Below are 72,089 nucleotides of genomic sequence, written 5' to 3' on the forward strand. Positions count from 1 at the left end.
ATTTCTTAATGCTAATGTTATTTCTTGCACCATGACTCTACATGTATATCCTGTGTCGTGTATAGTAAAAGAATTCTGATTATTCCCAGTTCCTGTGGATAAAAGGAAATTAAATCTCTGGCTCAGTGGCTCTCAACCATTGATCATTTTGCCGTGCTCCCTGCTCCCCACTGTCCCCCAACCCACACCATCCAGAGACACTTGGCAATGTCTGGAGACATTTCATTGTCACTATTGACTTGAGGCAAAGATGCTATTAAACATTCTACAATGTTGGCCCTGGCCGGTTGGCTCAGTGGTAGAGCGTCGGCCTAGCGTGCGGAGGACCCCGGTTCGATCCCCGGCCAGGGCACACAGGAGAAGAGCCCATTTGCTTCTCCACCCCTCCCCCTCTCCTTCCTCTCTGTCTCTCTCTTCCCCTCCCGCAGCCAAGGCTCCATTGGAGCAAAGATGGCCCGGGCGCTGGGGATGGCTCTGTGGCCTCTGCCCCAGGCGCTAGAGTGGCTCTGGTTGCAACATGGCGACGCCCCGGAGGGGCAGAGCATCGCCCCCTGGTGGGGATAGTGTCGCCCCCTGGTGGGCATGCCGGGTGGATCCCGGTTGGGCGCATGCGGGAGTCTGTCTGACTGTCTCTCCCTGTTTCCAGCTTCAGAAAAATGCAAAAAAAAACCAAAAAAAAAACTACAATGCAAGTGCAACAATTCCTTCCCCCCCAAAAAAAAACCAAAAACATGTCTTTCTCAGACTGTTAATATGTTGAAGTTGAGAAACCCTGCTTTCACCAGTAAAAGGGATTATTCTCTTTCAGGTCTTATTTTTCCTGTCTCCACACTGCATCTTTAAAAGTTCAACTCCATTGATTTATCCATGTGTTTATTTACATTCCTCTAAAAGCCACTGTGAAAACATCACGGGGGATATGAAGACACACAAAGCAGGATATCTGGTCTCTAATTTGCAAGAACCTACCTTACATCTAAATGGAGAATAATTCTTTGGCTTTCTGAAAATGATGAGTGATCAATTAAAACATTCCTTTGGGTGATGATACCAGGACATCTTTTGTGCATTCTGCTGATCTTGAATGCCATCTTGCATGGTACAACTCTGGTTCTGAGTTCTTTGGAGCTGAAATTGCTGTTCTATTGTTCTAACTGCATCAAAGGCAGAGCCGCATGGTGGGTAAGACAGGGAAACATGACTCTGTGTAATCAGAATGTGGGGAAATGTTCAGCTAAATAACAGGTTACAAAATAGACTCCTTAATCTTAAATGATAAAACCTCCTGAATAGGGGCAAGCTGATACTACAAATCATGGACAAAGAAGGCAATATTTCTTCACGTTTATACCCCGGAGTAGATGGAACAAGTAACACTTTCTGTATACCGTTAGTCACACGTACACTTTGCCAGTACACAGATCCTCCTCATTTGCACCAAAAATGGCGATGAGTCAATTCAAGGAGAAAAAATAACATCAGAATTTTGTAAAAAAAAAAAAAAAAAAAAAAAGCTCTTGAAGAGTCAAATATAGGGTTCTTTGCATTTGAGAAAATAGAGACATAGAAAAGCAAAATATGAACAAGAAGAAGGTGAATTTTTCCATCAGCAGTCACTATTGCACATATGTTACACATATGTGTATGTGGGTACATATATGTATGTGTGTGTGTACTTTTCTGCATTATCCCCAAACACCCATGTAATGAAGAACTATCCTGCCTGTCTTTTCTTGACAGCACTGATGAAGAGGTGTACTGTAGAGCACTGTGCTATTTGCTCTTACCCCCAATTTTCCTGATGATTCACTTAGAATATGGCTGTTTATCTAGAAACAGCTAAAATTAACTGAACAATTTAGAAACCCACTGAGCCGAAGCTAAAATGAAGGAGGAAGCCCAGTGACTCAGGGGATTCTTGGTGGAACTTCAAATCTTTTATTTCCATGCTCTTTCATTAATGGACGAAGCACTGTTCGCTTGAATACTTACTGCCAAAGTGCTTTTTGCACAATTCATTACTTCCAGTTGGGGGAGGCAGGAACCAGGTGTGGTGAGGCGGGATTAGAAGCAAATATTTCTGGTGTTTGGGAGTGCTAGGGAATGCCCATCAGTGACTCCAGCTGGTGCAGCATTTGCTGCAACTGCACTGACCAGGGAGGTCCCCTCCAGGGCCAACAAGCTCCTCACCCAAATAAGCCCCAAGGTCTGAAGGGGGTACTTAGAATTCACTGGACTGAGAACATTAATGATCCACTGTTTCCTCCCAGAGCATCTTGCCTCCTCAGGGGAGGCAGGTGGCTAGAGCACCCTCCACAGTCACACATGAGAGTCACCCAGGTTGGGAACTATGCAAGGTAGGGCCATCATTTTCTGTCAGCCCTCCACCCTAAAAGCCCCTTCCACTCAGATCACAGCACTGGATTGGTCATGAGTTCCGGAAAAGCGCAACCATTTAAAAATCTGAGACAGGGATACTGATTGCGTGTCCGAACATAGGTAATCATAAGATTCAGTACAAAACTTTCCCAAAGGCCCATGCTCACCCCACTGTTATCTCAGAGAAAAGTAAAGGGAAAATGGGCAATTAGAGACAGATGTTCACAGTTTAGTTTTGTCATTATGGGGACAAATTCTCCCTTTAATTCATGACCATGAACTTCACTCTGCCTGGCAGCCAGTATAAGACCAAGAAGGAAGAGCCTTTGGAGAGGTCTTCTAGAGAGAAGCTATGTCCCTGTGTAGTCACCACCCCCTTTCCCTACACAAAGTACACAGGAGATACCTGGCTGCAAGTCTGGGGTCCCTGTCGGGCAGCAGGGCGAGCAGTAAGGAAGACAAGCAGACAGGCTGCACTGACCTGTCACCACATCTCAGAGCAACATCCTCCTGAGGGGAGTTCATGATTTCATTCCGTTAAAACTCCCCAACAGCATTGTTTGATGGGTATTATCATCTGCATTTAATTGCTTAAGAAAACGAAACTTGGAATTGGCTTGCTCAAATTGTCACAAAATGAATAAATGGAGAATCCAGGTCTCAATGACAGACTTTCTTTACATTCCATTGGAGAGATTCCTCAGCTCAGCTATAGTACATGGAGAAACATCACATGTAGCCCCAAATATGGTAATTCAATATTGAAGAAGTTTAAGAACTTTATATAAGTAGGTTGGGAGGCTTTGTATCAAATTTTAACTATCTCTCTATACATCTATTTTTCTTTCTATCCATATAGACAGCTATAAATTTAGTGAGTACTTTCTCTATGCCAGGCATGATGCTAAGTGCTATGCAAATATTTTATGTTTTTTTCTATCTCAAACACTGTAATGGAGGCATCCCATTTTAATGGATGGCAAAACTGAGGAACAGAGAGGTGAAATAACTTTCTCCAGGGTCCCAGCAGGATAAGCCACAGTTTGAACCTGGAAATCTAACTTCATAATGTTCCTAATCATCACCACCTATTCTCCTACCCCAGGTAATGATAACAACTTTGATGATCCTAATCAGACAATATTTAGGGGGAAATCAATATTTTCTGAACTACTTCATCCCTGAAAAAAAGATGCCTGTTTATTACAGTACTGTTGACCAGCATTCTGGTGTGAGCCTGGTGGTTGGCCAGACCTGATGTCACAGGTGAAGCTGAAACAAAACTTCTACCACAGTGAGGGTGGTGGCCAGGACAGGGCTTCTCTTTACCTTTGGAGCCCACAGCTGATGTGGTCAGTCTTCAGACACATACCTTAGTGGCTGTCCCGACTGGCCACTGTCAGCTCAATTTCCGGAGGCTGATCCCAGCACACCAACCTTTTATGTAGAAAGATAGATGTTTTCACAGAAATTGTCTTATTTTAAAATATGCTTCGCATTTCTTCAGTGGTTAAAACATTGTCTGCTCTTTGCCGTCTCGAATCTACCTACATTTTAATATAAGCAGTTTGGAATGAGAGGCTGTGAAAAGCATTTATTATTATTGCTACTTCCATAATTTTTAGATAAAGAAAATTTCTGTTTGAAGCTACAACATGTGGAGGATTATACTCCATGGATATATTCCACTTTGTGACTATTATGCATACTACCCATATCCTCCAAAACTCATGTTTTTCTATTATAACTCATCAAGATTGTTTTCATAGGGTTTGCTTGTCATGTAATAAACTCTCAATAAAGGTTTAACAGTAAAAATATAAAATTTCTTTGATCTTAATGAAGCATAAGTTTAATAGAAGTTCCTGCTTAGTGGCAAATAGAAAGAGGTATGGGAGAAAGATAAAATTTCCATACAATACGTGTTTATGTATCTAAACCTTTGAATGTACATGTAGTATTTGGGAGCAATATTCTAAAACCTCCCTTCATTATAGACAAAGGCCAAATACTGCATTTTGTAATAAATTCTAATGATGCTGAATAAAAACTCAGTCCCACCTCTCGAGGCACAGGTGCAAAACAATAGAAAGTGGCATCCTCTACCTTCTCAAGGAGCCTTTTTAAGTAAGAGTATTAAGTGCACGGCTGCACTCTGCCCCACTCAGAATGCTGGTTCTCCTGCTTCCCTGGGAAGAGCCAGTGAACACAGAGAGTTTCCTCTGTGCCGTTTGGGAATCATGTTCTGTGTTTGATATTCCTTAATCGGTTCAGTTGTTCTACCATGTGTAACTTAAATCTGTTTACCGTCTGAGTCCTGTCAAATCGGCTCTGAAGAGTTCGCTTTATTTTTATAGCATCTCCCAAGTGCCAGAAACTTGCTTTCACTCAGACATGACCACAACCCACCTCGCACTTTGGAACTCTTTGTCCTCGATGCCTGTGATATACCAGGTACTATCTTAGGCACCTGTACCTCCATTGTCTAAAAACCAGTAATATTTGGGCAGATAAAGTAAAATCTCATTATAAAGAACACAAAATATTTAAACATATCATTAGCATCTGAAAAAAAAAGTGGTTTTCAAATAAAACTTACATTGTACATTGAGGTGATTGGAAATCTAGAAATCACATTAACTTCTTTTGTGCAAAACTCTTTTCTTTGTACGGCACTGGGGGTGGGAGGGAAGGTGAGGTCCGAGATACGGTTTCCCGCATTTACTCCTAGGAAAACGTATACCAGTGGGCTGTTCTTGTGGCCTCTGCACTTAAATCATTCTCTACCCTTTACATTTCTCCTTTCAACTGATTAGCAGGCAAAACTTATGTAAAGTCCTTGAATAAATATTTCTTACAAAAGTGGGACTGATTTATGAGGGATTTAGTAAAATCAAGTCTGATAAGGGCTCTCACAGCTAAAACTTCTTCAGAAGTATCAGCATTGGTGTTGATTATACCACTTCACTCTGGAATCTAAAGCACATGAAAATTTTGGTTTAATTTTATTTAAATTCTGCCTGTCTCTTTATAAGCTATTTGGAATAAACCAACACAGACCAAGCAAGACAGAATAAATAATTGCAGAATGCATTGACTTCCAAAGGTCAACTCAAGGTAGCAAACGACACATCTCAGGGCTCAGTTCCTAACGAGACCAGCTGGGGGCACTAGATAAAGGGTAGGCTAAGTAATTTCTTGGGGAAATGGCAGTGTCTTCTACAAGAGAAAAGCATAAAATGGAGGGTGGCATGTGGAAGGGAGAAGGTAATAGGTGAGCAGTATATAAGTGTGTGGTCAAGGGGAACTGGACAAAATAGCAGACTTGAACTTTACAAATATTTTAAGCAGGTCCCACACATGTGTTGTATGTATCATACAAGCTGAACCAAATTAAAATATGCCAGAAATAAGGGAAACTGACGTAGAGACAGAAAGTATGGATAGAGATAAATGGAGACATACAAAAATGCTAGAGTAGATCTTAATAACTGAGTTGGATTTACATGGTAATAGCTCTAAATTCATAGGTATGGCAGGAAGCATTGGCTCTTCTAGAAAGACAGAAGGAACAATCCAAATTGGCCAAATCTCAGTAGAGGTTATTTAGTTATTTAACTGGAAGTCCAAAGGCAAAATAGGCTTCAGGATGGCGTAACTAAGCAACCTCAGCACTACCTGCCTGAAATTCTCCTATGTTTCCTCTCTGAGGTGTTAGATTCATCCTTGGGCTGAAATTAGGATGGGGGCAACTGCTCTGGGATAGAACACTTTTATAAGCCTCTTTTTCTTCTTATTTTTTTAAGTGAGAGGAGGAGAGATAAAGAGAGATTTCTGTATGTGCCCTGACTGAGATCTATATGGCAACCCCTGTCTGGGGCCAATGCTTGAACCAACTGAGCTATCCTCAGTGCCCAGGGCTGACACTCAGACCAACCAAGCCACTGGCTGCTAGAGGGGAAGAGAAAGAGAAGGGAGAGAAGGAAGAGGAAAAAAGAAGATGGTTGCTTCTCATGTGTGCCCTGACTGGGGATTGAACCTGAAATGTCTGTACATCTGGCTGACATTTTATACACTGAGCCAACTGGCCAGGGCCATAAGCCTCTTCTTTAATCTGATTGGCCCACATTGAGTCACATGCCCACTCACAAACCAATCATTGGCACAAAGAAGATCTCCCCTCTTTTAAGACCTACAGGCCCAACTCGAAATCTGGGATTTGGTTAACTTGAGGTCTCACTGGGTTTGTATAAGAACTCTACCAATGATCTAACAGTTTCCACTGATGAAAATAGGACTTAGATTTGAGAATATTTCAGTAGCATATTTTGTCTTGAAGCTCTTTCTGTTGTAAGGATTTATTTAGAAATAAACAGTTTCCTTCTCTTCTAGTGAACTTTATTGTTTTATTTTTATTATGGAAATGATATTACTCCCTCTAGAAAACTGTTAATTCAGAAAAGTATAAAGAAGAAAATAAATGTTATATACAATTTCTCGCCATTACTACCATCATGAAAAGCTCTTGCTGCTTATTTGTTTATCTCATATTCTATTGAATTTTGTTATTTATTGATTTTAGAGATACAGGGGGTGAGAGATAAAGAGGCACTAATTTTTCCTTTAGTTGTGTATTCATTGGCAGCTTCTCGTATGTGTCTTGATGGAGGATTGAACCTACTACCTTGGTATTTCGGAATGATACTCTAACCACCTGAGCTAGCTGGCCCGGGCCCTATTGGCTCTTGATGACAGCAGAACCATATGCAGTGCTAATGCCAGAAGTTGAAAAGGAAATGGGAACTCAGGGAGCACAGATTCTATATTTCTCTTTTTTTATCTTTGCATTGGTATGCAGGTAGTGGAACATGGTCACCCCGTAGGTCCCAGCTCTACAGTTTAATCTTTCTCTTATTTATTAACAACAAGCCTAGATTTCTGGGGCAGTCAGTCAGTTTTCCTGAGCTGTGCCAAGAGTTCACCCTTGGTCCTCAGCTGTGGTGAGGGAGCATTGCCTAGGAAAACATGGCTGCTGGGCACCCAGGTGTGGGGCCAGTGGATCATTTGTCAGAGAAGCAGCACCATTGTTCCCCGGACAGACACCTTCAAAGTTGACCTCTACACTACTCCTACTGTGACTGCGAGGACACAAAGCACACCTACACAAACATATAGATGTCATCAAGAGTGGCCTGAACATGAAGTTATATAACCTGCCTTTAAAAAAACCTCCCATACAACATGACTGTAATTGCTTCCCAAACACTTAAGTGGCTGTGTAATACCTTTCTAATAGATGTACCACAACTTAGTTGTACCGTAACTCAGTTGGAAAATGAATATTCAAGTCTTTCCCAATTTCTTGTTATCATAAATAATGCTTGATGAGACATTTATGCAAAGTGATTTTTGCTGTTATATTGGATTAATCCCATAAAACGAATATTTAATAGTGCAAATACTCTGGGCACAGAACTTATTAATACTTAATGTAGCCCTGGCCAGTTGGCTCAGCGGTAGAGCGTTGGACTAGAGAGTGGAAGTCCCGGGTTCGATTTCCAGCCAGGGCACACAGGAGAAGCACCCATATGCTTCTCCACCCTTCCTCCTCTCCTTATTCTCTGTCTTTCTCTTCCCTTCCCATGGCCAAGGCTCCATTGGAGCAAAGTTGGCTCAGGATCTGACACGGCTCCATGGCCTCTGCCTCAGGTGCTAGAATGGCTAGTTGCAATGGAGCAATGGCCCGGATAGGCAGAGCATTGCCCCCTGACAAGCATGCCAGGTAGATCCTGGTTTGGCACACGCAGAAGTCTAACTGCCTCCCCGCTTCTGACTTTGAAAAAAAAAAAAAAGACTTGATGTATATTGCCAAATTGTTATTCATAAAGGTTGTACTAAATTATATATATATATGCACCCCCCGAGATACAGATAAACAGACAGGAAGGAGTTGAGAAGCATCAACTCGTAGTTGCATCACTTTTAGTTGTTCATTGATTGGTTCTCATCTGTGCCTTGACCAGGGAGCTCTAGCAGAGCCAGCAACCTCGTGTTCAAGCCAGGCACTTTTGGGCTCAAGCCATCAGCATGGGATCATATTTATGATTCCATGCTCAAGCCATCAACTACATGCTTTAGGTGGTGAAACTGTGTTCAAGCCAGGTGAGCATGTGCTCAGACCAGTGATCAGGAGTTTCAAACTTGGGTCCTCAATGTCCTAGGTCGATGTTCTGTTCACTGTGCCACCACTCGTCAGGCTAAATTTCATTTCTTCCAGCAATGTCTGAAAGTTCTGATTTTGTAGAATTATGTTTTTTATTTGGGAGGGGGTTCTTAAGTGAGAAGCAAGGAGGCAGAGAAACAGACTCCTACATGCGCCCGACTGGGAACCACCTGGCATGCCCACTAGGGAGCGATGCTCTGCCCATCTGGGGCGTTACTCCACTGCAACCAGAGCCATTGTAGCGCCTGAGGTGGAGGCCATGGAGCCATCCTCAGCACCTGAGCCAACTTTGCTCCATTGGAGCTATGGCTTCAGGATGGGTAGAGAGAGATAGAAAGAAAGAAGAGGGGAAAGGGTGGAGAAGCAAATGGGTGCTTCTCCTGTATGCCCTGGCCAGTAATCGTACCCAGGACTTCCACACTCCGGTCCAACGCTCTACTGCTGAGCTAGCCGGCCAGGGCCCTAATTTTGAAGAATTATCTTTGATAATATATCTAATTATCCAGAGCTATTTCCTTCAATGAATTATGTCATCAGATAAGAACATGTGCTAGAGAATTTATTCTGTTATTAAAGTAGAATTCCTGAACATTCTTTGCTTACTACATCCTGCCTAGCAGTTAAGAGTTCTGTGTCCTATTCTCCTTCTCCTGAAAACCTGGGGCCACAGGGCTTGGAGGCTGTTGGTCGTTGTCCTTCTAGCCTTGAAACAGGGTGTGAGTGCTTGACCAGGAGGTGGTGCAGTGGATAAAGTGTTGGACTGGGACACAGAGGACCCAGGTTCAAAACTCCTGAGGTCTCTGGCTTGAGCGCAGGCTCATCAGCTTGAGCGCGGTGTTACTGGCTTGAGCATGGTATCATAAACATGATCCCATGGTCACTGGCTTGAGCCCAAAGATTGCTGGTTTGAGCAAGGGTTCACCCCCCCCCCATCAAGACACATATGAGAAAACAATCAATGAACAACTAAGGAGCTGCAATGAAGAATTGATGCTCCTCATCTCTCTTCCTTTCTGCCTGTCTGTCCCTCTCTCTGTTCCTGGTAAAAAAAAACAACAAACAAACAAAAAGCAAAAACACACACACACACAAAAACAACAGGTGGTGAGTGAGAGGAAGGCTCTTTTATTTTGACCTGTGTATCTGGGGAACAGGATCAGGAACTGAGTCCTCAGTGATGTCAGGTCAGACTGAGAAAAAGTTCTCCCAAACCAACTATCAATCAAGAGGCAGTCACGGTTGGAAGTCAAAAAGGAGAAGGCTACAGGGGATGGAAAAAGACTGTAGTCAGGGTCTCAGTGCCTGAAGGGACCAGGCAGTAAACAGGTGGAGTAGGCTGGGGTGTGGGCTGAGGCTGTTTGGAAAGTCCACATCTTATCTAAAGGCATGGCTCCTCAGATCCGCCATGAAGATAGCTTGGACTTCTGGAATTCAAAAAATATTTTTTCAATGTGGCTTTTTATAAAACTTCTCATTTTAAAATATTGTCTGTATTTTAAAATAACTATGTGTTGGAAAATTGTCTGTGACCTATGTATGGACACAAGTTTGTGATCTCCAACTAGAATAATAAGAAAGCTGAAGTATAATTGTCTGCTCCGGTCATTTTTGTGGTTTTCTTAAGCACAGACACAGTCTGGCTGGGAACATTTAAAAGTCTCAAGAAGGGACAGTTGAAAGTCAAGCAAATATGAAGCTGGTTGGAAGGTTCAAATGGGAAATGCTCTTGTCTGTAAGTAGCAGGAACCCCTAGAAAGGACAAGTAAATGCATGGAGAACACCTATTTTATAACAGAGGAGGTAACTTTACTTGGCTGAGGTTGCATTACACCTCTAGAGATGTGAATATTGTCACAATCCTATGTGAAGAACATTCTTTGCAAATGAATGAGCATCTGAAGTAATGTGCTCAAGTAATTGATTTCACTGACTAACACCAGCATGCCTGGATTCTATGCCTGTTTTATAATATATCACCTCAGCACGTAGGAGGGTTCTAGATTAGACCTCAGTTGGTGATGTTCAGGTCTAAAAACAGAACTACATACTAGTTAACCTTGCCATTTAGATTTCATTTCCTTTTTCTTCCACTGTCAGCCAAGTCCCTGGGATCATTGTAAATCTGATTACGAAAACAAGAGCCTGTGTTTAAGCAGGAAGATTGACTTTATTTTGGAAATCAGAGGGTATGCTGTTTTAACTGGCTTTCCTTCCTAAGCATCTGCTACCCCATCTAGCATCTCAGCAACATCATGATTTATGCATGAACCCTTCCAGCATCATATCTTTCCAAGGGTCTTTCATTAGGAATCAGTTCCCTGAACACAGGAACAAAGGCCTCTTGGCCTTGCCGCCCACATCACTGACACCCATGAGCACTCACTCTCTGCCTGGCATCCTCCTCAGTTTGGGATAAACTGCAGTGTCCCTGCTGGGGGAGAAGGGGTCACACTGGAAGACAAACCTATGTGGAAGCCCGTTCCCAAGGTATGCACATACATTCCAAGCCACCACCTTTGCTAGCAGTGGTTTAGCAGAGCAGAAATGTGCAGGCTTCTCAAACAGACCCATCATTAGAGGTTGACAAATCAGCTCTTAGAGTGGGAGCAACTGCTTGTCTTTTGCAATGTTTCAGCTGTGTGGGCTGGGGAGCCAGGGGACAGAGTTTAGTCTGCATGCTCAATAAGATGTGCAGTCTGTATGCCAGGGTGTACATGGTCCAGAATTAGATGCCGGGATGAGTTCTAAGAAAAGCCTTGAAGTGAAGGTGGGTTAGAACTGAGAGTCCTTTTTCATTTTCTAAGTATAAAGAGTTCCATCACCAAAATCCACTGCTAAGGCCTTTAGTTTCTAAACTCTCAGATGACCATGACTGGGTATAATGAGAATTCTCAGTATGATTCTGATGAGATACCACAAATCACAGAAATAGTGACTATTTATTGAGCTCTCACTATGTGCCAGGGAGAGTGCTTCATTTGCATTTTCTTGTTGAAATTTTATGTGAGCCTAGGAAGGAGCATATCATAATAGTTAAGTACACAGCTGTGTGCCTAGCACTGTGGCTCTCCCCCAGTGAGGACCTGGCAAGGGCTTCTTACTGGCTTGGCAATGTAAGCAGGACGACAGCAGTCAGAAGAAGCAGCCAGAAGGGCACATGGAGGTGGAAACGGGATGGGGCATGAGCGGTTTTGGGGAATGAATCTTCACCAGTTTCACATGATGTTAAAGCACAAAGGACTTTTTTTTAAGTGAGGGGCATGGAGGCAGGGAGACAGACTCCCACATGTGCCCCGACCAGGCTCCACCTGGCAAACCCCTTACAGGCGATGCTCTGCCTGTCTGGAGCGTTGCTCCATTGCTCAGCAACTGAGCCATTCCAGTATCTGAGGCAAGGCCATGGAGCCATCATCAAAGCCCAGGGTCAACTTGTTCCAACCAAGCCATGGTTGTGGGAGGGGAAGAAAGAGACAAAGAGAAAGAAGAGAGAAGGGGAGGTTTGAAGAAGCAGATGGTCGCTTCTCCTGTGTGCCCTGACCAGAAATCAAACCCAGGACTTTCACATGCTGGGCTGAAGCTCAACCACTGAGCAAATTGGCCAGGGCCAAGACTTTTTATTTTATTTACAGAAGCAAGGGAAAAAGCAAACTGGCTTTAGGTGAGGAAAGAAAAAAAAGTATTTGGTCTTAAGGAAAACAGTAAAATACTTACATGGTAATCTAGGTGTAGTTCAACTACAGATATGAAAAAAAGAAATTTCAGTAGCTTCCACCAGTTCTGCTCCCAAATCCAGAGTGTGGGGCCTTTTTAGAGCTGACTTTCCAGTGACAAGACTTTTGGAGTGTCCCAACAACTCTCTACTGTGAATAGAGCCCAGAGTTGAACTGCTTCAGAGTGAGGAGGGCTAAGTGAGAGCACAGAACACAGTCGCCCAAACTATCTCAGGTTGCTGTGGGGTCAGTGCTCCTGCTGGGCAGTTCCCGTCTCTTGATTCCATTACACATTGTGTAGCTCATCCCAGGCAAGCTTCGGGTCATAAAAATGACCAGATGATGAAGTGGAATTTGGGGGGGGGGGCTTCTGCACATACCTATCACAGCAGGAAAGTTCTCTCTAAGTTGAGCTGATTCATTAATCAGAATCCTTAGGGCTGAGTTCAGCCAAGGACAAGTCTTGTACTATCATATAAAACCCATGTTTCTCTGTCTGAGCTCCTGGAAAATAGTGAAGACTTTGCCAACAGTTATCTTTTTAAAAGCAGATTACCAAAGTATAATTGTTATACAAAGTACTGCTTATCAGTTTTTAAACCCAAAGATTACAATTTGATGAGTTTGGGCATATATATACACCTCTGACTAGCTAATAAACATAGCTATCACCTCCAAAGTTTTCCTCCTGATACTATGGTTTTACTCTGGTTGTTTTGGCCTGTTTTTATTTTTATAAGAACACTTAACCTGAGCTCTACCCACTTTGCACATTTTTAAACATATAATACGCTATGGTTAACCAATAGGCATAGTGTTGTACAGTGGATTCTATAGCAGCTCTTCAACAAGTAACGCTTTCCTCCTTCCACAGTCCATAGATAGACCCCACAATGCAAAGTGCCCTTGACAGTGTTTCTGAAGCAGGCAGTTGTCTCCATGCCCTCCTAGTTTCCTCTCTGGGCAAAGTAATCTTCCAGGAGTGGAGGTCACCCTGACTCCAGAGTGGCTCTGGGGCAGGGGGGATGTTTAATGCACAACAGCCATGACCTCATATTAAATTCCAGCCACAGTGCTATGTGATATTTAGCCATGTCCCTCACAATTCAAATTACAGTGGACATGGATTATGTAATTCTAAACCACATGCATCCTTCACACATGAAATTGACTCTTCTAGTCAGTGAGATCAGGGAACTTCCTGAGGGTTGTCTTTCTAGTTGGAGTGATTTGTGCTAATCTTCTCAGTTCTTTTTGTACTTATGAAGAAAACTTAGACCATGGACAGGTTCAGGAGCATAGTCTATAATAATAAAAAATAATAAAGGTCAATCAATCTTTGGTGATCGAATCCTTAATTATACAGGAAATTTTAAGAGTTTCAGTTGTTTAAAAAGTAGACATCAAAATTACAACTAAAATATAGAACAACGACCCTGGAGAACCACCTGAAGACTAGCTGAACAGAACTCCTACAACTAAGGATATAAAGAAGAAACCATCCCAAGACTGGTAGGTGTGGCGGCCAGGTGGAATGAGCTTTCCCACATCTGTGCAAGGCAGTTAAGAATAAGAAGGGATATCTCGCTATGGAGGTCCCCCATGAGGAGTGAGGTTTCCAAACTTCACACCAGGTGGAAGTCCAGACCACTAGTATGGAGAAGAGGAGTCCCCACAACACCTCGCTGTGAAAATCAGCTGCTGGAGTCCCTGGCATTCCTCTTAAAGGGCCCGCACACAAACTATCTGCTGAGGGACTAACTCACTCTGGGCTCCAACACTAGGCAGTAGCTCCAAAAGCATCAGAAACATAAGGAAAGGAACTTAATTGTCTGGCTTCAGGATGAGCAAAGAAGGGACAGCTCTCTCCAGGAGTTACCTGCTGGCAGATTACTATTTTTCCTTTGCTGAGCCCTCCCCCCAACCCAGTCTGCAGGTGCAGAAGAATGCCAAATCTGAGTCTCCATCAAACTTGCTCCACCCTGTGATTCCCTGAGACCCCACCTTACACAATGCTCATGCCAGCCTGCACTTCTTTCAGTGGCTGTCCCTCACAAGCCGCTGGCCTCAGCCCATGTGCAGACTTTCCTAAAATCTCTCAAAGGTTCATCAACCCCAAACAAGCAGTGGCTGGCCTTGGCCTGCCCTGTGCCTCTTGTTAAGTGGCTTCTGGTACTTTTGGCAGCCTGCCTTGGTTTGCAGCATAGCCTCTCCCAGGCACCTTTAAGTCAAGCATAAGCAGCTACCAACCACAAATCACTCTGTAACCCCTACTAGGTGGCCCTGGGCCTGCACCAGAGCCTCTCCCAAGAAGCCCCATAGCCAATACATCTGGTGGCCAGCTTCAGACCACACCAGAGTACCATCCAATTAGCTCCACAAATCACACATTCAAGGGTGAACTTGGCAGGCACCAGATCTCTGCTGTATACGCTCTTACTCTGTGGGGTCAGCACCTGCACAACAGCTTACCCACTCCAGTCACAGCCGGTCCTCACAGCCAGCCAGCCTGAAAGCCAGTCTCACTCACTGATGTGCCAACAGCAATCAAAGCTCAACCACAACAGGAGGGCACACTCAACCCACATAAGGGATACTTCTGGAGCAGCCTCAAGTGACCAGGTGAGTCCGCACTACTAGACTCCTTAAGGAACTACTAAATAAGGCCACCCTTCCAAGACTGGGAGACACAGCAGATCTACCAAATACATACAAACACACAGGGAGGCAGCCAACATGAGGAAACAATAGGACAATTCTGGAAAATGGAGACAAGCAATCTACCAGTTACAGAGTTCAAAATATTGGTTGTCAGGATGTTAAATAAACTTAGGAGAAGACTAGATGAAATAAGTGAGAACTTACACAAAGAGATAGAAACAAAAGACGGATACAAAAAAACCAGTCAGCCCTGGCCAGGTAGGTCAGTTGGTTAGAGCATCATCCTGATACACCAAGGTTACAGGTTAGATCCCCAGTCAGGGCACATATAAGAATCAACCAATGAATGCATAAATAAGTGGAACAACAAATAGATGGTTCTCTCTCTTGCTAAAGAAATCAATAAATAAAATATTAAAATAAAAAAGCTATAGGCCTGACCTGTGGTGGCGCAGTGGATAAAGCGTCAACCTGGAAATGCTGAGGTCACTGGTTCGAAACCCTGGGTTTGCCTGGTCAAGGCACATATGGGAGTTGATTTTTCCAGCTCCTCCCTCCTTCTCTCTCTCTGTCTCTCTCTCCTCTCTCTCACTCTCTGTCTCTCTCTCCTCTCTAAAAATTAATAAATAAAAAAAATTAAATTAAAATTAAAAAGCTATAACAAGATGCAAAGAAGAGAATTTCAAATATAATAGGCAAGATGTGGAAACTATCTGCCCATTGAAAGGTGATTGGAGAAAGATGTAGTACATACAAACAATGGAATATTACTTGGTCATAAAAAAGAATGAAATCTTACCAGTTGCAACAACACTATAAACCTACACTGTAGGTCCTACAGGGTATTATGCTAAGTAAAATAACTCAGACAGTGGAAGACAAAAACTACATATTTTTACTTGTATGTAGAATTTAAAAATCAAAATAGGTAAAACTTCATAGATCCAGAGAACAAACAGTTGGTTTTCAGTTGAATAGTAGGGTTATGGGGATGGGTGTAAAAGATGAAGGGTTTTAAAGTACTAATTGGTAGTTACAAAATAGTCACAGGAATGGAAAGCATAGAAAATATAGTCAATATTGTAATAACTATGTATGGTGCCAAGTTGGTACTAGACTTATGATGGGATGGAGGTCACTGAACAAATTATATAATTGCTTAACTAGTATGCTGTATACCTGAAATTAATATAGTATTGGATGCTAACTGTAGTTGAAAGGTAAAAAAAAAATTCTTTTAGGTAGACACAACCTATGTGCAGATCTCCCCAGTTTTATCGAGCTCCTCTTTATTGTGCTTGGAGGATGTTGTGTTTTTTGCCAGGTAAAGGCAAACCCTCCACTGGCCAAAGATTACAACTCACTTTGTTGTGATCTTGGTTTAATTGAGGTGGTGGAAATAAACCCATGATATCTCTGAGGTATGCCTGCATGCATAGGGGTTGTTGGATACCATATGGAGGCATAATGTTTTAAAAACTTATCAGCTCCTAATTTGACTTTAGGTGATGGATATACAACATAATTGATCGATGTCACCCTATTAAAATTAATTTTCTAAAAATAAAATTATCAACTCCTACCCTTAAGATTGCTATGTTAACTATTTTCATGTATACTGATACAAAAACCTACAGGTAGAGATGAAAAAGAATAGTCTTTTGGTAGAAGGAGACAAGGGCAGTTTACTTACAAATCTCGCCCTCCCCCAGCAATGTGACCAATCAGGGTTACCCCTGCTGGCCAGGTTCCGGCCAGAATGTTATTGTGTCACCAGGTCTACTGTGGCCCAAGGCTCCACTGTGTCTGGTCAGCCGTTGTGCTCATGGTCCATGGAGGAGCTGTGGTCCTCTGTGGAGCTGCGCTTTGGGCCCATCCTTGAGAAACAGAGAGGTAGCCGTAGAGCTGCTGCCCAATGGCCTGAGTCTACACCTCACTGTCCACATCCTCCAGTGGGAGACATTGGCGTGTTCACCTGTCATTGGCTTCTTGGTGGGTTTCAGTCAGACTTGTTTGGTCTGTGCAGAGTAGACTTTATGTGAAATGTGAAGTGCTGCTGTCAGAAGCCCTGGCCCCACAGGTTGAGGAGAAATGCCACCTCACTGACAAGGTCAGTTATCTATAGTTGATGCCAGGCACAAGGGAGTCATCCATGTAACCAGGCTCACTGATGTTTGTGGAGTGGAGACCATGACCTACTGGGTGCTGAGGCAGGAAATGATGTCCCTGGTTCAGGAACTGAAAAAAGAGAGAGCCAAATGCTCCAGGATAGAGGAAGAGATGGAGGAGATGTTCAAAATGCTCAAGGTCCTGGAAGAGGTTATGAAAATCACCACCTTACAAGCTGCTTTTCCAAACCTGCAAGGAAGCAAAGAGCGAAGCCCTGATGGGGGAACTGGGTCTTAAAGTAGCACTGTCCCCTCCCCTCCACTCAGGCCTCCTCAACTGCAGGCTGTGCCTCCTGCCTCCACCCACATGTGCAGATAGATCCCTGAGGCCAGTGGTTATAGGAGAGCCCTCTGCCTGGGCTGGGGTTCCTCCTCCTCCTCACACTGCACATAGTGGTCATGCATGGACAATGACTTTAAATGTGAGGAACATGAGACTTGCTGCCACACACCAAGAAGTGGGTGGTGGGGGGTGGTGTCCCTGTAGTCACAGATTGTCTGCATTCTCTCAGCAGCAAAGAAAGAAATGCTGTATTTAAGAAAGGTCTCTTTGACTCCAATTGAATCTTTCTCCAACTACATTCTTCAGACTTTTGTGGGCATTATATATTATATATAGTGATCTCTGTATGTGAACATTTACAGTCTATTCTCTTCTTAAATAATCTATTTTAATTTGAAAATACATACAGCTATGCAATACTTTTAATTTGCTTTGGTGTCATGAGATCTAGATGGTACTATGACTTAGCACATTCTCCCTTCTAGGTTTTGGAGTATCAAGATTGTTACAACCTTTTTGGACAGAAAGTAGTCTAATTGTTTTAAGAACTCTAATTCATAAACTCTAAATCCATAGACTTTGATGCAGTTATTATATTTTAGGCATGTAATCAAAACAAAGGAATGTATGTCCAGAAAGAAAAAAAATTACAAGGTTTACATACTAGTAATGATTAGTATAAGAGCAAAAAAATTGTGAGAAACTTAAATGGCCAAATTATAGTGACATGGTGGTTCTGGAGGTTAAGGAAACATATAGTCATTAAAGATCCTTTTCATGAAAAACTATAGAACTGTTGGTAGAGTGTGGATCACTCAGGGACTTGAAAGTCATGGGGAAAATCTGGGACATTATCACATAAATGGGGTGCCAATAAATGGCTCTCAGGCAGAGAAGTCATATGATCAGATTTGTATGTCAATTTGTTCACTCTGATTAATATTCAATAAAGAGTCCAGTATAGAAATGATGTAGGTAAGGGGAGTGGTGGATGAAGAGTGGATAATTCAAGACAATTTTTATAGGGGGGAATTGATTGAATTCCTAGAATCTTGCAGCTCACCCCTCTGGCTACAACATCATCCTCCCATTACCATGATGTAATTTGGCTTCTAGATATTTTTCTTACTGGGAGAAAAATAGCCTGGTGCTGCTGACTGCTATATTTAGAAAATTTTTCATCTTCCATTACTAAGTTAATATTTCTAGGTAGATATTTTAGACTCTTGAGTGCTTATTTAGTGTATTAAGCCAGAATTCCAAAGCTGTGGGACTCCAACAAGAGGACCTGGATCAGCAAGAACATGAGCCTTCCTCAAGGAGTAAATTTATAAAGTCACACTATTAATGTTTGCTAATTCCATTAAATTCCAAGCGAAGCATAGCTCTAGTAGTTTAATGTAAGGGAAAACTTTACTAGAGTAGACCAACAAGTGAATTGGAGTTCCCTCCAAATCTTTCATGTTTACATTTATGGTCCTACAAATATTATGATTGCACAAGGCAGAGAACTGTCACCCAAAATTTCTTTGACGAGAGTGGTAATGATCACTAGGAAGGTGGGATGAGCTATCTTAACAGGAAAGATTTAGACTACCCCAAACTCTTAATGGAAACAACTCTGTAAGTAAAATTTATCATGCCTCAGCAAAGTTAATTTTTTTGATTTTGCAAGTAACATTATCATTCGAGATCATCATTAATTGATTGTTCAGGATTTGCTTCAGTCATGCTGCTACATATATTTTCTCATAATATAAATCCATCTAAATTAGTAATTCCTATTATATTCTCAACGTGTTATGAATATTCCTGTCATACTACTGTTGTTATTTTTCACTTATGTACTTGTAAAATAATTTGATATTCATTTATTCCACTATACTTATTTTGCTCACCACCATGTTCTCAGTGTCCAGTGTCTAGTTAGTGCTCAATAAATATTTGTTGGTTAGTTGTTAACAGATTGATTGCATGGGTTGGAAATTTAGATTACATGATTATAAATGTCTGTAATTTTATGATATCTCATATTCCTCCAGAATTGGATTCCTGTGCAGTTAGATGATCCTGATGAATTTCATCCTGTTTCCTTGAGTGATAAATGTAACATGCATAAAGTTTAAGCTCAGAGAAGTCTTCTGCAGATCCCTGTATAGTGGTTAAGAGCATCTACTCTAGAGCTGAACCAGCACCCAACTTGTGAAATGTGTGACCACAGACATTATACCTTGCCTTTCTGTGTCCCAGGTTCTCCTTTGTAAATTGGGGATAATAACCTGACCTGTGGTAGCACAGTGGAAAAAAGCATTGACCTGGAACTCAGAGGTCACCAGTTCAAAACCTTGGCCTTGCCTGGTCAAGGCGCATAATGGGAGTTCATGCTTCCTGATCTTCCCCCATCTTCTCACTCTCTCTCTCTCTCTCTTTCTCTCTTCTCTCTAAAATGAATGAAGTATTAAAAATTGGGAATAATAAAAGCACCTGATGGGGTTGTATCGGGATTAAAGGTTTTGGGAGAGTGTCTTGCACATGGCAAGTGCTGCATAAATGTGAGTTATTAGCTTTACATCATCGAAAACCATCTAGGCTTTCTCATTCCTAGGACCTTGAGTCCAACATTCTATTTAAGGTATTTACTAGGCACTTTCTGAGCTAGGTATTAGTCTCAGCCTTGAGGATGCAAAGACAGTTTGGACAGTTCTTGCTCTTCAAGAGCACGTGGGCCAAGAAGGACAAATAAACCAGAGGATAGACATGTCAGGGAAATTATGTTAAGTGCTGCTTCTGAATTAAAACTCCAAATGATCCTGGAATACAGAAGGCAAAATGACCACCCTGCTTGAGTTAAGGTGAGGAGGACTTCCCAGAGAACTTGCTGCCTCATTTGGGCCATGAAGAATGAGTAGGAGTTGGATAGGATTGGCAGACGCATGTTCATGACACCACTTTTCTCCGAAAACGGAATGTGAGTTTTTCAGGAACCCCACAGAGATCTCCTGATCTTAAGGTGAGTTACCCTAGTCCCATGGGATGTGCCAGGATTGATTAAACCTGTCCTTGTAATAGCTGTCTTTTTAATGATGGTCGATTCAGTCTGTCAAATGAGATGGAAGGGAAGCCCTTCCTGAGTTGAGTAGATGAAGCATTAGGATCAGAAAGCCACTGGTGGCCTTTCCCTCCTCCATCTGCCTGTGCACAGGTGTTCTGCCTCAACAGTGACGCCGAGGAGGTGAAAGCCAGCAGGCTTCAGAGAAGCGGGCAGCAAGGAAAAGAGACATACTGTTAAGCCATTCAGTGGAGAGAAAAAAATACACGCCGGTTTGCCCAAACCACTGCGGTCCCGTTTCCTGTGACTGCACATCTGAAAGAATTCCTAATCAACATAAACAGGCAAAAGAGGGAATGGATTTCAAGCAGCAATCTGTACAAAAAGTCTGCCTGCAGACAGGTCAGAGCTTTGTGTGGCTGGAGCAGGTGTGGAAAATAAAAGGAAGAGAAGAGATGAAGGCATAGCAGGATATCAGGCCGGATGTGAAAGTCCTGAGGGCTACGTACTGGAATCGGTTTGTGTCTTATTGATAATAATATACCAACAGAAAACTGACATGGGAGAGAAAAGACATCTTAATAATTTTAAGTTTTATGATGTGTGAAATAGCATATTTCTCTAATTGTTTAGAACGTCCTTAATTTCTCTGTTATGTTTGTGTTATTAATATTTTATGTCTTACACATATTTTGTTGGGTTTCTTTCTAAATACTTTTCTGGATAAATGCTATTATAAATGGTATAAGTTTTTTCATTTTAATTTCCAACTCCATGTTGCTACTACAGAGAAAAACAATTATTTTTATATTTATCCTATATCCTGTGAATTTGCTGAATTCACTTATTTATTCTAGAGGTATTTTTGTAGATGCTTTAGATTATTTTTATAGATAATATCATATGCAAATAAAGACACATGTTCCCTCATTTCCAATCTATATCCCTTTTATTTATTTTTTTCTTGTTTTACTTCACTGACTAGGACCCTCAGAATAATGTGAATAGAAGTGGTGAGAATAAAGAATGTTGCTTCCTTCCTTATCTTAGAGCAGTGATTACCAACCGGTGTGCCATAAAAAATTTTAAAACATGCAATACCCGACTATTTAGTCAGGGGCACTGACCTCTTTTCCTTTAGATTGTCAAATGAAAATATGACAACAACCATAGCTGTCTGGTGTGAATGAATCAAAATTATACCTATTTTTTCTCAGATAGACAAAAAGTATATATCTATATTGTGTGTGTGCTACAGAATTCTAGTAATTAGTTTATGTGTGCCATGAGATGAAAAAGGTTGAAGATCGCTGTTTTAGAGGAAAAGTGGTTAGATTTCCACCATTAAACCTGATGTTAGCTGTCGCTTTTTATGGATGATCTTTATTAGGTTCTAAATGTTTTCTATTATTTCTGGTTTAGTGAGAATTTTTATGATGAATGGGTTTTGAATCTTGTCAAATTATTCTTCTGTATCTATTGAGCGGGCCACATGGTTTCACTTTTCTAGTCTATTAAAATGGTGAACTATATTGATTTTGGGATGTTGAACCAGTCTCACGGTCCTTGCATAAATGCCAATTGCTCGTGAGTCACCATCCTTTTTATCGACAGCAGGATTCAGTCCGCTAGAGTTTTGTTAAAGCTTTCTTTCATCGGTGTTGTCTTTCCTGGGAGAGTTTGTGTAGAATATGTATTATTTCTTTCTTAAGCGTTTGGTAGAATTCCCCAGTGAAGGCATCTGTGCCTGCAGTTTTCTTTATGGGAAGGTTTTTAACTACAAATTCAATCATTTTAGTAGGTATAGTGCTGTGCAGGTTATCTGCTGTTACTTCTTGAGTAAGACTTGGTAGTTTGTGTTGTGGGGGGCGGGGAAATTTCCACTTTCGCTATTTAGTTCTTCTGGCTGATAGAATACTTAAAATGACACAAACCAGATTAATAGAAAAAAATGACCAAACTTATCATGTATTATGTATGGGGGGGGATGCCATATCACTACAGAATTAGAGAACAGGTCAGTCAGATCAGACTTACACGTCATTCTTAAGCTAAGGTAAAAGAAGGTTGTAGTTTGGGGCTTCAGAGGACAGGAAGGCAATTTACATAGAGATGAAAATGCCACTGCTTGGTAAACAAATTTTTGCTGAGCCATCTTTAACAATGGAACCTAGAGAGGAGTTTGATTAAACTTGGGCCTAACTAGGTTCCTCTCTGTCTATCATATACTAGTTCACATTAAACTATAATTATCTATGATAATAGCTTCCTTCCTGGAGCACATCCTCTATCTAAATACTTTTAGGCAGTTAGGGGAAAGCTCAAAGGCAGTTTCTGAGTCCTTTGTTCTTAAAAATAACCAGCTTAAAATAATAATCAGCATCCCAAAGAGAGATATTTAAGGATGGCAAACTCTTTTCCCCTTTAATGTCTTTCCAAGAATTTTTCCATTTCATATTAAATTATCAAGTTTATTAGCATAAAGTTGTTCGGAATATTTATTTGCTATGAGGATGTATGTAGTATTTGTAGTGATGGCCCCTCTTATTCTGAATGCTAGATTTCTTCTTCTCTCTCTCCTTCATTAGTCTGACTATACTTTCATCAAATGCTCTATCCTTTTAAAGTAACCATTTTGATTTCATTGTTTTTTATTGTTTTACTGTTTTTTATTACACTGATTTTCTTCCTTCTAACATTTTCTTCCTTCTCATTTCGTGTTTAATTTTATCTTTTTTTCTAGTGCTTAAGATGAATCCTTAATCATTCAACACCTTTTGTATTTTTTTTCTTTCTTATTTTCTTTCTCTCTTTCCTTCTTCCTTTCTTTCTCTCATCATTTTTATTAAGGGAGAGGAGGGGAGGCAGAGAGACTGACTCTCGTATGTGCCCTGACCAGGATCCACCCAGGAAATCCCCAAAGGGTGATGTTCTGCCCATCTGGGCTGTTGCTCTGTTATTTGGCAAACGAGCTATTTTTAGAGCCTGAGGCAGATGCCACAGAGCCATCCTCAGCAGAGCCAACTCGCTCAAACGAAGCCATGGCTATAGGAGGCGCAGAAAGGGGGGATGGATGGAGAAGCAGATGGTTGCTCCTCCTTTGTGCCCTGACTAGGAATTAAACCTGGAATATTTACATGCCAAATCAATGCTCTACCACTGACCCAACCAGCCAAGACACCTTTTATATTTTTTAATATAAACATTTGATGCCATAAATTTTCCTCTAAGCACTGCTTTAGAGGCATCTCACATATTTTGATATGGTTTGTTCATTTTTACTCAAGTCAAGCTGATTTCTAATTATCTTTGGGTTTCTCCTTTGATCCATGGGGTATTTGATGTGTGTTTAATTTCAAATTTGGGGAATTTTTTTTCAGGTATATCTTTCTGTTCTAATTTAGCTTGTACTTTTTTATGCTTTTAATTATTTTAATTTGTTGAAATTTTTTTTATGATCCAGAAATTTGGTAAGTTTTCCATGTGCATTTTAAAATAACATGTCTTGTGTTGAGAGTTGAAGTATTCTATAAATGGCAATTTAGGAATAGTTGTTTGAGAGTGGTGTTCAGATTTTTCATGTATTTGCTGATATTTTTAACCTTTTTCTCTATAATTTTCTGAGAGATCAGTTGTGAAGTCAGAAAGCTAATTGTTGATTTATTATTTCTCTTTTCATTGTCCAGTAGTTTTTGCTTTATACACCTGGAAGCTCTTTACCAGATACAAACACATTAAGATTGCTATGTCTTTTTGCTGAATTGATGAATTGATAGATTGCAATGTGTCTTTTTACCTACAGAGATATTCTGTGTTCTGAAATCTGGTTTGTTTCTGGCTTTTTCTTGATTATTTTTTTCATGCTATATATATTTTTCATCTTTTCACTTTTAACATCTACATCTGTATGTTTACATTGAGTTTCCCTGTAGATAACATATCATTGAGTCTTGCATTTTGATTCAATTTCATCATCTTTGCCATCTAAATGTAGTATGATGATTTATATGATTTGATTTAAATTTATCTTTCCAGTTGTTTTCTCTTTGTCTCATCTGTTGTTCCTTTCTCTCCTTGTTCCCTGCCATTTTTGAATGAATTGAGTATTTCTTATCCCATTTCATCTTCACTGTGGCTTATTAGCTATACTTTCTTTTTTGGTGGTTACTCTAGGGCAGCAGTTTTCAACCCTTTCACACTTGGGGACTGGTAAAAATAGTAGAATTATCTCAGAGGCAACTAAGGCAAAAATTACCCTGAGCATAAGGGAATTCCACTAAGATCCATTGGGTCTATAATATTCATAAAACATCAGGGTGGTTCACTCTTTTGTGGACTGGTTTACAGACTGGTGGTTGAAAAACACTGCTCTAGGGTAGTGGCCCTGAAAGGGAGACAGTTTTTTCCTCCAGGTGATATATGTCAATAACTAGAGACAATTTTGAGTGAGGTGCTGCTGGCATCTAGTTAGTAGAGGCCAAAGATTCTGCTAAACACCCTGCAATAAACACACAGGATTGTCCCCACAACAAAATTATCAAACCAAAAATGTCATTGTTTGTCTGAGAGGCTCCCCGTGACTTTGTATTTCTTTTATGTCTCCCACACAGCCCCACAATCCTCTTTCATAGCTGATGGCCTTCACACAGCAAAAAGAAAGCATCCTTCCTCCAGAGCTATACCACTCATAGTTGCATCCTTCCAACTGTAGGTTCTTCTTTCATCAAGTCCTCTCTCTCCACAATGACCCAGATCCCCTTCATTCTCACCATGTTTTGCACCCTTGGTTAAACCCTCACACTCTTGCATCATCAACCAATGTCTTTCCAAAGGATCATTCTCATTGGCATACTAATAAGCTTGAGTGTTCTCTTCTAAAAGCAAACAAACAAATCTCTGTTGATCCCACATTCCCCTCCAATAATCACCACATTCACTGCTCCCCTTCATAGCCAATTGTATTTGAAGAGGCAGCCACACCCTGTCTTTCCTGATCCCCACATATCATTTCCTCTCTCTCTGGAGATTCCCCACCTCATTACTCCACATTCAATGGCAGCTTGTATCTCTCAGAGAAGCTGTCCTTGATCACCCTGCCCAAAACAGGTCTTCCTCTCTTCTTCTCTTCCTGAAACCATTGCTTTATTCCTTCACAGGACTTACTACTACACATATTTTTCTGTGTGTGTGTATGTGTGTGTGTGTATGTGTTTATGGTAGACTGATTGATCCCTCACCAGAATATAACCTTCATGTAGACAGGAACCAGGTCCAAGTTGACACTATTTTATTGTATTATTTATGAGTAGCATAGAGGCTCAAATTTTCCCATAATGGTTGACAAAATGAATAAATAAATCAATAAAATGGTCACACTGAAAACAGGGTATTAGTTGTAATATTTAAAATATATTCATTGGAATGTGGTATGGATATTTTTAAAAATTCATTGTATTATTCATTTTTTATTGAATTTGAAATTACTTTTATTATAATGCTGAAGTGACAAAGCTATAATGGTATCAGGTTGTTCCCTTTACATATCTTTCATGGGCAATCAACGATGTATATACATATACTTAAAATTCACCATTTCCCAAGCACAGCTGCAAATCCTATATAAGTTTCTAATTTACAATTTTAAAGAATTTAGAACTAAGTGATTTATAGCATTCCAGTTCTCTGTAAGGAACATTTTCACATTTTTTCCCCTCTTTTTTTCTTTAATCTTGGACCCTGTATAGAGTTGCTGTCTACAAAGAAGACAGGCAATAATTTTATAAAATATATGGCATTGTTGTTTCAAACTAGCTACGATTTAACTTTAGTAAGGTTTCCATTTGTCAAGTTTTCTTTAGTTTCCAAAGAGCAGTAATATAAATTCAAATGAGCTTTAAAAAATATTTTATAAAAGCTCATTCACACCTTTTTTATTTTCCATTTCTATATTTTGCTTGCCATTACTGATGATAACCACTAGAGTATTTTTATATAAATCAAAACTGTCTCTTTTTCAGTCTGATGACTTTTCCAGCCTCCTACACCCAGTGCTGTCACAGACCATTGTTTAGAACATCAAGGAATTTTATCATGAAAGGCTTATGATAGTGTGAGCAATGTGTAGACATTCGGTTCTACACAACTCTGTGATGGCCTTTTTCCCCCTGGGACCTTATCAAAGCTTTAATATTAAAACTATCCTTAGAAACGGGGGTTTGTATTCATAGCTATGTGGTATTAAACAGAAGCATTTCAAAAGGAAGGTAAATTTTACGAAAAATTAAATCACCAGTGCTTCCACCACTAGACATTTCAGGGAAGCAGGAATTCTTTCTTCCCCAAGCTTTCCACCAATCACCCTCGGATTTCAGGTTGCAGCAGAGACCCCAAAGCAACCAATCAGCAATAGAAATATTCAAGTGTTTAACCATCTCAAAAGATTTTGATCAGTCTAAGCTTCATTTTCTCAAAGATGTCTAGGAAATTGGGTTCCAGTTATTTCAACAGTCTTGCAGATAGTAGAGACAAAATCATCAAGTTAAAGGGGAAATTGTTGGAGTAAAACAATCTCCAATTTTTTTGTTTAAAAAAATTATTGATTTTTTACAGGGAGACATACACACACAGAGACATTTATTTGTTGTTCCACTTATTTATGCATGCATTGGTTGATTCTTATATTTGCCCTGACCAGGGATTGAACCCACAACCTTGACATGTAGAGATGACATTCTAACCAACTGAGCTACACGGCCAGGGCCAAACATCTCCTGTTTTTATATTTCAGTTATTTTATTTAAATTAATTTCTTCTAGCACATCATGTTTGAGCAGTGAACTGAGGCAATATTACCATTTTGATTAATGGTTTCCAAAAAGCTAATGTTACCAAAAAGGCAATGCTCATTATTTTAGGAGGAAAATTTACCTTTGTTCCAATTTGCTATATATATTTTAACTGGACTTAATTTTATCATATCATTGTAGTGACAGAGGTGGATTTAATGGCAGGCACACTGGGTGCACGCCCTGGGCCCCGACTTCTGAAGGGCCCCGCAAAACTCCAACTTTACACTTTTTTCTAATGACACCAACTTGGTTTCATATGTGTAATTTTAACGTTAATAGTATAAAATCTTTTTTATTTATTTAAAAATATGGTTAACATGTATTTTTATTTTCCTTGTCTCTCTCTTTTTTCAAGGGGCCCAATATTTTCTTCTGCAGCCGGGGTCTCAACCGACCTTAATCTGCCTCTGTCTAGTGATCTTTGTCTTTGATAAATATTTTGAATTTTGAATATCATAATGCCATACTGACTGATTTAAATGCAACAACTCATATCAAAGGAATGGCTCCTTGCTTCCTTCTTCCAAAGAACCTTAGAAAAGTCTGAGAAATACTGAAACTAGTGATTTTTACTATGTCAGACTCCTGAAAGAAGAGATCTTTAGATTATTTTTTAAAAGAATTTTAAAAAAGTAATCACTGACTTCCTCAAAAAGAAAGGTTTTCCCTTGTAATAATTATGGAAAGCTCACACATCCAATTCTAATGTGGTTTTTTTTCCCCTTACAACTCAAATGTACTTGGTATGTTTGTGACCAATTACTGGTTTCACTACCCTTGACAACTGGTCATTTTTAAACATGGTGAAAATGATTAAGAGAGGTCTTAATGTCAAGGTGCCTATTCTGTTGTGAAGGTCATTGTTCAATTACATGAGAACTGACAATTTCAAAATAATTTTTGACACAGTAGTTACCATTAGCACTGTTATTTCATGTTATAGATCTACTCCCTAACATAGAAGGAATATAATTCTGGGTTTACTCCTAGTACTAACAAAAACTACATGTGTGTTCAAGGTAATTGAATACTATCTGCTTTATTTTAAGTTCACCCTCCCCTGTTTTAATAGAGTTAGTACTGCTTACTCTGGAACCCTCAAAGCCCCATAACCTGTTAATAGAAAGACCAGAGCTCTGGTGATGAGGACTGCGTACTCATCTCTTAGTCCATGTGTAAATGCAGACACACTTTTCAGTGCAACAGGCCCACTGAGACGAGGACAAGATACCATCGTTCCTTCCATCTGTTATTTTATGCTGATATCTGTTTTTAATTTGGATGTGAGGATAATATCTTGCCCTGCTAGTTTTCAATGGTCATTCCAGAGTCATAAAGGTTCAAATATTGGCTATCATTCTTTGCTGAAATGATACCGGATTGAATTAGTGCCTATTATGTGCACTCTGTGTTTTAGATGGTATCATATATACATTAGAGCCACTGGGCCTCAAACTATTATGATTTTAATTACAATGTTAATAGGCATAAGAAGGATATTTTAAATCACTTTTCTTTTTCCTTATTATGTTATTATTGGTTCAAACTTTGAGACCAATTCCAATTTTGCTTTAATGTACTTGCCAATATTAGATACATTTTAAAAGAGAGATCTTTTGAGGATTTTTTGGGTTGTTTTTGTTTTTTTTTTTGCTTCAGTTCATAAATATAAAAACTAATTGGAATAAAGAAGATCATTTTTTTAATGCCTAATGCTTTTTTCTAATGTTTTCTTCACCATTAGGAGTATGGTGAGAGTCACAGGAGCTGAGAATGGTGTAGTGGTTTTAAAATTTGTCCACAAATTTTCCTTGAAAGGTGAGTCCCTCTCTCCTTGACTGTGAGCTAGACTGAAGGGCTAGTTTCGCATATGGCAGAAGTGACCATGTATGAATTCTGAGCAAGAGGGAGTAGAATACGCTATACCAGAATATGCCATGGATGACATTTGGGTTATTTTGAACCAAAGACAGTTGGGGCTCAACAGATGCAGGAAGAGCTAATTACTTCCCCCTTAACTATCTAAAAATAATTTAGATAGTGAGCCTATACCAGGAAGACAGCTATCACCAGAAATAACTATGTCTGAAACACTTACCTGCATGGCATGGCAAACATTTGTCTACGAAATATTTGCTCTTCTCATCTTCCTGTGAACAGTCTTCATCCCTTTCAAAGCCCCTGGTCCTTGCCCTTGGCTCAGGATGGCACATAATCCTCAATTACCTGACTATAGGGAGATCTCATCTTTTTATGGGGCTTACCTACATATGAAATTTGTCTTCTCCTATTACCCTGCCTTATGTCAATTTAATTATTAGACCAGTCAAAAAAAATCTAGAAGGAAAGAGGGGAAAGTTTTCTGTCCCTACTCAAGACTAGGTCATAAGAACAATTGTGACATCTTCTTTACCCTTGTTCTTAGGTCCCTGATGTCATGAAGACACTCAGTCAGCCACGTGGAGAGGCCTACCTGGTAAGAACTAAGGCTTCCTGCCAACAATCACGTGAATGAGCCACTGTTGGAAGCATATCTTGCAGCCTTAATCAAGGAGTCAGCAAACTACAGGGCATGGGCCAAATCCCTGTCATGACCTCTTGTTATGAGGCACTCAAGCCTATAATGGGTTGACATTCTTTAAAAAAGGTGAAAACAGGGGAGAAGGATTTGGAATATAATAAAAATAAATGACAGAGACTGATGGAGCCCATCAAGCCTAAGATGTTTGCCTTGTGCTAACCTTGCTTCAGATGACTACAGCTCTGGCCATCAGTCCCTAAATTTTTAAAATTTTAATCTTTCAATTATAGTTATTGATATCTATCAAATATTATATTCATTTCAAGTATGCAGCACAGTGCTTAGACAACCACATAATTTACAAAGCGTCCCCTCTGATATTTCAAGACCCCACCTGGCACAAGACATAGTTATTACAATATTATTCACTATCTTCCCTATGCTGTAATTTACATTCTGTGACTATTTTATAACTAACAATTTGGACTTCTCAATTCCTTTGCCTTTTATATCCAGTCCCCCAGTGCTCCTCCCTTTGGCAACCATCAGTTTATTCTCTGTATCTATGAGTCTGTTTCTATTTTGTTTGTTCATTTATTTTGTTCTTTAGATTCCACACATAAGTGAAATCATATGGTATTTGGCTTTCTCTGTCTGACTTATTTCACTTAACATAATACCTTCTAGGTTCATCCATTCTTTCACTAATGGTAAATTTTTTTTTAATGGCCAAGCAATATTCCACTGTATACATGTATCAAATTTTTTTTATCCACTGGTCTATTGATGGGTACTTAAGGTTAATATCCAAAATTTTGAAAGAACACATATAACTCGGCCCCAAAGAAACAAACTATCTAATTTTAAAAAAATGGGCAGAGGACCTGAATAGACACTTTTCCAATGGTCATATGAAAAGATGCTCAACAGTACTAATCATCAAAGAAGTGCAAATTAAAACCACAATGAGATATCACCTGAGATATCACAATGAGATAGCCTGTCAGAATGGCTATCACCAATAAATCAACAAACAACAAGTGTTGGCAAGGATATGAGAAAAGGGAACCCTCAAGCACTGTTAGTGGAAATGCAGATGGGTGCAGCCACTCTGGAAAACAGCTTGGAGGTCCTCAAAAAATTAAAAATACAACTACCTTTTGACCCAGCAGTTCCACTTCTGGGTATATATCTAGAGAAACCCAAATCACTGATTTTAAAAGATACATGCACCCCTATGTTCATTGCAGCATTATTACAATAGCCAAGATATGGAAGCAGCCATCAAGAGACTACATCTAGACTGCAAGCTCAGCAGAGACTTGAGCCAGAATCATACACCTAAGCTGCTCCTGAATTCCTGACTCTCATAACTGTATGAGGTCATACATATTTACCATTGCTTTCAGGTGCTAGGTTTGGGAGTAATACATTATACAGCAACAAATAGCTAATGCAAGTAGTTATAATGCAAACTCCGTATTATCTTGGTTGTTACTTGCCCACCCACATTTTCCCCAACATTCTATTCTGAAGAACTTCACACAATCTGGACTAATTGATTTTTCCCTCAAGATTAAATTTGGGTTAAACATTATGTCAAGATCAGTGTATCAGTGATATTCTATTTTCAACTATCTTTCCTGCTTACCTTATAGGTCTCAGAATACATATTACTTCTGCAAGAAAGTCTTTCCCAGACCTTTGTCCACCTCTAGCATACAGAATTATTTTGTTGTTATACTTTCTAAAGCAGCAAAATTACTTTCTCCAAGTACTTTCCCCATCACACAATCCTATATTTGAATATTGGGTTAACATTGCTTGTACCTATAGCATGTACTCTGCAAGATCAGAGGTTGCATCTCTATTTTACCCAGGATTAGCCCTGTAAGGAAAGAGTTGGTTCTGAACAAATAATTGTTGAGTAAATACATTTATGAATAAAGCCATTGATTTAATATGTTTTATTCAGTTGTTCAAATATGCATGTTAATTTTACCTCATATTCATCAGTCCACTATGTGCTAAGATCAGTGTTAGGCATGTTTTAAAAATAAGTGCAATTCTTTGAAATAGGCAGTATTCATTTATTAATTAATCCTTCAGCAAATTGTTTCTGAGTGTCTAATATGTGTAATAATTTGCATTAGGGACTTAGCCTACTGGCTAATTGGTGCAGTTAAGAACCTCAAATCCTTGGTGTAACAAAATGAGGCGTAATTTCTTTCATATGGTTTAAAGAAATCAAGGAGGAACTCTATGTCTATAAAACTTCTAAGAAACAATGATATTCTAAAAATGTGTGGCGTCAATTCTCCTGCTAACCTAGGTCAAAGGAAGACAGAAATTAAGATTTCTGCTTTTGTCCTACAGGATTTGGAGGATTTGAAGAGGGTTTCTTTCTCTGATTTAAGGAAAAACTGCTTGGTTTAGTTTAGCAAAGATATTTCTCAATTTCATGGTACAAGACTGAGCACAGATGGCCAGAAAAGCAAAAGAGATGAGCATTTAGAGTTTAATGAAAAGAATCAAAATTGCTAAATGGGGAAGGGTTGTCTTTGGTTCCAAATGTAGCACTGAAGCAAAGGCATCAGTGGAGGGCCATATTTATCAACTGAACACATGCTTGTTGTGTGGCTACATCCCACTTGACTGTACAGAGCATCCCCACTCAGTGGAACTAGCTGGGAGCTCTTCACCATTTATTTTTGGATGTGAAAATCTGTGCCCAGTGCTCAATCTTATCAATTACCAAGAAAAAGTAAGGAAGAAGGAAATAAGACAGCAAATGACAAAGGACTGAGAGCCTCTTCTTCAGGTGCTGCTTTTAATCAATATGGCAGAACTAAGGATGGGCAGGAAGGTCAGGTCAGTCATCTGGCCAAGTCTCTGCCATCAGAATACATTATCTGATTTTCTTCTTTTCCTTGGGCTTAGACAGCAGAGGGACACGTAAGGCAAATCACACTTATTTTCTTTTTCATAATTTACACAGATAAGGTCAGATCAACAGAAACATTCATTGAGGAGAAAATGATTCAAATAAAAGAGGCAACATGTTTATAATATGCTAGGGCTATTTTATGGGTATGTGTGTATTTCTCTTTTAGCCTACACACACACACACACACACACACACACACACACACACACACACACCCCTTATAGCCAAGTTAATGAAGTGACCTGCAAATAGAAGAAAGCTACCTCTAAGCTTATTAAACTGAAATATAATGTTCATCCTCTTTGTCCTAAATCCTTTTCAGTATGACAAAAATAATAAATTAATCTCAGAGGACCTGAGTTTGACCACTGGATATAAAAATATACATATATATTTGTGTGTATGTCTTGTTGGTGAGTAAGGTCAGATAGAAATTACTCTTGGTTGACAGCTTGGAAATTTATTTACCTAACTCTATAAACCAAGGTTAAGGGCCATAACCTTTCTAGAATTCCTTATTATATTTGGGTATTGCTCTCATGTTGGAGTGGATTAAAAGGCTTAGGGTAAATAGAGACTTGGGAAGACTCTTTCATCTCTGGAGTTACAGGGACTGCTATGGAAGGATAGGTGCTTGTCCCATTTTTTTTTCTTTTTCTCACTGTATTTAATCTTATGGGTGGAACTTAAAATACTGTTTATCATATTTAAAAAAATCTCTAGTGTTTTTGAGATATTAAACTCAATAGTGTAATGCATTCCATATAAAATCCCTGCAGCCATTCCTTTCTGTGGTTCTGTTACCCCCATGGAGGCTTCCAGAAAGCGGTATAAATGCCACCTGCTTTCAGAATCCATGGACCTCTCTCCGCCCCTCTGGCAGGGCCCCCTCACAGGGTACTGGTGTTAACTGAGAGAATTCCTTCTTCCTCCAAGTGTTTCCAGATTCTTTCATTTCCCACACACCCCTTTCTCCCTTCTCCTTCCTCTGGGAAACCTTTCAGTTAGCCTATGTATGAGCTGATGCTTTTGGAAGAGTAAGTCCAGACACAGTTGCTGGCTACTTTGGCTTTACTCCTCCCCCACCTGCCCGGAGGTGAAGGGAGCCCACCTGTGGGAATGGGGAGCAGGACACAGCCAAGGAGGAAAAGGTAGAATCCCCAAATATCCAGCTCACTCTCCAATCAGTGCTATAGTCCAATGAGACGTGTGTTAGCATCTCAATTTTATAAACAGCAAAACTAAAATTGAGAGTTGTTCCCTAGCTCCCATAACTATTCAATGACAATCTGGTACTGAAACCAGTCTAACTGGCCCCAGGAGGTCCCATCCAATTTGTGACATTTTTTGTAAATAGTGTATATCATAGAAATGTAGGGTACATTTATTTATAAGTACCTAATTTATTTGGATTATTATAAGTGTCTAACTAGGTTTTTTATTATGATGGAAGAGAAACTTCCTCAGCATGGTTTGAAACTGCCACACAGATGTATACTTTAAATGTTTTTGCTTCTTAAAAATTTTTTTTCCTGAACTTGATGAAGATTGTAAGAATTCCACCACTATCAACCCAGGAACAACTGCTTGACAAGTTTACATACCCAGAGGATTTGAACAAGAACAGTCACACAGTGGGTCATTGCTTGCCATGATTCTCCTGCCTGCTGGGTTTCTGGCTTTTAGGCCTTTAGACAATATGTAGTATTTAATTGGCCTCTTTGCAAAACCTGCTCCTTACTTTTGGCATTAATTGCTAATTAATGAAAGCATGAAAATGTCAGTATGTCAGCGTATGAGCCAATACCTTGACATTGAAGGAAAACACAGCATTTAGATTTGGAATAGGAAAAATGAAAAAAGTTCAACAGGTTCCAACATCCCTTCTTTAAATCGCCCTAAGTGCTTGGAGAGTCACCTTTCCTAAGACCCTCAGGGCCTTTCCTTCCCCAACAGACTTGGATCATAAGGGTCTGCACAAAGCCAGATGCCCAGTAACTTGCGCCACCAGCCAGGAACGCACCCACCATGGGAAGAGAGGGGAGATATGTTAGACCTGAAATCACCGTTGAATTTGGGGTGTGTTAGACACAGATATAAATACAAATGTCACACTTGAATGGTCTCATTGCTTCAATTTCTGGCACCTGGCCTAAGATTTGACCTAGGCTGTGGAAAGGGGGGAGAAGCTTCCCCCGAGCTGGGAGGCTGAACTGCTTGCTGCCCCAGCCTAGGTTCTCAAAGTGCTCCGAACAACAGTGAGGAGCAGGAGCCCTCCAGGAGGGAAGGGGCCCTCAGGGGTCTCAAACTCAACTCAGCATGTGGGCCGCAGAGCAAGATCACAGCTGTTCGGCAAATACAAGTAGGCCCCTAGGCTTACTTAATTTTATCCAAAATATTTTGAACTTCGTGGATTAGTCTGCAGGCCGCACAAAATTGTTCGGCGGGCCGCATGAGACCCCTGCTCTAGATGTTCTACATTCCCACTTACTAGCATAATGACTGTAAATATATCCCAGGGAATCTCATGAAGAAGTATAGATTGGTGAATATTTCTCATCCCTGATAGCCGCTAAATACTAGAATATAGCATCATCTCTAGTTCTGAATGTAGAAATGAGGGAAAGGATTTGAACAGGAACAATTTCCCACAACTCATTTTCCCTCTACTCAAATGCTTCTGTTAAAGCAACAAACAGATAACTGCCTACACACACACACACACACACACACACACACACACACACACACACAATCAGAACTGTGAATTAAGATGGAAGCAAAGGGCCTAGCATTTCCTGAATGAGGTAGGTATTCTAAAAACATTGATTTGCAGTGGGCTCACTTTTATCGCCCTGCTTGGAGAGCAGCCCACCTCCAGGTATCAAGCAACCAAAGACCTTATCACTGTTGCTAAAGGGCACTGAGTAAGTGGCAGAGATCGTTGTCTCAAGTCTCCAGTTTCCTTTTTTAAAATATGTTTCTTTAAGAATACTTTTACAGAAAATCAGAAAGGATGTAGAGATAGTTTCCTTATCCCTGTCACTCAGTTTCCCCTGCTGTTAACATTTTACATCACCATGGTACATCTGTCAAAATGAAGAAACCAATGTTGGTACATACTTTTAACTAAGCTCCAAACTTAATTTTGATGTCACCAGCTTTTCCACTAATGTCCTTTTTCTGTTACAGGATCCAGTGAAGATACCATGCTGCATGTAGTTCTCATGTCTCTTTAGTCTCCATTGGTCTGTGACAATTTCTTAGTCTCCCTTTTTCTTATGACGTTGACAGCTCTGAGTAGTATTATTAGGGATTTTGTAGAATGTCTCTCAAGTTGGGTTTGTCTGATGTATTTTCTTAACTAGACATTTAACCTCCCCCATCATATACTGTAGATACTTTAACTTAAGTACTGTTAGAAAAATAGTTAAACTCTGGTTTTCAAATGCAAAAGATAATAATAATTCATCTCTACCTCATGAGATTACTTGTAAAAACATATTCAAAGAGTTTAGTAAATTGTACATTTGGAATAAATACTGACTGTTATTATTACATACAGTAACCCAAACTAGTAAAATGGGATTCTTTTTAATTTTATATTCAGAAATAAATAATTTTCTCCTCTATAAAAACCTGTGAGCTCACTTAGAAGAAACTGGAAATGGACTTTGAGACCAAATGGTAAAGATGACCAAGTTGGCCAACAAGTAGAGAGAGGAAATGGTGATGGTGAGATCAGAACGTACTAGTGTGCTACCTTCATGACCCCCCATGGATACCCCTATATAAGGAGGCCTGAGACTTATGTGAAACCCCCAATTTCTCATTAAACAGAAGCTCGGTGAGTACCATTCAGGAGTTAAAGGAATCCTTTAGGAATTAAGCCCATCACCAAAGAAGACAGCCCAAGCACAGCTTACTAAAGATAAAAACAAGAGTGTCATTTTTCTAAAATAGATAGAGGCCCCTGTCGCCCACTCAGCAGTGTGCAAATGCAAAGAGCCAAAGATATGAAAAAAATTAAAATATAACCGCAGGAGATGGGAAACAACAGCAGATAAGACAGAAAGCCTCAAACAACATGCTTTCTTTTGTGAGTGAGGTCAGTAGGCCCCCACAGCCAGCTGTCTCCAGATGTTGCAATGTCTGGAGCTCAGTGATTCTAAAAGTATGGTCAGTGGTCCTCTGCTTGTAATATGCTAAGAATTGATACAAAATGCAAATTCTTTCTTTAGTTTTAATCAGTTAGCTGATATGCATTTCTATGGATATTCATTTTTATATGCCATGAAGTCATTTCAAGGACTCATTGTGTTCTTAAAGATTATCTAAATGAACAGTACATTCTTAAAGTTTAGTTTAGTTTGGCAGTGTTGAGAAGTTCCCACTGTGTACATCCACATCTGGGCAGTTGGATTTTGAAAATGGGTCACTTTCTAAAAGGACTGTTCATTGTAAGTGCATCATGGAGGGAGCAGAATATGTCTCCCCAAAATGGGCCATTCCATTATGTGATTTATTGAGCTGAAAGCAGTCAAAACCTGACCAACTCAAGCAAAGTTTTTTGCCTCCCCCTTAATGCTCTAAAAGAATTTAGAAAAGGGGCTGATACCAGGAAGAGAGCTATTGGCAGAGCTAACTTTTTCATCTGAGAGACTTACCTGCATGGTAGGGCAAACATTTCCTCTTCCTGTGAACTGTTTTCCTCCCCTTTGAAGCCTTGGTTGCCTATGAGTCTCATACCTTTGTGGGGCTCTCATAGGTACAAAATTAAATGTTTTTTTCCTGTTAATCTGCCTTTATTATAGGGAATCTCAGTCCAGAGCCTAGAAAGGTAGAGGTAAAATGACTTTTTCTCCCCTGCATGTCTTAAATTGATCATGCTTTCCATATGCAGCTACTCTTTGATTCTTAAATATAGACACTCACAGTTTAGTTTCTTCACTGGAAGTTTAGTTAGGGATTATTAGGTTTATCTTGCAAAGCAGTGCTGCACACTCACATAAACACTACTTAGGGCCTCTAGTTCATGTTTTATTGTTATTTAAGCATAAATCCTTCATTCCATATTGTAGAACCAGAAATATCCAACAGCTGCCAATACTGACTCCCTAACAAAACAGATATGCTTAGATCGTGACACTTAATTGTTCCCACACAATGTGTATATAATTTTCTAAATGAAAAGTCAAAACAGGTGAAGAGGTGAGTCTTTGGCACCGCATTACCAGGCTGGATGAAAATGAGTGAGGTGGGAGTGGAGAATTGCATTTCTGCTTCATAAATCACATTTCTGCTGTGAACATGAGATGGATGTGCCTGTAGCTGGTCACACAGTATTGTGGTTCTTCCCAACTGTTTATTCATCATCAAATTTCAAGTGAAAGACTTTTATGTAGGTAATATAAAAGTGGAAACTAAACTATAACCAAGTGGTCCCCTGGAGCACTTGGGGGATAATTGGAGTAACCAAACATGGAGCTCCTTGACTGTGTTTCACTCTGACTGATGATGAAGATTCTTACCAGGTTTGTCTTACAGAAGCAGACAGGTTTTTCCTAATATGTAGTGCCACAGCTTGCTAGGAATAGTTTTAAAGCTCACAATCACTGCCATCAATTTTTATTTTAGAGAGGAAAACTGACAGATTAAACATGACATTCTTCTGGCTTCTATCCAGTGGTGGGATTAAAATAATCTAACAACCAGTTCTCTGCCCTAATGACTGTTTTAAGTATTAAAAAATGATATACTGAAAGGTAGTTTATTATTTCATGCATTTAATACTTTTTTTTGAATATAAATATTTCTTTTTTTTTATTGTATTTATTTTTAATGGGGTGACATCAGTAAATCAAGATACATATATTCAAAGATAACATGTCCAGGTTATCTTAAAGTTCAATTATGTTGCATACCCATCACCCAAAGTCAGATTGTCCTGTCACCCTCTATCTAGTTCTCTTTGTGCCCCTCCCCCTCCCCCTTCCCTCTCCCTCTCCCCCCTCCCCCCGTAACCACCACACTCTTATCAATGTCTCTTGGTCTCACTTTTATGTCCCATCTACGTATGGAAAAATGCAGTTCCTGGTTTTTTCTGATTTACTTATTTCACTCTGTATAATGTTGTCAAGATCCCACCATTTTGCTATAAATGATCCGATGTCATCATTTCTTATGGCTGAGTAGTATTCCATAGTGTATATGTGCCACATCTTCTTTATCCAGTCATCTATTGATGGGCTTTTTGGTTGTTTCCATGTCCTGGCCACTGTGAACAATGCTGCAATGAACATGGGGCTGCATGTGTCTTTACAAGTCAATGTTTCTGAGTTTTTGGGGTATATACCCAGTAGAGGGATTGCTGGGTCATAAGGTAGTTCTATTTTCAGTTTTTTGAGGAACCACCATACTTTCTTCCATAATGGTTGTACTACTTTACATTCCCACCAACAGTGGATGAGGGTTCCTTTTTCTCCACAACCTCTCCAACATTTGCTATTACCTGTCTTGTTAATAATAGCTAGTCTAACAGGTGTGAGGTGGTATCTCATTGCAGTTTTGATTTGCATTTCTCTAATAACTAAAGAAGATGAGCATCTTTTCATATATCTGTTGGCCATTTGTATTTCTTCCTGGGAGAAGTGTCTGTTCATATCCTCTTCCCATTTTTTTATTGGATTGTTTGTTTGTTTGTCGTTGAGTTTTATGAGTTCTTTGTATATTTTGGATATTAGGCCCTTATCTGAGCAGGTGTTTAAATTGATAACAAGATAAACAGACAGCCAACTAATTGGGAAATGATATATTTTTTTAAGCATTTAATACTTAAGAATTATAAAAGACGTGCACAAAACTAGATTATGGTATAAGAGTTTTAAAATATGAATGAAAAAATATTAAATAATACCTGAAAAAAAACAATAAAACTGTTATTTAAGGTATTTCCAATGACAGCTTGTCACCCCCTGGTTGTCTGGCAATTTTTCTCTTTACGTTATATGTTTGCTTTACTGAAGTAACAAATGTGAGGGAATTAAAATATAGTAGTTCATCTGAGGTATAATGGGTTTTATGAAATGAATAAATAAATATTACAAGCATAGGCCCTGGCCGGTTGGCTCAGCGGTAGAGCGTCAGCCTGGCGTGCAGGAGTCCCGGGTTTGATTTCCGGCCAGGGCACACAGGAGAAGCACCCGTTTGTTTCTCCACCCCTCCCCCTCTCCTTCCTCTCTTCTCTCTCTCTTCCCGTCCTGCAGCCAAGGCTCCATTGGAGCAAAGATGGACCAGGCACTGAGGATGGCTCTGTGGCCTCTGCCTCAGGTGCTAGAATGGCTCTGGATGCAACAGAGTGACGCCCCAGAGGGGCAGAACATTGCCCCCTGGTGGGCATGCTTAGAGGATCCTGGTCAGGCGCATGCGGGAGTCTGTCTGACTGCCTCCCTGTTTCCAGCTTCGGAAAAATGAAAAAAAAAAATTACAAGCATAGTTCCATCAATTTTTTCAATTAATTTATTTATTTAGACAATGAAATTTAACAGGGTGACATTGGTCAGAGGACATAGATTTAGAGAAAACATCTTCACATTATTTAGACAGTCGATTATGCTATATACCCATCACCCAAAGTCAAATCATCTTCTGTCACCCTATATTTTGTTTCTCTTTAAGCCCCTCCCCATTCCCCTACCTCCTTCGTCTCCAATCTCCCATCCCCTTGATCCCCTTTGTAACCACTGCCACTTTTATCTATGTTCACGAGTCTCAATTTTGTGTACCACCTATGTATAGAATTATAGAGTTCTTGGCTTTTTCATATTTACTTATTTCACTCAGTATAATGTTATCAAGGTCCATCCATGTTGTCGTAAATGATTGTCATCATTTCTTATGGCTGAGTAGTATTCCATTGTATATATGTACCATATCTTTTTTTTTTTTTTTTTTTTTTTTTTTTTATATTTATGAAGCTGGAAACGGGGAGAGATAGTCAGACAGACTCCCGCATGCACCCACCAGGGGCGATGCTCTGACCACCAGGGGGCGATGCTTTTCCCCTCCGGGGTGTCGCTCTGTGGCGACCAGAGCCACTCTAGCGCCTGGGGCAGAGGCCAAGGAGCCATCCCCAGCGCCTGGGCCATCCTTGCTCCAATGGAGCTTTGGCTGCAGGAGGGGAAGAGAGAGACAGAGAGGAAGGAGGGTGGGGGTGGAGAAGCAAATGGGCGCTTCTCCTATGTGCCCTGGCCGGGAATCGAACCCGGGTCCCCCGCACGCCAGGCCGACGCTCTACCGCTGAGCCAACCGGCCAGGGCCTGTACCATATCTTCTTTATCCAATCCTCTATTGAAGAGCATTTTGGCTGTTTCCATGTCTTGGCCACTATGAACAATGCTGCGATGAACATGGGGGTGCATGTTTCTTTGTGTACCCATGTTTTCAAATTTTGTGGGTATATACCCAGTAGTAGGATTGCTGGGTCATAGGGTAGTTTTATTCTTAATTTTTTGATGAACCACCATACTTTCCTACATAATGATTGTACTAATTTCCATTCCCACCAACAGTGAATAAGGGTTCCTTTTTCTCCACAGCCTCTCCAGCACTTGTTGTACCTGTCTTATTGATAATAGCTAATCTAACAGGTGTGAGGTGGTATCTCATTGTAGTTTTGATTTGCATTTCTCTAATAGCTAGTGAAGATCAGTATTTTTTCATATATCTGTTGACCATTTATATTTCCTCTTGGGAGAAGTGTCTGTTTATGTCCTTTTGCCATTTTTTTTATTGGATTGTTTATTTGTTGCTGAGTTTTGTGAGTTCTTTATATATTTTGAATATTAGCCTCTTATCTGAGTTGTTGTTTGAAAATATTTCCCATTTTGTTGGCTGTCTGTTTGTTTTGTTGACAGTTTCTTTTGCTGTGATGAAGCTTCTTATTGATAGTTTGATGTAGTCCCATTCATTTGTCTTTGCCTTTACTTCCCTTGTCTTTGGGGTCAAATTCATAAAATGTTCTCTACTGCCAAGGTCCATGAGTTTAGTACCTATGTTTTCTTCTATGTAATTTATTGTTTCAGATCTTATATTTATATTTAGGTCTATGATCCATTCTGAATTAATTTTTGTGCAAGGGGACAAACTGTAGTCAAGTTTCATTCTTTTGCATGTGGCTTTCCAATTTTCCCAGCACCATTTATTGAAGAGGCTTTATTTTCTCCATTGTGTGTTTTTGGCTCCTTTATCAAAGATGATCTGACCATATATATGTGGTTTTATTTCTGGGTTTCTTTTCTGTTCCATTGGTGTGTGTGTCTATTTTTCTGCCAGTACTGTGTTGTTTTGATTATCATGGCTCTATAACATAATTTGAAGTCAGATATTGCAATGCCTCCAGCTTTGTTTTTTTTTTTCCTTAGGATTACTTTGGTTATTCAAGATTTTTCATGGTTCCATATAAACCTGATGATTTTTTGTTCCATTTCTTTTAAAAAATGACATTGGAATTTTGATGGCAATTGCATTAAATTTGTATATTGCTTTGAGTAATATGACCATTTTAACTATATTTATTCTTCCTGTCCACAAGCAAGGAATATTTTTTCATTTCATTGTGTCTTTTTCAATTTCCTTTAATAATGCTTTGTAGTTTTCAGTATATAGGTCCTTTACATTCTTTGTTATGTTTATTCCTAGGTATTTGTTGCTATTGTTGTTGTTGTTGCAACTGTAAGGGGGATTATTTTTTTAGTTCTTTTTCCGAGGTTTCATTGTTGGCATATAAGAAAGCAATAGACATCTGTATATTAATTTTGTATCCTGCGACTGTACTGTATTGGTTTATTGTTGCTAATAGCTTTTCTGTGGAGTCTTTGAAGTTTTCTATATACAGGATCATATCATCTGCAAAAAGGTGAAATCTTTACTTCTTCTTTCCCAATATGAATGCCTTTTATTTCTTTCTCTTGTCTGATTGCTCTGGCTAGAACTTCCAGCACTATGTTGAATAAGAGTGGAGAGAGTGGGCAACCTTGTCTTGTTCCTGATTTTATTTTATTTTTTATTATTTTTTTATTTATTCATTTTAGAGAAAAGAGACAGAGAGAGAGAAAGAGAGAGAAAGAGAGAAAGGGGGAGAGGAGCAGAAAGCATCAACTCCCATACGTGCCTTGACCAGGCAAACCCAGGGTTTTGAACCGGTGACCTCAGCATTTCAGGTCGATGCTTTATCCACTGCGCCACCACAGGTCAGGCCTTGTTCCTGATTTTAGAGGAAAAGTTTTCAGCTTTTTACCATTTTGTATTGTGTTAGCTGATGGTCTGTTGTAAATAGACTTTATTATGTTGAGATATTTTCCTTCAATACCCATTTGTTGAGTGTTTTAAACATAAAAGGATGTTGTATTTTATTAAATGCCTTTTCTGCATCTATTGATAGAACTATATGGTTTTTGTTCTTTGTTTTGTTGATATTATGTATTACATTAATCGTTTTACATATGTTGAACTATCCTGTGTTTCTGGAATGAATCCCACTTGATCATGATGAATTACTTTTTTTATATATTGTTGTATTCAATTTGCTAGTATTTTGTTTAGGATTTTGCATCTGTATTCATTAGAGGTATTGGTCTGTAGTTTTCCTTTTTTGTGTTGTATTTGCCAGATTTTGGTATGAGAGTATGTCGGCCTCATAAAATGTGTTTGGAAGTATTGCTACTTCTTCAATTGTTTGGAAGACTTTGAGAAGGATAGGAACCAAATCTTCTTTGAATGTTTGGTAGAATTCACTAGTATAGCCATCTGACCCCGGACTTTTATTTTTGGGGAGGTTTTTGATAGTTGTTTCTATTTCCTCCCTGCTTATCAGTCTATTTAAGCTTTCTACTTCTTTGTGATTCAGTCTAGGAATATTGTATTGTTCTAGGAATTTATCCATTTCTTCTAGATTGTTAAATTTGGTGGCATATAGTTTTTCATAGTATTCTGCAATAATCCTTTGTATATCTATGATATTTGTGGTAATTTCTCCTCTTTTATTTTGTATTTTGTTTATATGAGTCCTTTATCTTTTCTTTCTTAGTGAGTCTTCTTGCCAGGGGTTTGTCAGTTTTATTGATCTTTTCAAAGAACCAGCTGTTTGTTGTATTAACTTTTTCTATAGTTTTTCTGTTCTCTATTTCATTTATTTCTGCTCTAATTTTTATTATTTCCTTTCTTCTGCTGGTTTTGGGTTGCCTTTGTTCTTCTTTTTCTAGTTCTTTAGGTTGTAATGTTAAGTTGTTTACTCGGGCTTTCTCTTGTTTTTTTTTTTTTTTTTTTTTTTTTTTTTTTTTTTTTTATATATATAAGCCTGTAATGATATGAACTTCCCTCTAATTACTGCTTTTGCTGTATTCTAGAGATTCTGATATGTCATGTTGTCATTTTCATTTGACTGTATAAAACTTTTGATCTCTTCTTTTATTTCTTCTTTGATCCACTCATTTTTTAGTAGTATGTTGTTTAATTTCCACATTTTTGTGGGTTTTCTAACATCTTTTCTGCATTTGAATTCTAGTTTCAAAGCCTTAAGGTCAGAGAATATGTTTGGCATAATTTCAATCTTTCTGAATTTGTTGATGTTAGTTTTGTGGCCCAGCATATGGTCTATTCCTGAGAAAGTTCCATGTACACTGGAGAAAAATGTATACTCTGACGTTTTGGGATGAAATGTCCTATAGATGTCTATTTTGTCCATTTGTTTCATTTAACACTAGTCATTTAGGCTGATATTTCTTTATTGAGTTTCTGTTTGGATGAACAATGTAAAGCCATCAATGGTGTATTGAGGTCTCCAAGTATAATTATAAATTTTTCAGTTTGTACTTTTAGATTAGTTAGTAAATGTCTTATATATTTTGGTGCTCCCTGGTTTGATGCATATATATTAAGAAGTGTTATGTCTTCTTGATACAATGTTCCCTTTCTCATTATGAAATATTCATCTTTGTCTTTGGTTACCTTTGTTGTCTTGTAGTCAGCACTGTCAGATATGAGAATGGCTACACCTGCTTTTCTTTGGATATTATTTGCTTGGAGAATAGTTTTCTAATCTTTAACTTTGAATCTATTTTTATCCTTGTAGCTTAGATGTGTCTCTTGAAGGCAGCATACTGTTGGGTTTTGCTTCTTGATCCTATCTGCTACTCTGTGCCTCTTAATTGGTAAGTTCAATCCATTTATATTTAGTGTAATTATTGACACTTGAGGATTTCTCATTGCTATTTATATACTGCTTTTTGATAGCTTTGTGTCTTGTTTGGTTCTTCTTTTTTCTTTTTCTGCATTTCTTTTTGTTTGGTGATATTCCATACTTCTGTCTTCTGTTTCTTCTTTTTTTAAGCTATGTGTTTCAGTAGTGGCATTTTCAAGCATGCTTACCCTTAGGTTATTAGCAGAAAATTTATCATACTTATTAGAGTTCATTATCTCATGAGTGCTTCTGCATTTCATCCTCTATGCTACTGCTGATCTTTATCCTCTTCCCTTTTATGTTATTGGTGTCACAGATTGTCCTTGTTTTTATTGTGGTTTTCTTAAAATTTTTCCTTGTAGTTTTGTTTTGTTTTGTTCTTTGTATCCGGTCAGATAACCCTCTTTATATTTCCTATAGTGGAGGTTTTCTGGTGATAAATTTCCTGAGCTTCTGTATGTCTGTAAATGTTTTCATTTCCCCTTCATATTTAAAGGATAACTTTGATGGATATAGTATTCTTGGCTGGTAGTCCCTCTCTTTTAGTACTTTGAATGTTGGGGTCCACTCTCTTCTGGCTTGTAGTTTCTGCTGAGAAATCTGATGATAGCCTAATGAGCCTTCTTTATATCAGGGGTAGTCAACCTCCTTATACCTACTGCCCACTTTTGTATCTCTGTTAGTAGTAAAATTTTCTAACTGCCCACCAGTTCCACAGTAATGGTGATTTATAAAGTAGGGAAATAATTTTACTTTATAAAATTTATAAAGCAGAGTTACAGCAAGTTAAAGTATATAATAATAATTACTTACCAAGTACTTTATGTCAGATTTTCGCTAAGTTTGGCAGAATAAATCTTTATAAAACAACTTACTATAGTTAAATCTATCTTTTTATTTATACTTTGATTGCTCTGCTATCACCCACCATGAAAGCTGGAATGCCCACTAGTGGGCAGTAGGGACCAGGTTGACTACCACTGCTTTATATGTTATATTCCTCTTCTTCCTAGCTGCTTGAGGATTCTTTCTTTGTCATTGATTTGTGATAATTTCATTATGATGTGCCTTGGAGTAAGTTTGTTTGGGTTGAGGTAACTAGGTGTTCTGTTTGCTTCTTGGATTCGAGGCTCTAACTCTTTCCACAGGCTTGGAAAGTTCTCATTGATTATTTGTTTCAATATGTTCTCCATTCCCTTTTCCCTCTCTTTTTCTAATATGCCCATTATTCTTATATTGCTCTTCCTGATGGAGTCAGACAATTCTTGTAGGGCTTTCTCATTTTTTTAAATTCATGAGTCTCTCTCTCTTCTTCTCTCTGTAGTATCTCTAGTTGCCTTGTCTTCATTGCCACTGATTCTCTCTTCTATCTGGCCTGTTCTGTGGCTAAGCTTGTTACCTCAGTTTTCAGTTTGTGTATTGAGTTTTTCACCTCTGTTTGGTTCTTTTTTATAGTTTCAGTTTCCTTGGTGAAGTATTCTTTTGTTCATTAAGTTGTTTTCTGAGCTCACCAAATTGCCTTTCAGTGTTTTTCTTGTATCTTTTTGAGTATTTTTAGAGCTTCAATTTTGAATTCTCTGTCATTAAGTTCCAAGGTTTCCATGTAATTGAGAAATTTTCCTGGAGACTTTTTATAGTCTATATGAGCTATGTCTCTGTCTTGTAGAACCATATTTGGCTTCATTTTCCTTGGTGGCATTTGCGAGTAGGATTATTAATAACAGCAACAAGAGATAATTATTCCTTTTTTCTGGTGGGGGCACTGTACTACAAGAGTTGGCTCTGTGAGACTCTTGGGTGGAGTTCTACTCTGATGTCACTGTCTAATGATGCAGGCAAGGCCATAGCATTGGTAGGAGACACTTGTTGTTAGGGCTTTGCAATTTTATGGCTCTAGCAATGTCCAACCAGGGGTCCTCCAGGGCCATCCCTCATGTACCCACAGAGCAGAGGATCGAGTGGCAGGGCACCCCTGCCACTCACAGAAAGGAGCAGCCTAGAGACTTAGCTGAGAAGGGTCTGCCACCACCACTATTTTCACTCTAAGCACTCAAAGTGCGGCCTCCGGCAGGGCAGGGGCTGCACACCACAAGCCGGTATCTGAGCTGCAGGAGCAGTTGCAGCAGAGATCATAAATCAGGAACATCCCACCCATACATGTGAAACTCCAACCAGCAAGTTGATGCTGAGCTATGGAGCAGGTGGAGCACAGATCCCATATCAAGTGCATCTGGCCTCACAAGGCTAAACTCTGCAGGCAGATCAAGTGCACCCCAGTGTCCCATAGGCTGATTTCCATAAGCTATTTGCACATAGTTCTTGGGAGCATGCCATGGGTTTTGTGCATGCCCAGTGCCTGTAAGCCTATAATCACCCAGCATCTTCAATCACAGGTGAGGCAGACACTAGGAAACAGTTCTACTCCCTGTTCTTGGTCATTGCCCAATCTCAGCTTCTTCCCCCCACACTCTCCTCTTCTCCTGGCTCTAGCTTCGAGGCAAAGCCTGTGCCAACACAGCCTTCCTCCCTCAGGTCCATGAGGAAAAAGAAAGACTCAGTCCTCTGAAATATTTTCTTTTGTGGCCAAATTCTATGATATGTTTGGCCCAGCTTCTTGCACAACCCTACCTTTGTCTGCCTGGTGTCTGTATAGTTCATGTTTATCTGGGTTTTTTTCTCTGTATATAGTTATAGAATTTGTTGAAATTTCAAGGGGAGAGATCAGGAGTATTTCTCATGCTGCCATTTCTCTGATGTCACCTCCTGTCAAATTTTTTTCACCTATGGATGAAGTAAAGATTACTATGGATGCTTAGAACACACAGATGAACATTAACAATGAGTAAGGAATGTAAATTTCTGATTTCCACATTGGGTGGCTGCCCAGGTGCCTACCTTAGAGAGAACCCTGATTACAAATGCCATTTTACCAGCTGGGTTACTGAACTCAACAAAAAATTAGGTATCAGTTCTGCTGAACTGGTGTGAAATGGCTGGATCCCAACACTGGTTCTATCTGTTTGATCTTTTAAATGAAAAATTTAAATTTTAATACACATCTCATTCTCTAATTTAGATTTTTCAAAAATCAGAGGATCTGATCAAGTTCCCCTTTGATGATAACTTTTTAATCTACTGAAATATTTCAGTTGTGACTGATAGAACTATATTAAAACATCTTAGTTCCAGTTCTCCTTCCTGTTGAGCCTGAGACAAGAGCTCAGATGCTGGTGTCTTGGAAATGGGTGGAGGCAGTGATCCCAAGAAACAAGAAAGGGAGAGAAGAGAATGAGATGGGCAAGAAAGAAAAGCCAAGAAAAAGACGAGGTATCTGCTGAATTCAGATCTCGCTGGAACCTCTGACAGTTCAGTCCAAAGGATGGGAAGAAGGGCTCAACCACAGGTCCTGGTCCCCATTATTTGAGGACTGTTTCCAGAGACATTAGCATTTTCCTACTTCTGGACAAGAAGGCTCCCATGGCTTTAGGGAAGACTCAGAGGCAGAAAGTGAAAAACACTAAGGCTGAGCTGGAGGTGCCAGCTCTCAGTTCGAGTCTGCTCCCACTGATGTACACCCACTGCAGCTGAATTCAGAAGGAAAATAAAGGTATGTCTCAGGGCACCAAGAACATCTGCTGCAGATGCACAGAGAGTGCTCCATATCATTGCATGGAGCTGGAGTTATTCTACTTTAACTGCTATTCTCTTACTTCTTTTAAGGTGGCTTACTTGTTTCATTCTCACATCAAAGTAGCTAAACAGACCAATATACTATGAAGATAAGGCAAGTGTTGTGTGATATTGTATCCAAACATTTTTAGATTATATACCCTGTCAATTAAAAAAGTTGAAATCCTAGAGGAAAGGGTAGGAGGGAATCAGGGAGAGGGGGACAAAAGTGGGTGTAATGGGGACACGTTGTTGGGGTGTGAGAGTGTTATATTGAGTGGGAGAATTGAATCTATGTTAACAAAATATATTAAAAAATTAATAAAAAAAGAAAATGTTGAGAATGTGTGTATATATGTATATTAGTTATATGATATATCTATACTGTCACACTAATTTATAAATAGTAAAGAATATATAAAATAAAAATAATAAAATTTAAATAAATAGAAATTCTTATTATGTTTCCTGACCTTCATACATCATCTGACACACTCCCATTTTGGAGAGTAGTAATTTTGATATTTATTTTTCTGTACACATCTTTCTTTTTCGCCACTCAAGTCTAAAATAAGGAAATTGAGGTTGCACTGTTTAACTCCTGTTTATATTTTACCTGGTTACTAAAGATCACCAATAAATTTCATTTACATGAGGCTCATTAATGTTATAAGCATCATAAATATATCCTAATTCCTTTTCTCCATGATAAGAATATGCTGGTAAATGGAAGTATATTCTTATATTTATTATTAGATTTACTGTCTACCCTGAAGCCAAGGCCATAATCCATTAATCAGGTCTGGAAAGATAGTCTCCTCTTAATGTATGAATGAAATTAAAACACACTATTTATATCCTTGCAAAGCTGCCAATGTATGCAAGTAAATAAATACTTGGTTCAGGCCTCAGAAGGAAGTTTTAGCAATTCCAGAACATACTAGGATTAGTCACTAATATTCAAGCTCACAAGGGGTGCATTCCCGTGTTTTTATGAAGAAAACTGTATGAACATGAATTATTCTCTCTAGATAACTACATCATATTGAATGATAAAAATTGCTAATTGAGCGTTTTTGTAGAGGTCAACTCTAAAGCATAAAGTTACTCAATGGAGAGTTAATGGGAATTATCATCTGACCTTGCGGTTATTATTATTATTATTATTATTATTACTATTATTTTGTGACGGAGACAGAGAGAGAGGGACAGACAGGCTGGAAGGGAGATAAGAAGCATCAATTCTTCATTGTAGGAACCTTAGTTGTTCATTATGTGCCTTAGCTTCCTCATATGTGCCTTGACCGGGGGCTACAGTAGAACGAGTGACCCCTTGCTCAAGTCAGCAACTCTGGGATCAAACCAGCAACCTTGGGCTTCAAACCAGTGATCTTTAAGCTCAAGCCAGCGACCATGGGGTCATGTCTATGATCTCACGCTCAAGCCAGCAATCCCATGCTCAAGCTGGTTGAGCCCACGCTCAAGCTGGAAACCTCGGTGTTTCAAAGCTGGGTCCTCTGCGTCCCAGTCTGGCACTCCATCCACTGTGCCACCACCTGATCAGGCTGACCTTGCTAATCATTTTATAACCAGCTTTTATGGAGACCTCTTTTCTACCCATTCTTAATCTCAAAATTGGTACTTTTTTCCCTTTATTGTTCATATTGAGGTTTGTTATTGCTTTGTCCTAATCTCCTTTGTTTAAAAAAAATTATTTTCTATCTGTTGATATTTAGCACAGACTTTAGCATGATTTTTCCCATAGTATCTCATTTTTTTAAAGGTTATTTAGGAAATAAACACTGTATTATGTTTATGTTTTAATATCTTTAGCACTTCTTGATTATGAGATATAATTAACATTTATTCAATCTATTATGGAATTTCTCTTAAAACATATTCACAGGGTTTCACTTTTTTTTTTCAAGCTAGAAGTCTGTGTTAGCAGATGGCAGGGTTTTCCAACATTTAGATCCCATTATTGCAAGTATTCACAAAAACAAGGGTTTAAATTATGAATTTATATTTAAGTCAATGATATTAAAGCAACGTTCACACTGATTTAAAGCAAATGTTCCACATTGTTAGGTGAGAGAATTTAACCGGATATTAAGAAACAGGAATGGAAGGAAGAAGAGATTGGGGCATCAGTAGAGGACAGAGGTCTTTGAGGTTACTCTTTAAATATCCCTTCTTATCACTTTTTTTCCACCCACCACAAAGACACACACCACGGTTCTTGCTTTTGTGCATCATTCTTCTGGAAGAGGTTGTATCAGGGGGAAAGGCAGGCCCTGGTAGAGAGAAAACAGACCACATGTGTACCTGCTGGAAGGAAAGGCCGCTCCTGGTCGCATGAGGGACAATAACCAACCAAGCATATCTGCTGCTTTTCTCCTGAGAGTTGTGCACAGCCCTGGAATTTACCTGGGGCACGAATACTAGGGTGGGTAGGAGCGTGGACGCTGTCTGGATTTGAATGCCAGCTCCGTTACTTACAGCTAGATGACTTCGGGCAAGTTATGAAATCTCCCCATGCCTGCCTCAATTTTCTCTCCTGTTAAAGGGGAATCATAGGAGTGCTTACCTTGCGAGGTTGTAAATTGTATATATATTTACAAATGTTTTTTTAAAAGTCTGCTATTTTCAAAGTGATATGTTTCATTAAATTAAATAGTGTAATAAGTAAAACATAACTCCTCTCTTCAATCCTTCTAATTCATCTCAGTTCATTCAGTAAAACTCAGTTATTCTAATGGTCTGCCCCATCTGATCTGAACCCTGTTCTTATCTGACTTCCTTTCTTCTGTTCCAGCACTCCTCTAAATTGCATTTTCTAAATCGTTGGCATTACATGAGGCCATGTAGCTGACTTCCGGCAATGGCATGTATGCTTCTAGGCTTGGCCAACAGTTGCCAACCATCCTGGCATGCTCAGGACTGTCCTGGGTTTTACACTAAAGTCCCACATCTTGGGAAATGCACTGCTTCCAGGGAAATGGGGAGTTAGTCACCCTAACCATGGCCTATAAAAATCTCTTAAAATTCTTAATACTCTCTTTTACCTCATACAAGATATCAATATCTAAGGTGATCTTGAAAAATCACATGTTGGCTCAGTAGTAGAGCGTCGGCCTGGCGTGCGGGAGTCCCAGGTTCGATTCCCGGCCAGGGCACACAGGAGAAGTGCTCATCTGCTTCTCCACCCCTGCCCCTCTCCTTCCTCTCTGTCTCTCTCTTCCCCTCCTGCAGCCGAGGCTCCACTGGAGCAAAGTTGGCCCGGGTGCTGAGGATGGTTCCATGGTCTCTGCCTCAGATGCTAGAATGGCTCTGGTTGCAACAGAGCAATGCCCCAGATGGGCAGAGCATCGCCCTCTGGTGGGCATGCCAGGTGGATCCCAGTCGGGTGCATGCGGGAGTCTGTCTGACTGCCTCCCTGTTTCCAACTTCAGAAAAATACAAAAAAATAAAAATAAAAAAATAAATAAAAATGACAGAACCTCCATCAGCCTGGACATCTGAATGAAAGTCTTACCACCCCTCCTCCCATTGGATCCTATGTAAGCAACTATATATTTCTGTTCTCATAAACAAGCTTTCATTGCATTAGCTTAAACATTAAACTAATTACCATGCAGTCATCTGGCCTCCTCCCTGTTCTCTAAACAACAGAAGCTTGCACTGGCTGTCCACTCTGCTCAGAATGTTCCTTTCCAGACATCTGTATGGCCAACTCCCTCACCCTCAACCATTCTTTGCTTAACTCTGGTTTTCTATGGCAGCTACTCAACCAGTTTATTCACAGTATTAGTCGATTAAATTGTTCTCCACTTTCTTTTTTTCCCCATAGTAACATCAACTTCTATCTTAGACTGTACTGTTTACTTTCAACCCTTATGTTTACTGTTTCTTGTCTGTTTTATCTCCTCTCAAAATATATAAGGGATGAGAACTTGTTCTGATCACTGCATATCTCAAGTCTAGAACATTGCCTGATACATAGTAGGTGCTCAATAAATATTTGCTGAGTGAATTTCAGAGTTTAAGAATTTGACAAAAATAAAATTAAACCTTAAAAATGACTTTCTCCCAAGAAGTAATACATTTATAGAACTTCAAAAGAACTCCAACCATTTTCAGAATATGATTAAAAATTTTAGAAATTATACACAAACTAATCCTGCTGTTAATATTTCACAATAACCTTTGCTTCCCAATTTCTCCAACACAGAGAATCTGAATTGAATATGTCTAAAATCAAATATTTAAGTCAGTCAGTAGTCACCTTAATTACTGGTTAAACTTGGTGGTGCCTAGATCGTGTTTCCCATCTTTTTAATGAGACAGCAGTGGCTTACTAATGACACTTCATCTCTTCCTGCTTCTCTGTGCTCATAATAGTGTTTGCACATCTTAGTAATTTTGTGTGTTTCAATATGTACCCTAATAAATTGTCAACTCTTGTACATCTTGGAAGCACTTCATTCTTTGAATAGGGTTTGGCTCTCCTATTGTTTCATTATCCAAAAATAAAGAACATACTTGTCATATTTAGTTTCATGCTTATAGAATGTACTGTGTACCACCAGTTCATTACGGCAATAAGTATAATGCAGAGACTCACAGGTCACAGTATGGATCTTCTTTTCAACAAAGCAGAACATAGGGTATCACCTGGTCTCTGGGCACTCTTTTTGGTCCAAGTTTCCAGCTGATCAGGATTGAGATTTGGCAGGAATAGCATCCCTGAGCGATTGTTTTCAGAATGCCCGGAGCTTTTGCATTCAAGAGAATGTTACCATGGAGAAAGTCCTCCATCCACTGATATGATCAGTATGATTCTGGAAAAGATTAAATAAGCCACTGCATAACTCCATTGTTTATTTATATATCTCTGAGAACGGATTTAGAACTGCTGTTATCACTGAAGTTTGCCTATTTGGAGAAGCTGCCTCATGGGAGAAAAGTTTTGCATAACTAGTTATAGACAATCCAATCCAAAATAATTAAGAATTAATTTTTTATTCTTTATTTTGAATTTATTTGCCTATGAATATTTTCAATCAACCCGAACACTGAGTATACATCAGGAACTGGGCCAAATGTTGGGATAATATGATAAGACTCCGTGTTCTCAAGGAGCTTGCAGGTGGTGGCGAAGATGGAACAAGGAACGAGCAGAATGTAATTCATTGCCTTCACATGGTGTGAAAAAGGGAGGTGCTGAGTCCCATAGCCCAGGTGTGATTTGCCAGAGACAAGCAGGTGAAAGGTAGTCAAGGTGGCAGAGCATCTGTTTTGACAGGGAAACTGCACAGTTCATTTCACAGTGGTGGTGGCTGCTGGGGAGGGAGTGAAAGAGATAGGACCACAGGAGTGGAGACAGGGCTGGAAAGGTCAGAATCTGCCCACTGTATAAAGGAGTTTGAACTCTTATTGAAATATAAAGCAAGCCATTGAAAGTTGTAAGCTGAGGGGAAACCCTCTCAAATGTGCCCTTTAAAAAGTTTGCTCTCCTATAAAGGGGGAGGAATTTTGAATGGTTAAAAAAATTTAAAAGCCTGGAGGCTTTGCTTAAAGATGAATCTGGGGACCTAAAAAATAAAGTCATGCCCAAGATAATGGAGGGAAATGGAATAGAAGCTGAATGTGGGGATTGTCGGGGCTACTCAACATGCTTGGGAGCTTTGGAAGACTTCCTGGAATCAGTCTGGGAGACTCACAAATTTCAGTTATTGGTGGGACAACTGACTAGACACCATTTTCTATATGTTGGTTTCACAATTTCTAGTCTTGTTAAAAGTCCAATTAGGAGGGGGGGAAATGATGTCTCTACTTCATAGGCTTTCAAAACATTTAGTGCAATCCACCATAAGAACTACATTTTACATCATTATACGCATGGTACACAGAAATGAAACCCAAAAAACAGCAATTGCCCTCATTACATGGAACAAACTGATTATCAGCCTGCTGCCAATTTTCTTATCTCTTCACGACACAGTACATTTCATGATCACGAGTATAAAAGTTCAACTTACATAATGAGGAATACTCTGAGGAATTTTCCTTGAATTCAAGGCTTAGACAGGAAAGATACTGGAAAAATACCCGGATGTTGAAATCAGACCTGACTGAGTCCAACTCTGGATTCACAATTGACTAATTATGCTGCCTAATACATTACCTCCCCCTAGAGGACATATGGTGATGTTACCAGCTACCACTTACTAAATATTTCCTCCATACCAGGTATTGTATTAATTGACACCACCAAAAACAAAGTAAGGATACAATAATAACACCAAATTAGAAGATTGTTGTCCTGATTAAGTAGAATGGGCCCTAGCACAGGATCTGGAATCTGGAATCTAGTTGTTTAAATAAATGAATAAATGAAAAAAAGTATATAATATAATGCAAAGTATGTATTAAAACCCTTATTAAACAGAAACTTTTACTTGTTGTTAGACTGGAATATTGACTCCCAAGCTCCTTACAAGTGGAACTGTGAATTAGAAATCCAGATATCTTTTATTACTATTAATCTAGTAATTTATCTACAGATGTTATTTGGGTTTTCTGTGGAAGCAATTCTATTACTTATTAATATCAACAGTTTTTTTTTCTTCTATAATCTTTTATTTTTCTTGTTTTACTGTACTAGATAAGACCTAGAGTGAGTAGACTGTTAAATAGAAATGGTGATATTAAATATGGTTGTCTTTTTTATAATTCTTAAAGAGAATGCTTCCAATACTGCACCATGGACAAAAATGTTTGCATTCTATTTCCATTTTACTAAGAAGTTGCTTTTTTATAAACAAATATGTCTGTTCTGTGCATTTTGAGATCTCATATGATTTTTCTCTTTTAATCTGGCTATACAGTGAATTATAGAGATTTTCTAATTTTAAGATATCCTTCAGTTTCTGGGATAAACCCAGCTGGGTTATAACATACAATCTTTTAAACATCACTAGGTTTGTGATTAATTTTTTTTGGATTTTTGCATTTATATTATTAAATTAAATTTTACTATATATGTATTATTAGTCTGCTGTGCTGCCCAAGTATGCATTTCAAGATTACACTATCCCATAGAGTGAGTTGAAAAGCATGTTAGACACTATATGTTTGGTAACAAATAACTCTAAAATCTGAATTGTGTAAATATCAAATATTTACATCATTTTCATGGGTCTGAATGAAGATCAGCTTCAGCAAAACTGGGCTAGACTGTTCACTACTGGTTTCCACATGTCTTTTTATTCCAGGACCCAAGCTGAAAAGCAGACACTCTCTGGGAATGTTGAAACAGCCAAGTTCAAACTCAATGGGAAACCTGCTTGAATAAACTGGGGATGTGTTCTTTTATTCTAGAGAAAGGTGAACAAGTGAGGAACAATACTACCCTTCACCAAAGGGAGTATCACTTTTTTTCTCTGTTTTAGAAAACCTTGTAAACAATTGAAATAATCTCTTTCTTGAATGTATGCTGATGCTTATCCATAAAAGCATCTGAATCTAGTATTTTCTCTGTAAAGAAATTTTAAATATTAATTCAATTTCTCTAACGGCTATGTGCATTTTCAGATTTTCTATTTCCTCCTGAATCTCTTTAGATAAATTGCATTTTTAAAAGAAATATATAGATTTCATTGGCTTTGCAAAATTAAATAAAATTGTTTTAATGTTATTTGTTTCTTAAGCTCACTGGGTTTGTATGCTTTGTCATATCTAATGTTATTTGTCTTTATTGACTGCTCCATATCACAATAGGTTGTATTTTATTAGTTTTTTAAAACAATGTTTTATTAGATTGATCTTCTTTTTTTATTGATTTTAATTTATGATGTTTACATAGATTCTAATGTTGCCCCGAATGCATCTCCCCTCCCCTGTATTCTCCTCAACATCTCCCTTATCCCCCTCCCCCCTTCCCTTCAGGTTTATCCCATCCTATCATCCCCTTTCCCTCTATTCTCTTTTCCTCTGGTCCCTTTGATCTCTCCTCTGTCTCAATTTTGTTCTTCAGTTCACATTGTTCATTGCATTTCTCAAATGAGTGAGGCCATATGATATTTTTCTTTTTCTGCCTGGCTTATTTCACTTAACATAATAGTTTCCATATCCATCCATGTTGTTGCAAAAGGTAAGATTTCCTTCTTTTTCATGGCCCCATAGTATTCCATTGTATATATGTACCACCACTTTTTAATCTACTCTTCCACTGACGAACACTTGGGCAGTTTCCAGATCTTCGCTATTGTTAACAATGCTGTCATAAACATGGGGGATGCATTTCTTCTTTTGAAACAGTGCTATGGTGTTCTTGGGTATATTCCTAAAAGTGGGATAGCTGGGTCAAAAGGCAGTTCAATTTTTAATTCTTTGAGGAATCTTTATTCTGTTTTTCACAGTGGCTGCCCAGTCTGCATTCCAGCCAGCAGTGCAAGAGAGTTCCCTTTTCTCCACGTCTTCGCCAGCACTTATTCTGTGTTGTTTTGTTGATGAGCGCCATTCTGACCGGTGTGAGGTGATTTCATTGTGGTTTTAATTTGCATTTCTCTAATGATTAGTGATGTTGAGTATTTTTTCATATGCCAATTGGCCATCTGTATGTCCTCTTTGGAGAAGTGTCCTTTAAGTCTGCTGTTTCTTTGTTAATTTTATTTCTGGAGGATCTATCTAGTGATGTTAGTGGGGTACTGAAATCCCTTACTATTATAGTATTGCTGTTGATCTCACCTTTTATATTCATCAAAGCCTGCTTTATATATTTAGGTGCTCCTTTATGTATTAGGTGCGTAGATATTTATAACGGTTGTATCTTTCTGTTGGAATGCTCCCTTTATCATTATGTAGTGGCCTTCTTTATCTCTTACTATAGCCTTTGTTTTTTGTTTTTTTTTAATTTTTTATTTTATTTTATTTATTCATTTTAGAGAGGAGAAAGGAAGAGAGAGAGACAGAGAGGAAGAGAGAGAGGAGAGAGAGACAGAGAGAGAGAGAGAGAAGGTGGGGAGGAGCTGGAAGCATCAACTCCCATATGTGCCTTGACCAGGCAAGCCCAGGGTTTCAAACCGGCGACCTCAGCATTTCCAGGTCGATGCTTTATCCACTGCGCCACCACAGGTCAGGCTATAGCCTTTGTTTTAAAGTCTATTTTGTCTGATATAAGTATTGCTACCCCAGCTTTTCTTTCATTTCCATTTGCATGAAATATTTTTTTCCATCCTTTCACCTTCAGTCTATGTGCATCTTTTGTTTTAAGGTTTGTCTCTTGTAGACAGCATATGTATGGGTACTGTTTTCTTATCCATACAGCTACCCTATGTCTTTTGATTGGATTATTTAGCCATTTATATTTAAGGTTATTATTGATATGTAGTTGTTTCTTGCCATTTTATTCTTTAAAGCTGTATTCCTCTTTTGCTATATTCTTTTCCCCCTTTGATCTGTTTACAACAGGCCCCTTAACATTTGTTGCAGCATCGGTTTGGTTGTAATGAATTCCTTGATTTTTTTTTCTGGAAAACTTTTTATTTCTCCTTCAATTTTAAATGATAGCCTTGCTGGATAAAGTAGTCTTGGTTGTAGGCTCTTGTTCTGCATTACTTTGAATATTTCTTGCCATTCCCATTTGGCCTCAAGTGTTTCTGTTGAGAAATTGAATGTCATCCTTATGAGGGCTCCTTTGTAGGTGATAGCCTTTTTTCTCTAGCAGCTTTTAATATTTTCTCTTTATTACTTAGATTTGGTATTTTAATTATGATGTGTCTTGAGGTAGATTTCTTTGGGTTTCTCTTTAATGAAATTCTCTGTGCTTCTTGAATTTGTGTGACTTTTTACTGCATCAATTTAGGGAAGTTTTCAGCTATGATTTGATTAAACAAAGTCTCTATCTCTTGTTCTTTCTCTTCTTCTTCAGGAACCTCTATGATGCAGATGTTATTTCTCTTCATGTTGTCACAGAGCTGTCTTAGAGTTTCCTCAGACCTTTTGAGTCTCTTTTCCTTTTGCTGCTCTGCTTCCATGCCTTCATTTATCTTGTCCTCTAACTTGCTGATTTGATCCTCAGCTTCAACCATCCTGCTTTTCATTCCTCCCATTGTGGTCTTCATTTCTGATATTGTATTTGTCATTTCTGTCTGATTCTTTTTTATTATTTCAATGTTCTTTTTTATACTTGCTATCTCTTTATTTAGGTGTTCATTATGGCCATCTATTATTGTTCTAAGATCTTTGAGCATCCCAACAATCATTATTTTAAACTCTGCATCCAGTAATTTGGTTATATCTGACTCATTCAAGTCCTTTTCTGGGGATTTCTCTTGATTCAATTGGGTTGCATTTTTCTGCGTTCTCATTTTGTCTGTGTATAAGAAGGGTGTGGCCTCTGGAGTCCAATGGGTGTGGCCTTTGTGTTCCCTAGGTGTGGTCTGTCTGCAGGCCTGCCACCACCTCTGCCAGTGCCTTGGGAGTTCAAGTATGGGTGTTGCCGGCGCCAGCCGGTTGTGGCTGTCGCTGGGGTTTCTGCCTCTCCTCCACAGAAGGGGCTGTGTTTACATGCCTGAGTCTACAAGCCTCAGCCTTTGCCACACCCTCATGGTGGGGCTGCATGTCACACCCAGGGCTGTAAGCCTCAGCACCATTGGCAGGGGTGAGCACCTTTGCTCAGCCATGGGTCTCTGCCTATTCTCAGGCTTTCGCCCTGCTCCTGGGGGCAGAGCTGCTCTTGCAAGTCAGGCTGCAAGCCCTGGCTCTGCGGGCTAGGCAGGGCTGCGTGCTGGCCCTCAGCTGTGGGTCTCTGCAGTTCCCAGGCTTTCACCTTTCCTTTGCGGTAGTGATAGCAGGCGGGCCTACAGCCTGCCAGAATGCTTTCGTGCGCCACTTCTGCCACTGCCTGGTGAGACTGAGCCCACACAGGGCCTCAGTCGTGGCCAGCCTGGCTTCTGCCCCCACCCACAAGTCTGTGCTTCTGCATCCTGCCACCACCTGCCCTCCGGGGAGCCCTCAGCAGTGTAGGTGGGGGCGCTGCAGCTGAGGCCCTGGCACTCAATATTGTATTCTTTAAGGATCCCTTCTTCTAATTGGCTCTGCTCTGAGTGCCACAGGAGAGCTTGTTTGGCTGGTGTCCTGCTTCCTGTTCCTGATATTGCTGGTTCCAGGGGAAATATTCACTTCAGATTTGGAGAGTGACTCAGCCCAGGGGTTAGGGTGGCTGTCCCTCAAAGTGTTTCTGCCTGTGCCTCCTAGATTACATTCTCTTTCTGCTTCTGCTACTCTGGTCCTCTCCTCTCTCCCCATCCCCTGGAACCCCGGGTGAGTGGTTGTGAAAGAGGTTTTATGCACGGTCCCTTTAAGAAGAATGCTGGGTCTGAGAAATCTCTCTTTCTCACAAACAGTATCCTGACTTGTTTCACAGCTAAATGCTGTCCATACACTTCTTCTACACTCTGGGGCTGCAGGCTGGGACTTTGTTCCTGGGGTCCAGGACACTCCTCTCTCCACTAAACTCACTTCCTGCCACATGAGTCTCTCTGGGCTGCGGTTGGTTCCTAGAAGCTGGGCAGCCCTCTCTGCATTTCTGCTTTTCCTATGAGTCTCAGTGTGGCTTCTTTGGTGTTCCTTGGTTAAAGAGTCCTCTTAGTTTAGTCCAAAGTTGGTTTTTTCAGATGATGGTTCTTAAAATTAAGTTGTAATCCACTTTGGTTCTGGGAGGTGGAAGTTGGTACGTCCGCCTACTCCAGGGGTCTCAAACTTGGGCCCGCGAGCCGCATGCAGCCCGCCCACCAATTTTGTGCGGCCCACAGACTGGCCCGCAGACTAATCCATGAAGTTTGATTAGTCTGCGGGCCACAAAAAATTGGTGGGTGGGCCACATGTGGCCCGCAGGCCGCGAGTTTGAGACCTCTGGCCTACTCCATCGCCATCTTGCCAGATTGATCTTAATATTACCTTTACCTCTCATTACAATGAATTTTTAACTTTAATTTCTAAAAACACTTTAAAATTACCCTATACATGATGAGAAGCATTAATTTTACCTCTATTTGTTCTATATAAAAAATGACACCCAGTTATAGACTGATAACCTCTTATAGTTATTTTAAGGGTTGGAAAATTCTGAATGCAAATATTTATGGTACAAACTATCTGCAGTTAATCATCTTCCATGCAGCCTGCAGTAATCTTGACAAATTTAGGTGGGTTCTTAGAGTAATTAAAAAATTCCAAATAACATGTCTGAAACAAATATTTACCTATCACAGAGGTATTTCTATTTATAGTGCTTGGATCTTAGTAACCATATATGTGCTAACACACATAGAGAAGTATGCTTTTTTTGTTACATAAATGTCATTTCTCTATATCTGTGCTACACAGTATGAAAAATGCACTAGGCAAGCATATTCATTGAAAGTAGAGTAATTATTTTGAGGTTTTCTTGAAAACACATTATCATCTACATTAAGAGTGATTGTGTCTGCATCAGAAAGAACATTTTAAATCATACAGCTATCACTAAAAATTATTTTTAAAAATATTTAAATATTTCATGGGTTTATATTCATTATTCATAGTTTTGTACATTTAAAAATATCACACTCTAATCATGGCTCACTAGGTTAGTTTCTTTTTATCATTATGTAGGCTTACTCATTAGCTTGTTCTCACTCTTTTTGATCAAATATTTACATAAAAGAATCCATTTTTTAGTTCCCCAAAGCATATAGTAACCTCAACTAGCATTTTTGAGTTTTATAAATATAGAAAATAAGAAAGGAGTACAAATAAGCAGAAGTGTTACAATTGATAATTTTTTACCTTATGCACAAGACAACAAGATTTCTGTTCTGTTTTGCCTGGAAAAGCAGGAAATATAGGACATGTCATTTTGAGTATTGCATGTACTATTTCTAACATACAAGTCTATTATAAGTAAAAGTACTTTGTATTTCTCAGCTTAATTTACTTTATTGCTAAAATCTGATTATAATAATCAACTGATTCATGACTACCCAACATGTCAACAAACAATGGAAGTTATTTTGTGTTTTCTTCTATAGTTGTAAAATATTTTTCAAAACTCATAGAAGAATTTTTTATTTCTGCAATATACTAAAAATTGCAAAACTTAGATGCATAAAGTGGAGAAAACCATTTTTCCTAACAAATTAGTACTTCAATCTCATCAGAAAGGGGGGGAATGAGGTGGCAAATGTGGATATATAAATTCACGATCCCTGAAGATTTTCTTCTACTAAAGATACAACCTCTTTTCCCAATGCAAAACATACAAATTAAACTCCTAGAATTAAAATGATACAACAAAGGGTATTTAAAAAAAAAACATTCGATAGTATAAAGAAATTAGAGACTTCAAAGGGAAAGATTGGTGAACTTGAATACATAGCAATACAGAGTATTCAAAAAAATTTTAAATCTAAAAAAAAAAGAGAGAGAGATGGAAAACAGAATATCTGTGAGCTGCGCAACAACGCTTTGATCAGGGGACATAAGCAATAGCTGTGCTGAACTAAAGCTAGGTTACTGCCATTCACTTTGACATGAGGGTAGGTAGACAAAGAAATAAAAGCTTTAAGAATTTGACTAGAAGGTGAAAAGCAAAGAATAATGAGGTGGGGTCTAATGGAAAGAGACTTTTGTAGGTGTCTACAGATTAGGGTTCTCAGCCAACACTTTGAGATCCTCCTGCTGGTAGACCAACAGAGGTTATGCTGGCCAGCAATCAGCCATGACAATCATGGGGAGCAAAGGGTGCTGATAGAGAATGGGGCCAGGGAGGAGTGTGCGTGAAACGTGGCAGATTCACCAAAACGTCTCCTAGTTCCACCATATGCTTTATAACAGCAAGCAGGCAATTCCCACAAACACCGCTGATCAAGGCAAGCTACCCAAATGCTCAGAGTCCTTAGAGGTAAAGGTCTGTGTTCTTCCACCAGACAAGCAACACTGGACCAGCATGACCTACAGAGTCAAAAATGAAGAAATTATAAAATGGGTGGTAGAAAAGGGAGATAGCTTGACCAGGCAGTGGCACAGTGGACTGGAATGCAGAGGACCCAATTCAAAACCCCGAGGTCGCCGGGTTGAGCGTGGGCTCATCTGGTTTGAGCACAGCTCACTAGCTCGAACCCAAAGTCACTGGCTTGAGCAAGGGGTCTGCTGTAGCCTCCCAATCAAGGTACATATGAGAAAATAATCAATGAACAACTAAGGCGCCACAACGAAGAATTGATGCTTCTCATCTCTCTCCCTTCCTGTCTGTCTGTCCCTATCTGTCTCTCTCTCTCTCTGTCTCTGTCACACAAAAAAGAAAAAAGAAAAAAAAAGAAATAGGAGATAATGGAATATAACTATGGCTTCTCTGGACCAACTACAAACATAGGGACTGTGGATTTTCCAACTAACCCTTCTGTCCTGTTTCTTTTTCTTTTTAAAGAGGGATTATGGCCACCTTGAAGAGTCAATAACAGATTAAAATTAATGTAGAGTATGAAAGGATCAAAGCAGGTGTGAGGGGTTTCGGTCTACCCTAACTCCAGTGAATGGTATTCTTATGAGAGGAAGCAAAGGAAGATTTGAGACACAGACACACTACACCTGAGTCACCAGAAGCTGGAAGAGGCAGGGAAGGATTCTTCTGAAGAGCCTCAGAAGGAGCATGGCCCCATGGACACCTCGATTGCAGACTTCTGAAATCCAGAACTATGAGAAAATAAGTTCTTGCTGCTTTGGGCTTATGAGAAGCCCTTAGCGACCTAACATGGGGGCTGGAGGGAAGACAAACATGCAAGAATTGCAAAACCCCAAAATAGCTTAATCTTTGATGTAGTTTATAAAATGAGAGTTAATAAGTGATCACAGTGGTTTCTTCATTCACAGGTCTATAAAGGTGTTGCACCAAGGTGTTAGCTGCTGTATTGGGAAGGAACTAAGGGAAGACTAGCAGGAGGGACTCTTCCATGTGCCCTGAGCCAAGCTACCTGGAAGATTCTTGGCAGCATGGGTGGAGTACACTCCTTGGGTAAATCTTTTTTCCTGTAATGGAAATCACAGAGTTTCTTTTGCATTGTTCTGTGAAGTATATGTGGGAGATAATCCTGCAAGGACTCAGTGAAAACTATTTGATTTAAAATAGTTAACATGGCTCTGGACAGTTGTTTCAGTGAATAGAGTATTGACCCGGTGTATGGACACCCCAGGTTCGATCCCTGGTCAGAGCATACATGAGAAGCAACCATTTGCTTCTCTTTTGTTCCCTCTCCTCTTTCTCTCTTTTCCTCTCCCACAGCCACTGGTTTCATTGGTTCAAGTGTTAGACCTGGACACTGAGGATATCTCGATTGGTCCAAGTGTCAGACTCAGGTGCTAAAAATATCTCAGTTTATTCAAACATCAGCCCCAGATAGTGATTGCCCAGTAGATCCTGATTGGGGTGCATGCGGGAGTCTGTCTCTCTATCTCCCCTCCTCTCACTTAAAAAAATATAATTAACATAATATTAAAAGAAAGAGGATAAAGAAGATAGATTATTTTTTTTAAGTCTGACTGAAGCAGAGAAAAGAAAATGGAAAATACTGATGAATGCAATTCGTGTATAAAATGTAGAGAGAAATGAACTTCATAAGCAAATTCGCCTCCAGTCCTACCATTAGTTTACAGTTCTTCAGGTAGAATAATTATGTAAAACATAAAATCTTTTTTCTCCCAAACATCTTTGGTTCTTAATTTTGATAATCAAGTAAGAAAGCTGGATGTGAAAGCTAATTTTTCTGGTTCTTGGGCAGAGATGCACAGCAAACAGGTTCAGAATTTACATCTCAGAAATTCAAACATGGAGAAAAACATACAGATGTTCTGGTATTCTTTTTGGAACATTGACATTCAGGTCTGAGTAATATGAATTCACTTGCTTATATATGATTTTATTAGCTACACTTTTTTGTTGCTATCCATAATCATTCCCTGGTGAGCTCATCTAGTTTCATGGCTTTAAATACCATTTCACTGCTGACAACTCCCAAATTTATGTCTCTAGTCCAGACTTCTCCTCTGAATGCCAGACTCATATATCCATGGCCTCTTGACCTCTCTGCATGTGCTGCATAAACATCTCAAACTTCACGTGTCCCAAACTCCCGATCGCCTGCCCACGCCAGCTGCAGCTGCTGCTCTCTGCTTTCACTGCTAGCACCTCCATCCTTGTTACTGTTTTTCCTCTCACATCCCACAGCCTGCCCTTCCTGCAGTTTGGTTGCCTCTCCCTTCAGAATACACCCAGATCCTGGTCACTCCCACCATTGTGAGCCCAGGCTAAGTCCATCATCCAACCTGAATCTTGCAATAGTCTCACAACTGACGATTCTACTCTCACCTCTGCCAACTCCAATCTCATTCCCAAGTAGCTGCAGGGGAGATCTTTTATAAACTGAACTTGGATCATGGTATTCCTTTGCTCAAAATTCTGGCCTGACCAGGCAGTGGCGCAGTGGATAGAGCGTCGGACTGGGATGCAGAGGACCCAGGTTCAAAACCCCGATGTCACTAGCTTGAGCGCGGGCTCATCTGGTTTGAGCAAAAGGCCACCAACTTAAACCCAAGGTCGCTGGCTCCAGCAAGGGGTTGCTCAGTCTGCTGAAGGCCCATGGTCAAGGCACATATGAGAGAGCAATCAATGAACAACTAAGGTGTTGCAACGAAAAACTGATGATTGATGCTTCTCATCTCTCTCCGTTCCTGTCTGTCTGTCCCTATCTATCTCTCTCTCTGACTCTCTCTCTGTCTCTATAAAAAATAAATTAATTAATTAAAAAAAATTCTGCATTTTCTTCCCTTCTCACTCAGAGTAAATGAGCCCTTTTTACCCACCCCTGGCCTTGCCCACTCCCACCAGCCCCCACTGCCTCCTCCCCAGCTACACTGGACTTCTTGCTGTCCCTGAGGACAGCAATGAAGGCTCCTCTCAAGGCTTTTGCTCCTTGTTTCCGCACCTGGAATGTTCTTTTCCCAAATTCCTTCCTGGCTAGTTCTCTCCTCCTCCTTCATGTCTGCTCAAACGTCACCTTCTCACTTTGGGCTTCCTCAGTTACCTGTTTTCACCTGATCGCCCAGGAAGCAGACACCAAAAGGGGACAGGTGTGCAAGGATTTTATTAGGAAAAGCACCTGTGAGATAAGCTGGGGGAGGATGGGAGAACCAAGTCAGCCCCCGAGGGGAGGAGAGAGAGAGAGAAGGACTTTGGGTGGAAGTGCCCGAGACTCTGCTGTCTTGTTGGGTAGAGGCTTTTGCAGCATCTCCCAGCAAAACTGCAGAGCTAGTTTTGACTAGGAAAGAGTGGGCTACCTCTGTGAGCCCACAGATTCTGGGGAGTGGAAGTGGTAAGGTCAACATCCTCATGGGCATCCATGAAAATGTGCCCATCCCATGTTTCAGGACCCCCTGACCTGTGCATAGCATACCTGCCTTGGCTGAGTGTTCATACATCCCTGCAGTGTTCAGCCTGCCTTCAACTGTGTCTGCCCTGCCAGCCACTATAAGAGAGAAAAGCCTCTTTGCAAGCTATGAAATAGGCCCTCTTGTCACACTGTTGACAGCCTCATTTTGTTATGATCCTTCTGTATGGTGTGAATGCAACTTAGCAGTAGCTGACAAACTCTGATGTCTTTGTAGGCACTATTACTCCCCCAATAGTTCACAAGTGCCTGCCTATCACACCTGCTATATCCTTCCCATTCCCATGGGGCTGTGGCACCAGGTCACCATGGTGACATCTTCAGTGACAGACAATCCCTTGTGTCAGAGACTTTCTGGCATCCCACCTACCAACCAGCACAGACAGCATCCTCGGCACCTGCTACTGGGCAGTGGGTGAGCCAGGTCCAAATGCCCATTTAACTAAATGCCTATTTCCTTGGACCACGGGTGGTACCACTTTGGTTAGTCCAAGTCTCTCAGGAGGCAGACACCAAGATGGAAGTAAATGTGTGTGGATTTTACTAGGGGAAATGCCTGTGATGCAAATCTGACTCTAGTGATGGGGAGAGGGAAGGAAAGCTGGTTGGAAGCATCCTGGACTACCATGCAGGAAGGTTCCGGAAAACCCTCAGGGAGGCCTCAGCCAATGACAACTGTCTCAGAAGTCTTGTGTGTCCCAGGAATGGACAAGCCTTGGTGCAGCAGCTGGAGTCATCGGGCTTTGTGGTAGTCATCGGGCATGTCCCCCCAAAGATGTCCACATCCTCATCCCTAAACTTGTAAATTGTACATTACATAGGAAAAAGGGATTTGCCAATGAAATCAAAGTTGGAGACTTTAAAGTAGCAAGATTAGGCACCACTCTAAACACATAAAGCCTTAAAAGCAAAACAACTTTCTCTGGCTAAAGGCAGAAGAACTGTGACAGAGAAATAAGAGAGATTCAAAGTCTGAGAAGGGTTTGCTATGCTGTCGCAGGAATGCAGGTGCCTTTATGAGCCAAGAGAGGCTCCAGTTGGCAGTCAGCAAGGAAATGAGGACTTCAGTCCTACAACCACAAGGAGCTGATTCTGCAGAGACCTGAGTGAGCGGGGAAGTGCACTCTCCTCCAGAGCCTGTAGATAAAAGTCCAGGCCCATCCACATCTTGATTTCAGCCCTGTGAGACCCAGAGCAGAGAAAACCAGCCTAGCCCACCCACACTTCTAACCTACAGAAACCATGAGATTGTAGGTTTGCATTGTTTTGAGCTGCAAAGTTTGGGGCCACTTGTTATATAGCAGCAATAGAAACAAATGCTCACTTCCTGTCAGTGGAGGTCCAGAGGCACCTTTTCCAGGCCTCCACCCTGTTTATAGGCTCAGGCTAACTTTTTCCTTTGCCTTATTATTCTCCTGAGTACATATCACTTTCTGATAGTCTATATAATTTCTGGACTAGTTTTGTTTATTGCCTCTTCCACAAGGACAAGACTTTTCATCCCTGTGGTCACTGCTGAGACTCTAACAGTGCCTGGAGCATACAAAATGCCTTATAAAACTAATTGAGTGAATGACTATTAATACTGTCCCTGTTCAGGCCCTGGCCGGTTGGCTCAGTGGTAGAGCGTTGGCCTGGCATGCAGAAGTCCCAGGTTCAATTCCCAGCCAGGGCACACAGGAGAGTCGCCCATCTGCTTCTCCACCCCTCCCCCTCTCCTTCCTCTCTGTCTCTCTCTTCCCCTCCCGCAGCCAAGGCTCCATTGGAGCAAAAGAGGGCCCGTGCTCTGGGGATGGCTCCTTGGCCTCTGCCCCAGGCGGTAGCGACAGAGCGATGCCCAGAATGGGCAGAGCATCGCCCCCTGGTGGGCATGCCGGGTGGATCCTGGTTGGGCGCATGCGGGAGTCTGTCTGACTGCCTCCCCGTTTCCAGCTTCAGAAAAATACAAAAAGAAAAAATACTGTCCCTGTTCTATTTGGTTTGGAATGAGGCATTATGCAGCTGAATGCATAGGATGTGGGGCAGGGAGTCCAATAGAAGAATCATTGAGGATCTGGTCAGCTGGCCCAGCAGTAGAGCATTAGCCTGGCATGTGGAAGTCCTAGGTTCGATTTCTAGTCAGGGCACACTGGAGAAGTGATCATCTGCTTTTCCACTCTCTCTCTTCTCTCTCTCTCTCTCTCTCTCTCTCTCTCTCACTCTCTCTCCATCTCTCCCCTCCCACACCCGCAGCCATGGCTCAAACGATTAGAGCAACTTGGCCTCAGGTGCTGAAATGGCTCTATTTCAGAGCAACAGAGCAGCAGCCTCAAATGGATAAGAGCATCATCCCCTGGTGGGCTTGCCAGGTGTATCCAAGTCAGGGCTCATGTGGGAGTCTGTCTCTGTGCCTCCCTGCCTCCCCACTTCTCACCAAAAAAAAGAAAAAAAAGTCATTGATCTGTGCTCTTCCTATCCAGGATTAATGTGGTCACAGATATCTGAGGAGCAGCATATCTTATGTGCATGTTCAGAGATTAAATAGTAATTTGCTATAAAGGCCACCTACGTGTCTTTCAAGGATATGGCCAGACCCTTTCTCCCTCCTCACACCTTGGATCTATTCTGGTGCTGCCCAGGTAGTTCAAGAAAGCTGGTAAATCCTGACTTTGGTATTTTATATTTTGCAAATCACATGGACACCTGAGATCTGGTTATTCGGGTGAGGTCATTCATCTGAGGTCCATGGGATACAACCTTCAATTCAGAGTTAGCTGAGGCTTAGGAAAATAGTCAGTTGCTGAAAGTATGCAAATAATTAGAAGCAGAGCCAGCACTCAAATCCACGGTTGTCAATCTCAAGTTCCATGTTGCTGACTCCATGACATGCTGTCTTTGGCTTGATTGGCTTAAAAATGACAAATGAGAAAGAAGGCCTGAGAAAACAGAGATATTGGTTTAAGAGAACTCATTGTGAGGAGAGTGACATTTTGAGGAGATAGAAAAAAATAGGGCATAATAAATTTATAAAGAGTAACGAAAGCTTTATTTTTGAACATGCCTGAAAACAGACCTCATGCACTAAATATGTACATAATCACTGGTGATTCACCCATATATTTCATTAACCTGGTTGTGACCCTGGGAAAATTCTAATGAACAGCATGACTCTAGTTGCTCTTTTCAACTATGCTAAATACAAAATAAGAAGAGAATCGCAAGCATTGCTGAAGCCAGAACATCTTAAATTATGTCTCCTCAGCGCATGGTGGCTGTCACCCGATAGAGCAGAGTACTGGGTGTAGATGACAGGCTTTCCTCATAGTCCATGCCTACTGCTACCCAGTTTCCTCTCTAGAGTGGAGGCTGCCATAATTGTTCCTATGATAAGGATGGTTTAAAAAAAAACACAGGGGAGTAGGGGATTTAAAATGTAAGACTTGGTCATTTTAGAAAACTTGGAAAATGGAGAGAAACATAAAGAGTAGAAAAAACATTGCTCAAAGTGCCACCCTCCAGAGTCACTGCCTATTATCATTGTAGTAAAACTTGATGCAATTCATTTTTGTGGGGTTTTGCATATTATAAATAAAATCTTATGAATAAATTGCAGTACTTTAAAATCTCCCTCTCCAGATCCTTATTTGTTGCCCCCCAGAGTCATTCACTTACAAAAATTTGAAGTATCCTTCAAGTCAATATATATATATATGATATATAGATATTTATATATCTATATATCATATTTCCCTATGTATAAGATGTTCCCATGTATAAGATGCACATTAATTTTGGGGCCTGAAATTTGAAAAAAAGTATTACATAAAATTATTGAACTCAAGTTTTATTCATCATACAGTTCATGCAACTCCTCCTCATCATTGTCAAAACTCTCATTCATTATCTTGTCCTCCTCTGTGTCTGATGACGAAATCACTGTCTTCAACAACGAGCAAAAAAAAAAACAAAAACAAAAAACAAAAAAACCCAAGAGCGAAAAAGCAGGAAATGCAAGTAAAAAATCTACAACCACTGTATAAGATGCACCTAGTTTCTCCTGACCAGGAGGTGGCACAGTGGGTAGAGCATCAGACTGGGCTGTAGAGGACCCAGGTTCGAGACCCTGAGGTCACCAGCTTGAGTGCGGGCTCATCTGATTTGAGTAAAGCTCACCAGCTTGGACCCAAGGTCGCTGGCTTGAGCAAGGAGTTACTCGGTCTGCTGAAGGCCTGCAGTCAAGGCACATATGAGAAAGCAATCAATGAACAACTAAGATGCTACAACAAAAAACTGATAACTGATGCTTCTCATTTCTCTCTGTTACTGTCTGTCTGTCCCTATCTATCCTTCTCTCTCTCTCTCTGTCTCTTTAAAAAAAAAAAAAAAAAAAGATGCACCCAGTTTCTAGACCCCAAATATTTTGAAAAAAGGTGTGTCTTATACATGCAAAAATATGGTGTGTGTCATTTTAAGTGAGAGGAGAGGAGATAGACAGACTCCTATCCACCCAGCAACCCCAATCCTGGGCCTATGCTCAAATCAACCGAGCTAATTTTAGTGCCTGGGGACGATGCTCAAACCAATCAAGCCACTGGTTGCAAGAGGGGAAGAGAGAGAGAGAAGGGGGAGAGAAAGTGGAAGAGAAGCAGATGGTTGCTTCTCCTGTGTGCCCTGACGGGGGATCAAACCTGGAACATCCACATGCCAGACCAATGCTCTATCCACTGAGCAACTGGCCAGGCCCTCTAGTCAATATTTTAGATTTTTGGTTATATACACATTTGCATTTTATTGTTTTTAATATTTTGTATAAATGCTACCATAGTGCTCTAAAGCTCTCTTCAACTCAATTTTTTTCCTATTCAATGTATTTTGAATCTATCCTTATTGTCAATAGTCAATGTATTGCTCATGAATTTTAAGTGCTAGATAATATTTCATTATATGACTAGACCACAATTTTATTCCCTCTGAGGTAACATTTAGTTCTTTCCATTTTTTTTCTCCTATAATTAAAAAGCACTACAATGGATAATCTTAAAATATGACTTCCTGGAGCACAGTTGCATGAATTTATCTGGACAATATTTTTAGAAGAAAACTTGCTGGATTATAGATATGCATAATTTTAGCTTTGCTTTACATTGCCCAATTACTCTCCCTCTAATGGCTGTATCAACTCCCCACAGTGTATGTGAGTGTCTTTTCTTACATACCTGCTAACATCTGATACCCACACACACCTATCAATACGTATATGTATTCTGCATATGAATTTTATGTTTCAACTATCTTCTTTCAATCTGACCTTTGTCGTTGAAACTAGATTATCATATAAATCTTAAATTTGATTATAGTCAACTTTAGCAGTCTTTTCTTCTAAGAGTTGTTCTCCTTTATGTCTTATTCTGAAAAGCTCTCTCTTGACAGTCACTGTGCTGGGTATTCACTGTTTGCTCCTCCACATCCCACTCTCTCCTCTCCTCTCTGGGCTCTGAAAAGTCACCTCTATAGACTGGAGGCTAGGCTCCCTTGGCATCCAGTTTCCAGCTGGGTTTGGCCAGTGGGAGGCATCTGCAGGAGATCAAGTGGTAAAAGTCAAGGTATTTAGCATCCTGACTTACTCCCTTCATGCAGTGTGAAGGGTCAGCACTGACTGCATTCTTCTCGCTGAGGTCGCAGCACCGCTGAGCAAGTCTTGTCTGCAGCTCTGGGTTTCCTTCGCCTCGCCCTCCCCTTCCCCTTCAAGGTAGGGACTGTGGTGGCTACCACTGTTTGCTTTAGCCAGACCCAGAATGCTTTGTCTTCCCATCTTGGTTTCCCTTTATTGTTTCCACAACCTTGTAAATCTCCTAGTCATTGATCTCTCTTTCTTCAGTTGCCACTTTAGAGTGACCTCCTCTTTCATGCCCAGACCAGCCCCTGATC

Source organism: Saccopteryx bilineata, chromosome 3, assembly GCF_036850765.1.
Source record: "Saccopteryx bilineata isolate mSacBil1 chromosome 3, mSacBil1_pri_phased_curated, whole genome shotgun sequence".
Lineage (NCBI taxonomy): Eukaryota > Metazoa > Chordata > Mammalia > Chiroptera > Emballonuridae > Saccopteryx > Saccopteryx bilineata.